The sequence below is a fragment of the Salvia miltiorrhiza genome, chromosome 3 (genome assembly GCF_028751815.1).
Source record: "Salvia miltiorrhiza cultivar Shanhuang (shh) chromosome 3, IMPLAD_Smil_shh, whole genome shotgun sequence".
NCBI classification, from domain to species: domain Eukaryota; kingdom Viridiplantae; phylum Streptophyta; class Magnoliopsida; order Lamiales; family Lamiaceae; genus Salvia; species Salvia miltiorrhiza.
In genome coordinates, this window is record NC_080389.1 from 44727157 (window position 1) to 44798132 (window position 70976).

The 70976-nt window shown below is 35.1% G+C and overlaps 7 protein-coding genes across 15 annotated transcripts; 2 read left to right on the plus strand and 5 right to left on the minus strand.

Moving 5' to 3' along the window:
• The first annotated feature begins 1788 nt into the window (after nt 1-1788).
• LOC131015971 (phytyl ester synthase 2, chloroplastic-like) lies at nt 1789-6855 on the plus strand. Its single transcript, XM_057944489.1, has 14 exons — nt 1789-2309; nt 2490-2541; nt 2658-2713; nt 2826-2984; nt 3067-3177; nt 3309-3415; nt 3731-3852; nt 4078-4186; nt 4477-4616; nt 4764-5136; nt 5239-5352; nt 5457-5542; nt 5656-5765; nt 5840-6855. Exons 1-14 carry the CDS (start codon nt 1913-1915, stop codon nt 6046-6048), a joined length of 2145 nt encoding a protein of 714 aa, XP_057800472.1. The 5' UTR covers nt 1789-1912; the 3' UTR covers nt 6049-6855.
• A 4653-nt stretch (nt 6856-11508) lies between these two features.
• LOC131015972 (phytyl ester synthase 2, chloroplastic-like) lies at nt 11509-16482 on the plus strand. Its single transcript, XM_057944490.1, has 14 exons — nt 11509-12125; nt 12875-12926; nt 13037-13092; nt 13251-13409; nt 13498-13602; nt 13730-13836; nt 14175-14296; nt 14477-14585; nt 14829-14959; nt 15047-15416; nt 15481-15594; nt 15688-15773; nt 15932-16041; nt 16125-16482. The coding sequence occupies exons 1-14, from the start codon at nt 11756-11758 to the stop codon at nt 16331-16333; spliced, it is 2100 nt and encodes a 699-aa protein (XP_057800473.1). The 5' UTR covers nt 11509-11755; the 3' UTR covers nt 16334-16482.
• A 4799-nt stretch (nt 16483-21281) lies between these two features.
• LOC131016020 (zinc finger protein 2-like) lies at nt 21282-21955 on the minus strand. The gene has a single exon (XM_057944573.1). It carries the CDS (start codon nt 21910-21912, stop codon nt 21481-21483), a length of 432 nt encoding a protein of 143 aa, XP_057800556.1. The 5' UTR covers nt 21913-21955; the 3' UTR covers nt 21282-21480.
• A 2129-nt stretch (nt 21956-24084) lies between these two features.
• Nucleotides 24085-31780, minus strand: LOC131015976 (uncharacterized). Of its 6 annotated transcripts, none has more exons than XR_009098807.1 (7): nt 30680-31780; nt 28552-29818; nt 28164-28409; nt 27511-27591; nt 26320-26769; nt 26009-26160; nt 24085-24468 (listed from the first exon to the last, which is right to left on the minus strand). XR_009098807.1 is itself a non-coding variant. In XM_057944497.1 (6 exons), exons 2-6 carry the CDS (start codon nt 29758-29760, stop codon nt 26104-26106), a joined length of 2043 nt encoding a protein of 680 aa, XP_057800480.1. In that variant the 5' UTR covers nt 29761-29818; nt 30680-31780; the 3' UTR covers nt 25598-26103. The 6 variants fall into 6 exon arrangements, 4 of the variants coding, with proteins under 4 accessions (XP_057800480.1, XP_057800482.1, XP_057800481.1 ...); XR_009098808.1 differs by lacking the exon at nt 30680-31780 and adding an exon at nt 30406-30472; XM_057944497.1 differs by lacking the exon at nt 24085-24468 and having other exon boundaries at nt 25598-26160.
• Nucleotides 31781-31851: 71 nt separating this feature from the next.
• LOC131016003 (probable inactive shikimate kinase like 1, chloroplastic) lies at nt 31852-34365 on the minus strand. The gene is made up of 10 exons (XM_057944548.1): nt 34060-34365; nt 33495-33544; nt 33340-33394; nt 33186-33258; nt 33012-33099; nt 32830-32912; nt 32619-32745; nt 32438-32516; nt 32280-32350; nt 31852-32192 (listed from the first exon to the last, which is right to left on the minus strand). Exons 1-10 carry the CDS (start codon nt 34253-34255, stop codon nt 32124-32126), a joined length of 891 nt encoding a protein of 296 aa, XP_057800531.1. The 5' UTR covers nt 34256-34365; the 3' UTR covers nt 31852-32123.
• A 1909-nt stretch (nt 34366-36274) lies between these two features.
• LOC131018860 (14-3-3-like protein A) lies at nt 36275-36892 on the minus strand. The gene has a single exon (XM_057947558.1). It carries the CDS (start codon nt 36884-36886, stop codon nt 36275-36277), a length of 612 nt encoding a protein of 203 aa, XP_057803541.1. The 5' UTR covers nt 36887-36892.
• Nucleotides 36893-41412: 4520 nt separating this feature from the next.
• Nucleotides 41413-46230, minus strand: LOC131015974 (uncharacterized protein At2g33490-like). 4 transcript variants are annotated; one of them, XM_057944496.1, is made up of 11 exons: nt 46114-46193; nt 45797-45939; nt 45173-45245; nt 44623-44697; nt 44356-44417; nt 44209-44277; nt 43950-43978; nt 43658-43865; nt 43345-43572; nt 41907-42918; nt 41413-41654 (listed from the first exon to the last, which is right to left on the minus strand). In XM_057944496.1, exons 2-11 carry the CDS (start codon nt 45908-45910, stop codon nt 41635-41637), a joined length of 1890 nt encoding a protein of 629 aa, XP_057800479.1. In that variant the 5' UTR covers nt 45911-45939; nt 46114-46193; the 3' UTR covers nt 41413-41634. The 4 variants fall into 4 exon arrangements, with proteins under 4 accessions (XP_057800479.1, XP_057800478.1, XP_057800475.1 ...); XM_057944495.1 differs by having other exon boundaries at nt 45797-46141; XM_057944493.1 differs by lacking the exon at nt 41413-41654 and having other exon boundaries at nt 41710-42918; nt 46174-46230.
• Between the last annotated feature and the right edge of the window lie 24746 nt (nt 46231-70976).

The following is a 70976-nucleotide window of genomic DNA, read 5'->3' on the forward strand; positions in this document are numbered from 1 at the left end:
TGCAACATACTATCACCTTTTTCGTGTGTTCTACAATATCTTTTTGTCATCTTCCATACTTGTGCAGGTAATCCATCGATTTATAATAGGATCTCACATTATAACTCAACAGAAGTTGTTCATGGAAAAACTGCCACTGGAGCAGAATGGCGTATGACCTTCATCTATTTGTCATAACATCATATTTTTATTTGTCATAGCTTCTTGCTTGTGCTTTTGTCTTCTCATGAATGGTCTTGATTGGCCTAACGGTGAGTAAATGAGCGGATCGCCTTGTCGAAAAGCAGGAGATCTTGCTTGGCATAGTAATTTAGGGGAGAATATAAATGTAATTTTACAATTTAATCAAACAGATTACAACTGTTACCAAACAGTTGATAATTTTTATCTTGCCTATAAACTGATCTATCAAACACACAATTAGATTTCCCACCAACCCTTATCTGCAATGGGCCCTTTTGTTTAAAACTAACAAGCCTTATCTTGCCAAGCCTACCATATCATCCGACAACCGCATAATGATATATATAGTAATAGAGATGGGCATTTACTATCTATGATTAAATAAAAAATTTAAATTCAAATAACATTGTTCACTCTCAGAAAATGAATCTGTTAGGAATACTAAAAGCTACTGGTCTAATTTAAATATAAATTCTTTTGAATCCCTTCTAAAATGTCTATTTTAAACTCCAAATATACAAATACTGGGGAGAGAAAGCAGAATGCAATCATAAATGCTAAGGTCTTTTGATTGCAATTCTAGTTACTCAGCCTGAGGTTTAACTTAACTAAAAGGAATTTTAGTAAAACTTAAATACATAAACCCCAACGAAAATTCAAACAATCAAAAACACTGACGATACAGACAAAAGAACTCAATCGCACCCCAGAAACAATCTCGCAAACCCTGAATCTCGTAGTCTTATTTGTTGTGGTTGCAGCCACCAAAAGAAACCTGATGAAGTTCTCCAAAAATTCATCACCAGAGTTGTCTTTATCGCTGCCCGAGCAAGAGAAAGTGGAGACGAACTTGATGATACGCTCGGAGGAGGATGTTTTCCTCTGGAAATTGAAAATAGGTAGAAGGGCTTCACAAAATGTCGCGCAAAATTCGTTGTCAATTGTGTTTTTGAATTTGAAAAAAGAGTAAAGTTGAAAACGTGATTATTTTAAACAGTATTGTAGCACCTAGATTATTTTAAACTCACCAATTTGGAGTGTCTAATTACGAAGCTTAAACTGAGAATTTACAACGGGCCGAGGCTCAACCTCGGGCTTTCACACTAAATAATCTTGGCTACCAAACATGCGGTAGACACCAGATAAATAAACAAATCAACCTTAACTAGTCTACCAAACACACCTATTAGAATTTAATATATAAAAGAATAATCTAAGAGTATTTAAAACGTTACTAAAAATAAACAAAAATAAGTCATTCATCAATTTTTTTTTCTTTATAAAAATGATCAATAATAATTTCTCATTTGTTTTTTGTAATAATTCAAACCTCCAATCGATTAGTTATAATCAAAACATCTTACTAACTAAGTTTTACTTTGTGTCAATTGATCATCAACTTTTTCACCCAGAATTTTTCTATGGTAATAGTAAGTGTTTTATTTTAATATTTTTCTTTTTTCTTAGTGAGTGACTCATTTCAAAATTCAAGAATATTCTTTAAATTCTATCTTTATTTAATATTTTTTTTATTTGATAATTAATTGTATATAGTGTTAGTGTAATAATTATATATAGACATTTATGGAAATGATTGTCATTTTCCTACCAAAATAAGCAAATCATCTCTCAGTCTCTCACTACTATTCTCACCGCATTCAAACACTCGCACCCGCTCTCACAAGTCACAATGCAGAAAAATATCGCAACAATTTAACATATACTATTCATGGCCGCCACCGCAGCATTCGCCGCCGTTATCTGGCCGTTGACCCTCCGCCAAAGATATGCATCCCCGACCACCGGAAAATTTAGGTCAATTTCAAAGCCTGAGCTCTCTGTTTATGCATCAGCGGTTCGGAAAGAGAAACAGCCGCGAGAATTAGCTCCTTCCGTCTCCGATAGCAGCGCTGTGGGGAAGAAGCCGGCGGAGGAGATACCACCGAGTGGCGGCAGAGGTCGCGAGCCGGAGGCCGAGTCGGATGACGGACTGTCGAGTTTGAAAAATTATTTTGATCAGTGTCGAGAGTTCATTAGTAAATCGGACGGCGGCCCGCCGCGATGGTTTTCACCTCTGGAATGCCGATCGCAGTTGAAGGATTCTCCTCTTTTGCTCTATTTACCTGGTTAGCTTATTTAATTTGATTATTTTTTTCAGTTTATCATTTTCCGAAGCGTTGTGGGATAGTGAAACTAAACCGTGCTGCATATTGTGATTGGTTATAGTTTTAGGTTGGATTTCTCAGTGAAGTAAATTGCAGAAAAATAAAAGTAGTTGTGATCAAATTTTTGTTCCAATTTTGCAGGGGTAGATGGAGTAGGATTGGGACTTATGATGGAGCATGAAAGACTTGGAAAGTGAGTTCTGTTCTCCATTACATGAAGTATTATAGTATAGAATAATATTATAAATGTAGTATCATAAATGAACTCCACATTTATAATTTAATTGCTTCTCTTTTGTGTCGCACAAGGATTTTTGATATATGGTGCATGCACATCCCCCTCAAGGACAGAACACCATTGACAGGTTTTTGTCAAAAATTCATTATTAAAAACTAGCAATCTCAAAAAGAAATGTCCCCCTTGGAGGAAGCTAAGTGAATGGTGTACTTATCTACTGATTATTTTTCATCTCTCAGACTTGGTGAAGTTTGTCGAAAGTACTGTTAAGACAGAGCATTTGCGTGTTCCAAATAGACCTATATATCTTGTTGGAGAATCTTTCGGGGCATGCCTTGCGCTTGCTGTTGCTGCTTGTAATCCAGAGATTGATCTTCCCTTAATCTTGGCTAATCCAGGTAGTTCTTGCATTGTTACAAATCATTATGTGAATAGAACCTAGCAACTGAACCTTTTGTCTGCTCAATCTGTTATGCGCAGCCACATCTTTTGGAAAATCTCTGCTGCAACCACTAACTCTATTGCCGTTGTCAGCAATGATGCCTGAGAAGCTCAGTTCCAGCTTGCCTTATGTCCTAACTTTACTGTTAGGTTAATATTCTTTATTTTTCTTTGACTCCATATGTTTTGAGTTTTTGTCTATAAGAACATTACAATGGAAATGGCTAATGTTTTGCTGAGCTAACAACACTTGTATTCACACGAGGTTTTTTGTTAATTAGGCAATCCTGCAAAGATGGTGGCAGCAGCAATGAGCAAACATCTTCCCTTGGACCAAGTGATTGAGGTGTTATCTCAGGAAAGTGTAGCAATCTCCTCATATCTTTCTGTAAGATCCCTATTCGTAGCATAAACATGAAAGCAGTGATGAATGTATATGCCTCAGTTTTATTCTACAACTTCATTGCTATCTGGGCCAGTTGCTTCTGTACTTTCAGTCACACTGTTTGTGTTATTATATGCTGACTTGCCTGAGAAGTTACTCCAAAAAAACTATTTTCTCATATGGAATAATATTTTGCCTATCCAACTATTAATTCTATGTTTAAATTTCTGGAGCAACTGACCATTTGCAGAAAATTTCTGTAGAATTATATCTGGATCAACTTAGTTCCCACTGACTAAGCTGTGTATTTTCTCATAGACTATGTCAAAGCTATTCACTGTGGAAACACTTTGCTGGAAGCTGAATTTGCTCAAATCAGCTGCTGCATTTGCCAATTCACGACTTCATGCAGTGAAAGCTCAAACATTGATACTTGCAAGGTTGTCAACCTATTCCCATCTCTCTGGATTTGATGGTATCAACTATCAATAAAGCTAAATTTTCCTCGATTTCTTGAAATATTAATTTTAATACTGATCCATCATATTCTACTTCTCACCCTTTAGTTCATCTTGTTGTCAGTATCCAATTTCTTATTCTTCAACAATATCCATGTTGTATTTAGAAGTTTACTGTTCATCACGCAGCTGATTGTTACTCTGCAGCGGACAAGATAAGTTGCTTCCAAGTAGAGATGAAGCTAATAGACTTTGTCAGGTGTTGCAAAAGTGTCAAGTTCGTCTATTCGCAAACAGTGGCCATGCCCTCTTCTTGGTAGGTGAATTGCTCGCTTTATTGTAATAGAGAGCTCTATTAGAAATGAAGATGCCATCCAGTTCGGTAAAGCTGTAAACATAAGGTTATTAAGAATTAGGGACAGAAGAGTAGATATAGGAGTGAGGCAAACCACCTGTGAATCATTAATGCCAATTGGTCAGTTGTTCTGGGAAGCAACAATTGTATACCTACATAATATCTTTAAAAGATTATGTTAACATAGATCTATTACATTATGCTCTTGAGGTTTGCTACATCATGGTACATTTTGCATATGTTGATCTCAGGAGATGCAGGAGCACGGCTTCAGTTTGGCCTCGATTTTAACTGGTGCCAGTTTCTACAGACGTGGAGAACGCCACAATTATGTCTCAGATTACTTGCCGCCAACCCCTTCTGAATTTTGGAGAATCTATGAATTACAAAGGTAAAATTGAATCCAGTACAGGCACCTCATTTCTGGTGTGAGTTCATTATTTTTTGTTTAGTTTCAAAACCATCTCAGCTCTTTGATCCATCTCCAGCACGTAATAGTATTGCTGTATTGGTGTCATCACTGACTATATTTAAGCAGATGGATTGAAACTGCCGTCAATCCTGTGGTCCTGTCAACTTTGGAAAATGGAGACATTGTTAGAAGTCTGGCTGGAATTCCTTCTGAAGGACCAGTGCTATATGTTGGTTATCATATGATGCTTGGCTTTGAAGTTGTGCCTCTTCTGGCCCGTTTTTGGATTGAAAGGAACATTCTATTACGAGGAATGACACATCCGATGGTGTTCACCATGTTAAGAGAAGGAATAATACCACCACCTTTGTCAGCCTTCGATAATATGAAGATCATGGGAGCAGTTCCGGTATCAGCAACTAATTTCTACAGGCTTCTCTCTTCAAATTCTCATGTTCTACTCTATCCTGGAGGAATGCGCGAGTCTCTTCATCGCAAGGTGATACGAAGTGGCCTTGCATATTATCTGATGAAATTGATGAGTATGTTTCTTCTTTAATATATTTTCATGAAATTTGTCTCAGCTGTCTTTAAATTTCAGGGTGAGGAATACAAACTATTCTGGCCAGAACAACCTGAGTTTGTCAGGGTTGCGGCTAAATTTGGAGCCAAAATCGTGCCTTTTGGTGTTGTTGGAGAGGATGATATTGGTCATGTAAGTTTGAATTATGTCTCTTTGCTCCTCTTTGTTGCACTTATTTCCCATTCTTCAACCTGAAAACACGAACACTCTTAACCTTCTATCGATCTTTCCATCAGTTACTCTTGGATTACAATGATCTGACACGCATTCCATATATAAAAAATGCTATAGAAGAGCTAACGGAGGAGGTGGTGAAGTTGAGGTATCTCTCCCCTTTGTTATATCCCCATGTCTCCACATGCACCGGCCACTACTTAATCTTTTGAATCCTTAAAAACATCAAGTAGATTATACAATGAACATGTCTGATCACAGGAGCGATGCTATAGGAGAGGTAGCAAACGAAAACGTTCACCTTCCAGTCATCATACCCAAAGTTCCTGGCCGTTTTTATTTCTTATTCGGGAAGCCTATAGAAACGGAAGGTCTGTGTATTGCATGCTCAAATGCAGCAGCTTCTATGTTTCTATATGATTGTTTTGGTTGTTTGTTTGTGTAGGAAGGAAGCAGAAAGTGAGAAGCAGAGAAAAAGCTCAAGAATTGTATTTGGAAGTGAAGAGTGAGGTTGAGAAATGTCTTGCTTATTTGAAGGAGAAGAGAGAGAATGATCCATATAGGCACATAGTTGCTCGTCTAACTTACCAAGCAATCCATGGATTTGATTCCGAGGTACCTACATTCGACTTCACCACCAAAACTCATCCCTGATATATACGAGATTCTGTATTATATATTGTATTGAAATAATATACTTGCATGACCATTTTGAAGAACAAAAGACAATATTTGGCCACTAATTGAAGAAATACAAAATCTATCCATTTTTTACATTTTCGGACTATTTTGCCTTTAATTAGGGCAGACCAGATTCGGGTTTGCGTGCGGGTTAGGCACACATGACACTATTAGTGCCATTAGTGTCATATACTCAGTACTGCACGAAAAGTATTTATGGTCATAGTGCCATTAGTGTCATACGAATGGTACATATGGTCATATTAGTACTATTAGTGTCATATACCTTTGTGATGATATTATTCAGATGGGTACATTTATATGATATTTTTGAACACTTCCTCGTAGGGTTTACATTATCTATTTAGTGTTTATATTATCCATTTAGGGTTTGGATTCTCTATTTAGTGTGCTGCACGAATGGTACTTATGGCCATATTAGTGTTATATATTATCTTATGTAGTGTTGCATGAATGGTATTTATGGTCATATTAATGTCATTAATGTCATATACTTAAAAATTTTTTTGGTTGGCAAACCCGATTACGACCTGAATCCGGTCCGCCCTAATTAAGGGCAAAATAGTATTTACATGTAATAAATGGTTAGATTTTGTATTTTTTTAATTAGTGGCCAAATATTGTGTTTCCTTCTTCAAAATAGCTATTTCAAAAATGCTCTCTATTGTATTTGTTTTATTTTTCTTTCTAATATAATTCTTGATGTGGAAAATGTGTAAATTTTGATAGAAATAGAAGCTAAATATTTTGATTTTTCAAGGATCACGATCAAATGATAAGTGAAATGTAACTGAATAACTGATTGTTTAAAACACTTTTAAATTTGACTTATTAGCTAGTGGTCAATAGTCATGGCTTTGTTGAGAAACTAGTTGTGCTCCCGCAACTGTATATTACACATATAATTTATCATTTTTATAATTTAAATTCTATAAAAGTAATTACAAACCTTATACTGATAGATTTATTAAAAATTGTGAGATGATTAGAAAAAAATAAATATGACATTAGAAAAATAAATTCCGCTATATACAAATTTTATAATAGAACCACAATTGAGAATTTTTATTTTGCGCTTATGTCGTGTTATTTGAAACGGTGTACATATATTATTTATAAAAACATGTGATTTTTCTTTATATTTTTTAGATATGTATTATTATGGAAATTTTGAATTGTATAATTAATTTTACATATTTATTAAATTTTAAATTGTATCATTAATAAAAATATAATTTTCACCAATGCTTCATTTCAGTGAAGTTATTGAATTTTTAAATAGTTCACATTTGAAATTAATCGATTTTATACAGGAATGCGTTAAATTTAATTTGAACGTTATAATTATAACACTCATATATCTAAGTACAAAGTCAAAAACTTTTGAAACTATTTCATGCCTATTTACGCAATATTAGGGCATCCACAGTGGAGAGCTAGATTGCACGGGTGCGAGGGGGCGGGTGCGGGAGCGATACGATTCGGGTGCAGGGATACGGATTTTTAAAAATTATAGGGTGCGATTCGTGAAGGATACGTCTATTATATTATATATTTTTATTATATATAACCAATCAAATATATATATACATATATATATATATATATATAAATTTGTAATAAGAAGGTGCTTAAATCCTCATTTTCATTTAATCTCATTTATACGATTCTATTTTAAATTTTTTAAAAAAAAGAAACAAAAATTTAAATAAAAATACTTTAAAAATCAAAACCAAAAAAAAAATTAAAACCCTACCTACCCCACCCCCACTCAGCCGACAAACTCTCTCTCTCCCTCCCCCCTTCTTTCTTTTTCTTCTTTCTTCCTTACCCAACCCCACCGACTCCCCCACCCCCCTCTTTTCTTTCTTTTTCTTCCTTCTTTCTCTTCCAGGCGCTCCACCGCCTCCCTCCCCCCCCCCTTTTCTTTCCCCAATCACGGTGGATGAGCTGGGGCAGGCGCTCCACCGCTCCCTTGACGACTTCCAGGCGCTCCAACTCCGGGCTGAGCTTCGACGACTTACAGACGCTCCCTCGACGAAGTCCATCTTCAGACGCCGCCGCGCTCCAGACGCCGCCGCGCTCAACCTCCATCTTCAGACGCAGTCGCGCTCCCTCGCCACCGCCGGATTCGTGAGATTGGCGCACCGGATTCGCGCACCCATTTTTTTTTTTTTTTTTTTTGAGGGATTCGCCATGTGGCGAATCCCGTGCGTATCCCACGCGAATCGCACGCGAATCGCACCCTTGAGCGAATCGGATACTGCAATGTGGTGATTTCCGGCGAATCCGTGCATTATAGGTGGAGAGCCAACCTTGGCTCTTAAAAGTGGTTCCCACCAATTATGAGCCAACACCCCATATTGGTGAGCCAACCCCTTGGCTCTTAAATTTATGTTTTAATTTGGATTTAATTTTAATGTTTGTTTTCTATTAATTCTAAAACACTATATTTAAAAGCATAAATTTCATTTAAATTAAAAAATAATTCTACATTGATTGAAATTGAAAATTGCATTACAATAAAATAAAATCATAGATTACTTCAATTTAAGAAAGCATAAAAAAAATCAACAATTTATGGTAAATTGTTGCGTTTCTTGATATCTTCCACCAACTTCATGCGGAAGGCCAACTCATCGGGGTTCATGTCGGAGGTATCTTTACCCATGATGATCAAGTCGACGAGGTCGCATTGGGCTTGGGAGAAGATGTTCATAACCTTGACCATGTTCTCCATGGCCTCACATGCCCGAGTTTGGTTGTTGGACAACTCCGCCTTCTTCTTGCCTTCGTCTTTCTTCTCCGCCTTTTGGCCTTGAGGCCGTGTCGAGTTACTTGGCTCGCTATAGGTGGTAGTATGGCGACCATCCGATTCCTTGGACCGCTTGGAGGAATGAATATCCTCGCCAATCGATGCGTATTTTTGACATTCGCGAAGCACTTGCCACGCGCATATGGATACTTGAAAACACTCCCGTGCTCGACAGCATACATTTATGTTGCTTTGCCGGTGATTTGCTCGTCGCTCATGCCGGATGCCCAATTTGCTCGGCACTTCTCGTAGATGGCTTCCCACAACTTCACGTCCTTTTGGACGCGTTAAAAGTGACTTTATTTACATCACATCGCGTTGGATCGTGCTTGGGGACCATTGAGCATTGTATTTCTTCAGGATATCGCCCCAATAGCTTGCTCCTTTTTGATCGGCACCTTTGATCGAGTCGCATGTGGCCTCCGCATACAAACGACACACTAATATCGTCTCCGCCGGGGTGTAGCCACCTCTTTGTTTGGTAGAGGGCGGCATGTAGCCGACACTTCGGGTTCGGCCGTCGCCGCAAATTGGACGTTCAAATTTATTCCTTCGAGACCCGCCGTTTGAAAAGCGTTTGAAGATTGAGATAATGGCGAGAACGCATCATCAGGTGAATTTGGATTGTCGAAATTGGAATTTTGGGAGTGATTGCTCCAATATTTTGCCCAACTCTCATCTATGATTTCTTGCACAAAAAATAAGAAATAAACAAGAAGAAGAAGATGAATGAGAAAGGGATGTGAAAGTGAATGAAAAGAGAGGCAATTTATAGAAATAGGTAGAAGAAAAAAAAATTGCAAGTGAGCCAATCTGTCCGTTTCCAATCCCAATTCAAATTTATTATTATTTAAAAAAAATTGTCGAAATTTCAAAAGACGTTTGGCGAGATTGGCTATATATTTTTTATTATATATTTGAAATGCTTTTCTTGGGGAAATCAAAAGACGTTTGGCGAGTAGGTTTAAGGACATGCATATTTATAAAATGAATGTATAGAAATTGTGAAAGAATTTTTTAAAAATGTGAAACATTCATTGATTAGGTATATATAATTAATAAAAATATATTTGTTGCATATTTTTGCATGGGATGCTTGTATGTTTGGCGAGAATATTTTAGAAGACAATTTTCCTTTAATATTGTATATAGAAGTGTTCATGGTTTAAGTTCTTTGGTATAAATTAAATTTATGAAATCAAAGAATACGAAGTTATAAGAGAATCAACGAACAAGAAGAACGACAATAAAAAGTACTACTATTAAAGAGTTTATGAAAATAGATCTATATTAGAGTTAAATAATTGAATCTTCTGAGATGATAACATAAATAATATTTTTTAGATGTTGATTTTGTAGTAGTTAAATAAAATAATGAATATCAATAGTTGCCTCTAAACATAGTTTTTAAATATATATAACTAAAATTTAGTGTTTTGGATTAAATTACCTCCACGTCCTCTCTCTTTTTTCTTGTACGTACAAAACATGTTCTCTCTCTTTTTCTTTCTTTTGAACTCATCTCTCTCAAACCCTAGTTGCTCCGCAGCTCATCTGCCGCTTTGAATTCCTAATCCTCCCACTGTGCCGCTAAATCATTTACTCTGACGCGCCACCATTACTCTATCATCATCTACTCTTATAAAATTCTTCTTTTCCGAACTCTCTCTCTCTCTCTCTCCCCCCGACGAGCCTTTTTATAACAAAAAAATTGTATATTGAATACGCTCGTTATCACCTGTAAAAATTCTGCATCTCTATTGTTGAACTTTCTGAAAAATTCACATGCGAAAATATATGTGTGCATATGTTGAATCTCTATTGTTAAACTTCTTGAAAATTACACTTCTGTGAAAATATATTCGTGAGAAATTCCCTTCTTCGATTTTTTGGATACATATCTGTTGTTGGAATGCAAGAAGAGATTATGTTCTGTAGTTGCAATGCTGTCTTCTTCCATCCGTAGCTGCAATTCAAGAACAATTTATGAGAGTAATTTTGTAAGTCGTGCAAAGATGATGTAGAGGAAGTAAATATTGAGATTTACGTGATATTTATAAATGTTATTAAATCGTGCTATGTAACTGATACAATCGTGTATGACAGTTAATATTTTACTTTACTGATTATTTTATTAAAGATTTAAATCATTTAATTTGATTGAAGTGGTTGATTACAGTTATTTTTCTATTGGTATAATTTTTTTTTATCATTTCTATTGGTATAAATTAAATAAGTATAGTGGATGCTAAAATAACTGACAATATACAATGAATTTAAACAAATAAAAAATTTCGGTGATTCAGTTTCAACAATTCAAAAAAAAGATTTGAATTTGAACTCCACAAAAATCGGTTTTAATTAAAACTTTTCAAAATTGCGGTCAATTACAATTTTTAAAAATTAACGGGAAAATATAGCCGTTGAACTGCTCTTTTATATAATACTATATAGATATATAGATTGCCTTTGTTACCTCAAAAAAAAAAAAAAAATACACGCACTATTTTTTATCCAACATCTCTAAAGTGTATGGCCGCCCTATCTAGAAATATACAGTTCATTATTAAGTCAATACTATGTCTGGTGGTTATAGTATCTACAAGTCGCAATTTAAGTATAAAATCCGTGTTGGTATTTCTAATATATAGCAGTAGACTAGTAGCTCAATAACTCCAATTCAACTAATGTATGATTTGTCATTTTCATATATTTCATTAAATAACAGAAACAAATTCTTCTGTGTGTGTGTGTCTGGTTAATAAGCACACGCAGTGACGCGCACACACTCTCATAAATCATAATGCAGAAAAACATTTGAGCAATTTAAAAAATACTACATCCATGGCCACCACCGGTACTGGGGCATTCGCCGCCGGTATCTGGCCGTTGACCCGCTGCCGCGATGCATCCACCACCACCGCGAGAATTAGGCCAATCTCCAAGTCTAAGCTATCGGCCATTCGGACGGAGAAGCAGGTAGCTCCCTCCGTTTCCGACAACGGCGCCTTGGGGTTGGGGAAGAAGCAGCCGAGTAGTGGAGGCCGTGGCGAGCGGGAGGCGGAGACGGAGAACCGGAGCTCCACTTTGAGAGATTACTTCGAGCAGAGTAGAGAGTTGATTAGTAGATCGGACGGCGGACCGCCGCGGTGGTTTTCGCCCTTGGAATGCCGATCGCCGTTGAAGGATTCGCCTCTTTTGCTATACTTACCTGGTTAGCTTATCTTTTTATTTTTATTCAGTTTTTTTGTTCTTTTCCTAAAAATACGGTGTGATTCCTTTGTTGTTACATCAAGTTATAAATATATATTCACTTCATATGTTCTAGTAAAATGAGCGGCGAATCTTTATATAGTAAAGAAAAATTGTCTTCATTTTATGAAATGAATAATTGAGATTGAATTATTAATTTTCTTTTTTTTTGTAAATAAAGAATATTTATAAGGTGCATTTACTTTAGTTGTAAAATTTTCAATAGAAAATGATGAATAAGAAAAGATTAGAAAATATTATCTTTTTCTTATTTTCTTTATCGTATGTTTACTCGAGATGAAAATATGAGAAAATATTGGAAAATATTTGCACACCCCTACCTTAAGATAATATTATCCAACATTGGAGAGAAAATGAGCTGTTCAAGAAAATTTTCCACCCTACCGGAAGAAAATTTTTCATCATAATAAAGATTTGAAAATGATAAAAAATAAGTGAGAATGGTGAAAAATAAGTGAGAAAATATTTTTTCTCTCATTTTTCATCAAAGTAAACGCACCCCAAGAATAAGAGATAAAAAAGATGTGGTGTCATGTTTTAAAAAGTAAAGTGTCATGTTTTTTATGGACATCAAAAATGACAAAAGTGTTATACTTTTCGTGAACGGAAGGAGTATTAGATAGAATAAAAATATAGGATATTCATATTCACCAAGTTTGTTTGCAATCAATATTTGTTCCATTTTTGCAGGGGTGGTTGGAGTAGGAATGGGACTTTCATTGCAACATGAAAGACTTGGAAAGTAAGTTCTCTTCTCTATTATATGAAACAGTATAGTATCATAGGTTTTTTTTTGTTTGAGATTATGTTTAGATCAAATGTAGTTGATAACTCAATTATGTGTCACACTAGGATATTTGATATATGGTGCATGCACATCCCTCTCACAGACAGAACATCATTCACAGGTTTTTGTTCTCTCTCTCTCTCTGGTTCCTCTTATCCCTTAAATGACTCAAGATCACAACAGCAAACTAGCAATGGCACATGAACTATCTCACATGTGGAAATTTAAAAGAAACTAACAAAATAATTTAGTATTTACTGATAATTTTTAATCTCACAGACCTGGTAAAGTTTGTTGAAAATGCTGTTAAGACGGAGCATTCGCGTTCTCCAAACAGACCGATATATCTTCTTGGGGAATCTTTTGGGGCATGCCTCGCACTTGCTGTTGCTGCTCGTAATCCAAATATTGATCTTGTCTTAATCTTGGCTAATCCAGGTACTTTTTGCCTTCGATTTCTTACATTTGCTACCACTCATTGTGAACTAGCATCTTAATCATTTTCTGTTCAATCTCTTATTGACAGCCACCTCTTTTGGAAAATCTGTGTCGCAAAGTCTGTTGCCGTTGTCAACTGTGATGCCTGAGCAGCTCGGATCCGGTTTACCTTATTTGCTAACTTTACTGTTAGGTGAATGTTGTTTAAGGTTTTGTTTAGGATGATAAAATGCTAGAAAGGTTAAATGGCTTATCTTCTCATGAAATTACTGTGTATTGTGCTATAGACTAGTATTCATATGAAGTTTTTGGTTAATTAGGTAACCCTGCAAAGGCGGTGACAGCAGCGATGAGGAAAAATCTTCCTTCAGAACAAGTGATTGAGAATCTATCTCAGGAAACTATTGCAATGTCCTCATATCTTTCTGTAAGACTCGTATTTGTAACATAAATACGTAAATAGGGGATGATCATATCTGCCTCAAATTTTTTTCTGCAAATTAATTTCTATCTTGGCTACTTGTCTCTGACTCTCTGCAATTTTAGTCCCAAAGTTGTATGATATTATAAGCAAAGGTATTAACAAAAGTTTTTGAGACATAACTATTACTTCTCTGTTTCTAATTTGTCATTTTTCTTTCTGAAACAAGTTGCTAGATTTTGCAGAATGTTTCTCTTTAGAACTATATTTGGATCGACTTATTTCTTACTGACTAGCTGTAAAGTTTCACATTATATCCAAGAAAGTAACGATTAAGGTCACAGGTGCTCTCTAAGCTTTTCAACGTGGAAACGCTTCGCTGGAAGCTCAATCTGCTCAAATCAGCTGCTGGATTTGCCAATTCACGACTTCATGCAGTGAAAGCTCAAACTTTGATACTTGCGAGGTTGTCAATCATTCCCATCTCTCTGAATATGATGATTTCCCAGAGTTGCTTTTTTACTATAATTCATAATTTGAACACAGATCCATCATATTTTACTACTTCTCACCCTCTAGCTGACCTCATCATCAGTATCCACTTGATTGTTCTTCATCTTCAATCCTATCCATGTTACTATTGCAGTGGACAAGACCAGTTGCTTCCAAGTAGAGAGGAAGCTGAGAGACTTCATCAGGTGCTGCCAAAGTCTCAAGTCCGTCTATTCGAAGACAGTGGTCATGCCCTCTTCTTGGTAGGTTGATACCCCTCTTTACTGTAACAGAACGCTATGTTAGATGAAGACATACGTAGCCAGTATATCCAGTTAGAGTAGTGGAAAAGCTGTAAACACATAGCAACCAACAATCATACACCTAGGTTATGTCTTTGCGAGATTGTTTTAACATGAAATGATCTATTATATTACGCCTTTGAGTTTTGCTACACCGTGGTACTTTTTGCACATGTTAATCTCAGGACATCCATTTTCACGCAGGAAGATGGCATCAGCTTGATCTCGATCTTAACCGGTTCCAGTTTCTACAGGCGTGGAGCACGCCATGATTATGTCTCTGATTACTTGCCACCATCCCCTTCTGAATTCAGGAGAGTCTATGAACCACAAAGGTAAAATTGAATTCACTATCTACCATTTACTTTTCCTTTCTGGTGTGAGTTTGTCTTTTTCCTAAATATATTTATCTTTTGAATCAGTTGGATTGACGCTGCTACTAATCCTGTGGTTCTGTCGACTACGGAAAATGGAGACATTGTTAGAGGTCTTGCTGGAATTCCTTCTGAAGGACCAGTACTATATGTTGGTTACCATATGATGCTCGGCTTTGAGATAGTGCCTCTCGTGTCCCGTTTCTGGACTGAAAGGAATATTCTCTTGCGAGGAGTGGCACATCCAATGATGTTTACCAAGTTGAAAGAAGGGAGGATGCCAGATACATCAGCCTTTGACACATTCAGGATCATGGGGGCAGTTCCCGTATCAGCACCCAATTTCTTTAGGCTTTTCTCTTCAAAATCGCACGTGCTACTCTATCCTGGAGGAGTGCGTGAGGCTCTTCATAGAAAGGTGATGCAAATTTGGCATCCCCTGATGAATCGCGAACAATTTCTCAGCTGTCGTTACATTTCAGGGCGAGGAGTACAAACTATTCTGGCCAGAACAGTCAGAGTTTGTTCGGATGGCAGCTAAATTTGGAGCAAAAATCGTGCCTTTTGGCGTTGTTGGAGAAGATGATGTTGGTCATGTAGGCTTGAATACTATCTCTTCAATCTAGCCTTGTTCTTCAACGTCAAAACGCAAACACTCTAATACACAAGTGTATCTTTTTTTTAATCAGTTGCTCATGGATTACGATGATCTGAGGCGCATTCCATATTTCAGAAATTCTATAGAAGAGCTAACCGCGGAGGTGGTGAAGTTGAGGTATCATTACATGCGTCCCTTTTATCCACTAAATCCTTAAAAATGTCAAGTAGATTATGTAATGAAACGAGACACAAATCTTTTATCTACACAAACTGCAAACTTTGCAAGATGCAGCTAATTATGGACATGACATGCATGCGCGTGTCTCATCACAGGAGCAACACAGTAGGAGAGGTAGCAAACCAAGACGTTCACCTTCCAATCATCGTACCCAAAATTCCAGGCCGGTTTTATTTCCTATTCGGGAAGCCTATAGAAACTAAAGGTCTGTTTGTTGAAGCTCAAATGAATCAGCTTCTGTGTTTCTATGTATCGTTGAATGTTTGTTTGGGTGATGTGTTTGTTCAGGAAGACAGCAGGAATTGAAAAGCAGAGAGAAAGCTCAAGAATTGTATTTGGAAGTGAAAAGTGAGGTGGAGAAAAATCTTGCTTATTTGAAGGAGAAAAGAGAGAGTGATCCTTATAGAAACATATTTGCTCGTTTGAGTTACCAGGCAAGCCATGGGTTTGAATCTGAGGTACCCACTTTCGACTTCAGCGACAAAATGCACACATAATATTAAGGTCAGACGAGTTCCTCTATTGTTATACCTTCACTACTTATCGAGAATGTAATTTATATTATTCATATTAGTACTAGTTATTTTGAATATTTGTACATGTACATTAATTTGACTTTGAGTAATAATAGTCGAAGGTCGAAATAGATTCGATTCTTTGTTAATGCTAAAGTTAGAAGTGGTCATTTGTTAGAGAATATGAAAGACTTTTAAAACAAGTCTTACTTATCATACCCCCTTAATTTTGTTACTATGGCTTGTGCAAAATGTTTTTATGCATTTAATCAGGGCATTTTTTTTTTTTTTTTGGCCTTTTGTGTTCCCTTATAAAGGTACCAATTATACACATTAATAGTAGGAGGCTAAAGCAGTCTAAGGCACAATTTGTGTATTTTCTATTTTACCCCCATTATATATTTATTATTATATTTATAAAATATAAATCTATTTTAATATACATTTGTTTGTCACCCAAATTTATAAAGAATACTTTATATCTATAGCTATTGATAAGGATTATAAATAAATATATCCATTCAATAATTTATCTAATAAAAGTAATAAATTAATAGATTTTTTTAAAATAATAGATTATCAATTAAAATAATATTAATTACACGTACAACGTATGTTCTTTCTGCTAGTTCTAGCTAAAAATATACTTTGTTCGTCCCAATTGTAGTGTCACATAGCTTTTGGATACGGAGATTAAAAAATGTGTAAAAAAATAGATAAAGTGGGTTGATGAAAATTATTTAAATATTAGGTATAGAGAGATAATATATTGCCAAAAAGAGAATGAGACATTTGTGATGAGGAGCAGAATAAGGGAATAAACGAGACGTCACACGTGTACGCGAGTAAAGAGAACATCGAGTTGAACTCATGGGAGAACACTTCCAGAGGAGTCGATTAGCAGCTCTGAAGGAGGAGGCACTCAGAGGACACCCGTAGCTCTGATTGAGGACCGAGAAGATAACTTAGAAGGAACAAAGGACAGAGACCGAAATAGAATTCTGCTCGGAGAAGAAACAACCATGCTCATATATGATGATGTCGCCAAAGTATACGGATAACGGATTCTGACATATCAATTTCAGCTCTACCTCTATGTTACACATATATCGCGTGACCCGAATACGAAATTACTATTTTGCCCCTGAGCACGTGTATCCTAGAAAAATTACTATTACTATTGAGACAGATGGAGTATAATAATAGAAATATAGATTAGAATATGAAAATAATAGATATTCTCTTCGTCCCCCATATGACTTCCTAGAAGGAAGAGACACAAATTTTAAGAGAAAAGTAAAGATAAATAGAGTATTGAGAGTAGTGAAAAATAATGGTAAATGAGATATTATTAGTGGTGGGATATAGTCAAACAATACAAAATGAAGGCTTTTTTGGGATGAACCGAAAAAGAAAGTTAGAAAGTTATTTAGGGACAGAAAGAGTATTTTTATTATTACCTCCGTCCCGTTATTAATGGCACGTTTCTTTTCGGCACGGAGATTAAGGAGAAGAAAATTAGGGAATAAAGGTGTATGGTCCACATGATTAGAATTGTGTTTAGGGATTGTTCATTATTTCTAATTTATCAATATATAAAAATATTTATTTCTTGATTCATTAAATAGATTTAAAATTTGTAATTAATTAATCATTTCTTACCTTTAACACTAATTTCACAAAAAAAAGGTTTTTAAAGTAAAATAGGCAGGAAGATTGCATTTTTTTTTCTTCTTAGTTTTGTTAACTTCATCAGCAGAAACAGCTGCTGACAAAATTCACGAAATCAACAAAAATCGAGATGAACTGGAGTAGTTTTGGGTATTAGGAAGAACATGAACTGGGATGAAAAATCAAAAATTCATGAACTGGGTGAAATCAACACAAAACAGAATCAAAATACCAGAACAAAATTCACCAAGCAACAATAAAGATCCTAAAAATCAACAAATATTCACAATTCATGAAATTCACGAAATCAACAAAAATCAAGAATAAGATTCCAGAAATTGTATGAAATCAAGAATAAGATTCCACAAAAATCATGAAATCAACGAAATCAAGAATAAGAATGAGATTCAAAACAAGAACAAAATCAACAAAAATCAATGATTGAGCCGCTCAGATCTGGCGCCGCACTGGTGCTAGGGTTTCACTCGGAGGCGGCGGCGGATGGAGCAGGCGCAGAGGTGTGGAGGCGCAACGATGGAGCCGCTCAGATCTGGCGCCGCACTGGTGCTAGGGTTTCACTCGGTGGCGAAGGAGGCAGCGGCGGCGTCACACTCAGTCCACCGCCGAGCCGCTGATATGATTTCCTCAGAGGGGGTGGAGGCGCGACAATGGAGCCGCTCAGATCTAGCGCCAACCGGTGCTAGGGTTTCACTCGGATGCGGCGGCGGATGGAGCAGACGCAGAGGTGTGGAGGCGGTGGAGGGTGGCGGCGGCGCTAGGCAGTGGAGGCGACGCTAGGGTTTAGGAGATGGTGGTGGAGGGATGAAGAAGAAGGTAGAGAGGGCAGGAGAAGGCGGCGGGTGGACGCGGAGTCGCCATGGAGGAGGAGGAGAGACGAAGTCGCCGAGGAGAGGAGGAGAGGCGACGAGTGAGAGTAATCGGGAGAGAGAGAGCGAGAGAGAGAGAGAGTTAAGAGTGAGAGTGTTTTTTTATTTTTTTAAAAGTTGTTTAATTAGGCTTTTAATTAGGGTTTTAATTAACATTAATCACTCCCTTATTTTTTCCAAAATAGGAAACGTGTCATCAATAGCGGGACAACCCAAAAAGAAAAACGTGTCATTATTAACGGGACAGAGGGAGTACGTCCTTACATACTTATACCATTTATATGAATTTTGTGTGTACACAATTTTTGTAAATTATATAAGTATATATGGACATAATAAAAAAATATTGTTATTATTTTCATATTTTTATTTGCATGATTATAATTTCCTTTTGTTATAGTATGAGAAAGACTAGAATTAAATATTATGTCTAGTTAGTTTTTTTTTGCAACGTATTATGTCTAATTAGATAATATGCCATATTGCATTTCTTACTTTCTTAATTTGAATTACATTGTATTTTTTTATTTTTATTTTGAACAAAAGGGTTCCTTAGACCCAGAAATATAATAGTAGCGCGCGCAGCTTTCCTTTCTTAGTGTGTTTCCCCTCCTTTTTGCCTTTTTAAACCGGAAAAACCAAATTATTATATATATACATATATCTTGAATGATCTAAGCATACAAAAATAAATATGAACTCCGAAAATTAGATGGACCTTACGGATTACAATAATTTAGAAACCCAATGAAAATTGTACAATTATATAGGAATCTGCACAAATATAGCATCGATTCTCTAGCCACTTATACTATTTTTATCAATGCATAATTAATATGATTTCACTTCATTTTACGATAAGGCAATATTGAAATATACATGGTAGGCTGGTAGTAATCTCCAAAATAAACCTAAACAATAGATGAAAGCCAATTTCTAGAACACAGAATCTGGTTCGATGAATTTTAGTGTGAATAAACTAGACAAAAGTTAATTACTACTAAATGAGTCGCTGCCTATTTTACAATTCCCTATTATAAGAGCATAATTCTTACTCCATATCATATTAACAATAAAAATAAAGATTTCAATATTACTCCCTCCGTCCCGCTCTAAATGTCTCACTTTCCATAATGAGACGTCCCACTCCAAATGTCTCATACCTTTTTTGGCAATCCACTCAGTCTATTAGGGGTGAGCATCGGTTCGGTTCGGTGCAAACCGAACCAAAAACTCATGAAAACCGAAAATCGAACCGATGGTTAAAATTGAAACCGAACCGCACCAATTGGGGGTCCGGAACCGAACCGATAAAACCATCGGTTTCGGTTCGGTTCACCGAACCGAACAATGCAATTTTTTTTATCTTATTTTTTTCGAAAATACCAATTAAAAATTGTAAAATAATGTAAAATACACAAATTTCAAATGTCAAATCCCCACAACATGAACATGATAAATAATTATATATTATAATTGTGAATTAGGGTTTTAGTTTTAGGTTAAAAAATTAGAAAAATAATTATATATTATAAAATAATTATATATAATAAAATATTAATATGTATCGGTTCGGTTCGGTTTAAAACCAAACCAAAAAATGGAAACCGACACCAAACCGAAAATTTTCGATTTTTACTTTTCGAAACCAAACCGAAAACTGAACCAATAGAATTGGAATCGAACCGCACCAATCTAGTGTCGGTTCGGTTTTCAGTGTTGGTTCGGTTTCTGCTTACCCCTACTGTCTATATTTAATATTTAAACAATTCCCACCAATCAATTTTATCTATTTTATACCCACTTCATCTATTTTATGCATATTTCTTAATTTTCGTGCCAAAGAAAAAAAATGAGATATTTGGAAGAGCACGGAGGGAGTAGTATTATATAGAAGATACAATATGTTGTTAGGTTGTACGGCCCCCAAAAATGTATGTAATCAACAGAAGAAAAGGAACAGATTTCACTGTAGGCGCCAACTGACAAGTGACCGCCTCTAAACTTTGTCTCCACTAACACCACACTTCTATATCTATATCATCATATCTCAATTTTGCATATCTTATTCATTTTTTAACCGAATAAACACAAGTGTGTCCGTGTGTAGTATATGAATTAATTGAAATATTAATTAATTATTCTAATATTTCAAGACGATAGCTGCAGTAAAAGTGTGCATGCAAAGGCGATGAGCTCATCATATGATCGTCACGATTTGTTAAAACCGCCGGCCGCCGGCCGCCGTCGTCCTCCCTTTCCTTCTTTACAGATCATAGCAACGCTAAAATGATGAACAATTCAAATATGAAATCATATATAATCACGAAAGCCATTAATTTAATTTCACAGTTAATAACAAATGTCTTAGCACCATGCACATATATGATATATATCAATCTCAACTCTGAAATTAAACAAACTTATATTATCGCAATATTCCCATCAATCACCCCTAAAAATCAGTTAATCTCCAGTTTTCTCTCACATAACCTTTGGATTAAACCCTAATTGATCAGTCATCGCAACCTAACGCAATCCAGTTAAAAAAAAAATGAACAACAGAATTCATCACAAACGAAGCGTGAGATCGAGGTTTACGTTGTCGCCAGAATCGTCTACCGAGAACCGCTCGGAAATCGATCGTCCACCGCCGAAAACCGCCAGAGGCGCGGAGCTCGAGCCGTCGTCCAGAGACTGCTGCAGCCAGTGACCGTACGACGGCGGCGGCGGCGAGTTGAGTTCAAACGATGCGGCGGCGGCGGGCGGGTGGCTGTGGGGGCGGGAGACCGCATCTCCGGCGGCGAGATTTCTTCGAGTAGCAGCTCTCTCGCGCTTGTGCGCGTTCTGATGGCCGCCTAAGGCCTGAGAAGTGCAGAACTTGCGGTTGCAGTAGAGGCAGGAGAACAATCGCGAATTGGAGCACGAATTTGACGGAGGATTTAGTTTGTTCGACGGATGAGTGTTTAGCTTGAAGAAATCGTACGTGCTAGGGTCCGCCATTGATGTGGTTCGAAGGTGAGAGAGAGAGAGAGAAATGTAGTTATGGTAATTAGTGTTTTGCGCAGAATAGTGTGTAGAAATAGTGGGAATGAAACTAAAGCTGCTGTAGGCTTTTTATCTGCATTTGAGTTTAGTTTGTTACTTTGTTTTGTCTCTTTCCACAACATTTTATTTTACCTTTGTTTTTCTTACTCATAGTAATAATTATTTCATAATTGTGTAACTTAATTCATTTTATCTTAATTTGTACTTAATAATCGAAAATTGTCTTGAGGTAATTATTAAGAAAACGTCCCAAGTTTGAGATTCGATCCATCACTTTTTTTAAAATTAAATTTATGGACAATTAGATAAGCTAAGAAACTCATAAATATTATTAAGGGTTCGTTTACTTTGATGAAAAATGATAGAAAATAGTAGTATATATTTTCACTATTTTTTTTACTATTTCACATGTTTATTAGTATAATAATAGAATTTTTTTTGTGCAGCTCATTTTCACTCATTTTATCTACAATGTTGGATAATATTATCTTTGTGTAGTGGTGTGAAAATATTTTTGAACATTTTCTCATTTTTTTTATTTCTAATAAACATATAATAAAAAAAGAAAATATTTTCTCATTATTTTTGAATGAAAATTTTACAACCATGTAAGAGTTGAAATATATCTGAATGAAATATTTTCCATTAGGGGTGCAGTTAGGAAACAATAAGCTGAGTAAGTTTTTGCTTGCATTAGAAAAAGGAGACATAAAAACAAGAATTGTACCAAAATATTTCATTATCCTCAACTGACAACCAATTCTTTTTTGTATCTCCAATTGAGTAAGTCTCTATACAACAAGTAGCAAGAGAATTGTCGTGATAACTTGTATAAGAATAATTCCACTATTCCCCTTGCATATTTTTGTTTCTCCAAACTTGGAAATCAGAGCTTGTACTTTTTTTGTGATTGGTTCACTTTGAACTCACTTGTCACACATTAACACTTCAATATGAATTTATACACACACATATTGCGTCAAAATTAATTATTGATTTAGAATTAATGGGACCTAGTGGAGTCCTCCAATTTTGAATAATATTTAGTCTTTAGTTCAATCATAAAATTATTGTAACATATTTTTTATTTTTTACCATGTGCATCCTCGATCTCATAGTTAGAGTAAAAAAGATAAATTACCACGTAAAGAAGATCTCGCATAGTTAAATCAAGAAACCGTGGATATTTATCTCTTGGGGGTATTAGACGTAATTATACACATTTTGGAGGTTTTTCTTAAATTGCACATGAAATACTCGGTCTTTCAATCTTTTCAATTTTATACGAAATTTTAAATTTCCCAAAATCAAAGCTGAAATTGGCTATTAAAAATTTAAAAGTTGCCAAATCTGCTGTTGACAAGCAGCTTCAAATGTCAAAACGTCGTCGTTTATCACTAAATATATGAATTTCAAATCCAAAAAGCGGCTTCAGGTATCATCGATAAGTTCCACGATGGTCTTGAAAACATTAACAACTCTCCTATAAATTTATTGTCATGATATGAATCATTTCTTCACAAGCATGACCATATATACTCTTTGAATCTGCTTCTCAATTTGGTTGTGAATCTTTTCTTGAACTCGTCTTGGATTCCCCTCAATTTTCAAAATTCCCCTAAATCAAATTATTTATGGAATTGAAACTTATAGTTGTTATAAACAATGACATTTTGATGTGTTTCAATATTATATCGTTTTTGCTCACCGCCAATTTGATCACGTTGAAATGTCAAACTCTCTCAACTCAGCTTTGATTTGAGAATTAAAGTAATGTGCAAAATCAAATGTGTCTGTTACAATTTCAAAAGAAGCTGTATCCTCTAAAGTTTGCATATTTACAAACAAATAACCATATTTCTAGTGACAGAAACAATATGGTAATTTAATGGTACGTGCATGGGTGGTACGATTTTGCAAGTTTTAATCGAAACTAAAGGGGCCTATATACATATAGTGAAATTACACAGAAGCTTACTGAAATTGACAAGACATTGACAGTATGGGCTTCACATCCAAACTATACATTTGTACATATATATATGAATGAATATATATTGTGATGTGAGGAGACGTGTACGATGAGAATTTTGATACACAAAGGAAAGAGGTGATTGTCCAATCGGATGGAAATAAAATTTTCATCATTTTTTGCATCTCAACCAAAACTAACCCTACAATTGAGGGAGAGGTAAGGTCACGTAGTAGTAGCTTTGTAATCTTGTGCTAACACAAGCCACAGACCCAATATGGTAATTTAATAAAGGCCAACACGTTTGGGTGAAATTATTGGCATTGTGTTTGGAATATCATTTATTTATATTGGAAGCTATATTTTGTAGCAGGGGCAAAATGGTCAAAGATGTGTAGTGCGGTGCGCTGAATATTGCCATGTCGGCTCCTCGTTTGGCCGCAGTGGTTGTTATGTCAGACTACGCCAGACCTATCTCTCTCTCACACACACTCACAACAGAGTGAGAGAGAGATGGGGGAAGGAAGGAAGCTGCAGCTCTGCAAGCATAAACCAATTATCAAAAGACTTGCTTAAATTGATATATGTTCCAACTGAGGTGTCAAGGAATGAAGGTCCAATTATTAAGGCACAAACAAGGAAATTTTATGAAAATACCACACCAGAGGACAAAGAATGTGCTTATATGTCACACCAAAACTTCTACCTCATATCATACCCGTTATCAACACAGACCAGACCCATGGAGTAACAAAATATGCATGTGTTTATTACTCCCTCCGTTCATTAAAAGTTCCCCAAAAAGAATGCTCGAGTTTTAATAAAAAATGATGAAAAATCATTTGATACAGGATCATGTATAAAAATAGTATTTAAGGAGTTATAACTGTAAAGTTGATAGCGTGGTTATGTACAAAAATAAAAAATAAGGAGATTGGTACAAACTTTTTAAAGGCATCCCAAAAAAAAGATCGGGGCAAACTTTTTAGGGACAGAGGGAGTATTTCTTTGAATTATCATTACAAATTTTTTTATTCTTATAAATTTAGTTCATATGTGTTTATACTTTTAAATTTGGTTCCTCTATTTCTATGGGTGTATGACAATTGAGTCCTATATATACATACTTTTCCTTTGAAATTTGGTGGGGTTCAAAATAATTAAGAGTTTAGAGACTCAAAATTTAAAATGTAAACTGCAAGACTCAATTTCTATACTACTCCGCAGTATAAATACCCAGTCAAACAAATTGGAAATTTCAATTATTTCTATTATTTAAAGTTAATGGATGTGTAAACACATGATAAAAATACTTCTCTTAGTCGGGGTGAGATCTTAATCCCTCCAGTGGACCTCCAACTCCGTTAAATTCGGGACAATGTCATTTAATTAAGTTGGGGATGGAGATCTCTCAACTTCTCAATATTGAATACAAAAATGCATATATGAATTTAAAATGGCAAATAATAATAATAATAATAATAATAATAATAATAATAATAATAATAATAATAATAATGTATACAAAATATACATGGAATCTACGATACTACGAAAGGAATCCACTATATCCTAACCCATTGAGTTGGATTTGATGTGAATCATACTCTCTTCGAATGACGTTCGAGTTTGCTCTACGAATATTTCAAAAGGAAATGCACTATATAATAACCATCTAAACTTTTCAATTTTTATTTATTTTTACATTGAAGGGGAGATGTTTGTTCAACATAACACGCATATTACCAAGTCTTACTAGTTACAATAGAAGACTATCTTCGAATTTGGATTCCCCAGTGCCCCTGCAGTGTCCGAAATGGCAATATCTCGATCCAAAACGACATCGTTCTAGACCAAAGCATAGCGTTTTAGGGGTTGCAGCACACAGCAAGGGCTACATGGGAATCCAAACTCTGCTATGTTCAAACCCGTCAAATTTACAGCGACACGCCACACGTTGCAAGAATTTATGAAACCCAATATCCTAAGCCTAAGGCTGAAGAGAAGCAAACAGCAACATTACACATGCGTAGTAGAAAAGACACCACATATTTTTGATTAATTTAAATTTTTGTGTACCTTATTCCCCTGCATTCTTTACATGTTAGCGCCATAGAGAGCAGTGGCTTAGATTAAAAGACCTACAAACATAGTCATAACCGGAAACAGATACTTCAGCTGCTGATATCGAAGTACTTGGGATCTTCGGGGAAGTGGTATTCGACGGTCAACTGCAGTAGACCATAAAATCCAACTCAATAACACTGGCTGATGGTTACTTGGCTTTAAATATATCTAAATGCAAAAGACACACAACAAACAGCAATCGACAAGGCAATAAAATGTTCTGTAGTATACTATAAGTTTCTTAAGTTTATAAAACTACAAACCTTTCCCTCATCAGCATCTGAATGGCGTTGTGGAAACACAACCTTCAAGTCATCGTACAGATAAAATCTTCTATGTTCCTGCGTGTCTGTTTTATTTCTTTCTGAAGCCAAAGAAGGATCTGATTGCCTCACTGATATTGAACTTCTTTTGGAGAGAGTACAAACAAATCGTAGGTGAAGAGCATAACGAAGAGCACCAACAGACGTTGCATTTGCAGTCACCCTTGAACAGAAATGTTCACACTTTACCTCAGTTCTGCAGGAAGCATCGACCTCATCATTCTGGCATGAATAGCATCCTAAGACCTGATTGTCCATGCCACTGCAATTTTCGTCTGAGACCAGAGAGGCCTTCTTTTCATCTTTTCTGCTAAACATTTTTTGTTCTTCCCTTCCATGAAGGGGATCTGAGACTGAGGAAGCAAGAAACACCTTCTGACGCAAGAATGTCTGTTTGAAAGAACAAAACGTAGTTAATTTATGGACTCGGGAACATATCCAAAAATTGGTTTTATCTTTTGATAGGAGACCTATATCGGGAAAAGTACATAAAACGTTAAAGAAATAATCCTTCTATTTATTTTCTCTAGTGGTTGACCATATGATGCTTCAGTCCAAGGATCACAAGGAGACAATTGCACTAGGTCCATTGGAAAACATCCTTCATGTTCAAGTAAGTTCTAAACGAATTATTTTCATCTTCCTCATTTCATTTAGGCAACCAATGGTTCTGCTAGAATGTCAGTCCCCCACCCCACCCCAACCAGAAAACACACACGCACACACACACAACTCAAGCCTGTTGCATCATTGGGTAAAGTAAAACATCTAAAAGCTCAAAACTCATTGCCTCACTAGATGCGGCCAAACTGAAGAAGACACAGATGAGGAACTGTGAGCAAGAGAAAAGAAAACAGAGAATAGAGAGAGCTACTAAAGAAAGAAGAGAGGAGAAGCTTCTGGGGTAAAGGATGTAGTTACACGGACTAGGTTGGAACTGATTTAAGAGAGCACAGCACTTCCCCAAAGTACAGGAAACTATATAATATAAGGTAGATATAGCATAACCTGCCTCATCCACCGAGAGACGTGTGATCTATTCCCTCTCATAAATTTGCAACCAAGATGAAAGAAAATAGGGTATTATACATCCCATGCAACATGAACAGACATTAATGTACTAGAACTGACCTTGGTACCAGCTGGCATGTCAGTTAAGTCGTAATTACATAAGTAGGTGTGAACTGGTGTCTTCTCGGGATTGCTCAGGACCTGTGGACCATTCTTTACGTTAATATAAATTTCTACAACCATGATGAAATATTGTCCACAATACCCTCAAATCACTGAAGATACATAGATTGGCACATGAAAGAACCTACAACAGGGGACAGAATGTGTGGGTAGGAAATTATCTGTAAGCTAAGGAAAAGAAATGAAAGCTTTTAGATGCACATGGTCAGATTTTGATTTTTAACAGCATTCCAGTTCACAATTTACTGAGCATATTTAGTACTATACCTTGGCTTTTGAAAAGGAAAAACAATAGCCTATAGATTGAAACAATATGCCAGTATAGTGTTCACAGAAAACAAGAAAATGGTAATCCAGGAGTTCCTTCACAACTAAGGTTCAGCAAGAATTCAAAAATCATTACTGGTTATCCAGATAAACCAGCTGGGTTCCTCAACAGTCAACACAAATGTAGCTAAACAATATGATGCAAAGCCAAATGTATGGTGCAAAAAGGTATGCTGCTATCATTTCCAAACATACCCACCAGGGAGAACAGTCAATACGAATGATATGAAGCATGTTCCATAATGAAAAGAAATAGAAGATACCAGCTGAATGCACCCTTTCACAGGAATACGCAGACGACTCTTTCCATTATGTGGATCACAATTGTCAAGAGTCCCTTTTTTACCCCTGCACTTATTTGAACGTGAATTACCAGCAAGACCGATAGATGCATAGTATAATAAATAGCGGTCTCCATCCACACTGGTCACTGCAAATGGAAGTTTCTGTGACTTTGGCGAGAAATTTCCACCTGTTATGCTAAGTATAGCAAGGAAACCATCTATGTTCTGTACAATTTAAAGAAAAGAAATGAAATAGTTTAGATTCAAAGCCTTTTGCCGAACCTCAGGTCTGTCAATCTACAAAACTATTATTGGGTAATCAAAACACACAGAAAGCAAACCTAGAAAATTAAGCAAAAGAAATAACCTGACTAAATCTTCCCGATGCAAGTCGACCAGACAGCAGAGACTCCTCAAAGGACCCAACCAAAGACCTCCGGACAGGAAATCCCCGCAAATTTTTCCCCAGTCTTTTACAATTTACACTTTCAAGATCTCGAAAGAAAGGCCAGTGTTTTCCAGTTCTAGTTTCTGAGGAAGAAGATTGGGCTTCTCTATGAATAATGTCAGTATCCTCACATGTTATTCTATTGCTCTCCTCTTCTTCAGAGGAAAATATCACCCCCGACATGCTCTCATCAAGAGAACATGCAACCTTTTCCAATATCTCCAATTTCTTACTGCTCTTTACCCTGACTGAAGATTCTAATTGTCCAGAAAATCTTGGCCTAAGCGGTGACGAAGACAGAGGGTAAGACCCTGGTTTAATAGGTACTGACTTAGGCCCTGACCCTACCTCACCTAGTTTGGATAACGAATCAGTTATGGATGAAGGTACATATGGAAATGGAACTACTTCCTTGTCCTCCAACACAGGGCCATCTGTGAAAAATATTGAGGTGGTTTTGCTGTATTTATACAGCCTGTCATTTAGTTCTGAACAATTAGAAATGGACCAGATTGGCATAGTTGAGTGATTTTTGCTGCCAACATTTGCTTTTTTACTATCTTGTGCTAAAGAAATGCTATCTTTACTGGAATGGCAACTATTCTGAAAATTCCTGCTGCCAATATTCAAAGAATCACCATCAAATTGTTGATAGAGAAGCATTTTATTCAGTGGAGAAAGCATTCGTTTCTTGACAAGTCCACTGGACTCAGTTTCTTTAAGGCTGAATTTTGTCGAAGCAGATTGACAATAGCTACGTACACCATCTAATCTGTCAAACGACGCATCTTTCTCAGAACAGTTGAAACCAACAATCCTTGAAATTGGGGGTTGAACACTCCTCCTGGTTTCAGGAGTTGATGAGTCCTCAAATGGTAACCTTTCGAGAACACTATCAGGTGCTGCATCCAAAAACCTTTTCTCAAATCCATCAGGAGATTTTGAGGTGTTCCACCGAAAATCTGGCAAAGAATAATATCTAGAATCCCCAAATGTTTGGTTTGCAGCTCCCACACACACCCCACTCACATTAACACCACCATATTGTGGTATGGTATAAACAAATGTCCCTAAAGGACTAGGTTCACTTTCAGATGCCTCACAAGATGAGACTTGAGGTAATCCCATCTCTCTCCAACAAAGTAATCAACTGTCCTGATAAAATGGGCAACTTCTTCTAGCTTACCTGCAGGAATCAATTAATTGAGATTGTCAGTATAACCAATCCAACAATGAGAAAATTTTCAAGTATGCAATCACAAAGAACGTAACAAAAACTCCAAGTACAATGCATCAAACTTCCAATCTAAATACATTCCTCGCCTCAATTAGCATCCCAGCCCAAAGGCAATATCCTGGAATAAAATGTGGATCGTTTGAAAATGCAACATCGAGCTTGCAATAAAATCATATCTAGTTCCTAAAACAATGAAAGCTAATTCTGCGAACACCACATATAACTCTTATCAACAACAAAGAAATGGGATTTTCGCAATAAATTGCAGCAAACAAGGCACGGTATACTACTTATTCTGCACGAAGAGGCTAAAATGGCACAAACAACAAAATCAATAAGGAATAAAATACATCTAAAGTAAGAGCAACTCGCAATCAATTCTAAGATACAACAGACAAATGAAATAAAAATTAGAAATATCGGGCGGAAAAAATAATAAAAGAAATAACAGCTCCTTCCCGTTCCTAATCCAACACCTCTGAATGAAAAAACAAAAACATAAATGAAATAACTACACAACAATTTCAGAAAAATACAGTGTATATGAGCTCCGATTTCTGAACAGAATATCTAGAAAATCCAATGCCGAATTAAGTTTTCCAAAATCCACGTTCCGATGTAGGAATGATCACTCAACAAGCAATGAAGATAAACTCACCGAACAACAAAACAGTTACTTCTACGGCACACATTCCAGTCGCAGGTGGAACCAAAAAAAATCAAAATAGTAAATAAGCAGCTAACAAAACATTTGAAAAGTTCTTCATCAGCTATTCCAGAAAAGGCGGAGATTCAACGGCAGCGACTCACCGAGATGGAGGTCTCCAGCCGCCGATCAAAGCTTCTGATCGCCGATCAAGCAATTGTTCATCATCTGGAATAATATTATAAAGAAAATGATAATGTGTATGAATTTGTCCGTAGAGAGAAAAGAAAAAAAGGTGGAAAAATAGAGATGGAGGAGGAGTTTGGGTTTATGCTAAAGCATTATGTACTGGTGACTGGTGGTGTGAGCAGACTAGCATTTTTCACTTTCTTCTCTTTTTTAATTCTAGTAGCATTAATTTTCACTTCTCCATATTTCTCAATATTCAATGCCTTCGTAAACGAGGTAAATCACTCATATTCAACGTTTCGTAAATGAGGCAAGTACGTGTAAATTTTTCCAAGCGTTTCGTAAATGAGAAAAATCGTAGTACTATAATTTTTTTTTTTAATCGTGTTTTTTTGTAAAATTTCGTTCATTTTTTTCGTAAATGAGGTAAATCGTATAAATATTTCGACTTTGTTTCGTAAAAGAGGTCAATCCTGTAAATTTTACGGCGAGGTAGATTATAGATAGTGCAAGTGCAATGCACCTGAACGAAAGGAGTTTTTTCTATTTTCTTCTGTTTAGGCCCGTAGAAATGCATAGTTTCTTTTTCTTTTTCCCCTTTCACCACATTAAATAAAGGAAAAGGGATGTCTTGTTTTTACGAGAAATGAACGACTTCTGATTTAACAGATTAATTAGTACTCAACTTGGTGATTAAAAGGAAAAATATTAGTATGAAATTGAAAACGTTGGTATATATACAAAATACAAATCTTAAAAATTCGGAGTTATGCATGTGAATTCAAGTAGACACGTTGAAATAATATTACCAGGTCATGCAGCAACGTGGCATTCACTTATTAGTCATTTTACAATTTTTTGTCGCGGGCCACATATCGCCAACACACATTATTATCTTCTAGTGATTGCCACTCCCCTAATCTCGATTTTACCCACTCCAAACAATAATACTTGGAGTACAATATTACAATCTTCTCTTTTGACTATAGGGTTACTAACTAGATTCCCGTGGAAATAAATTTCCAAAAACTATTATCCCAACATATGTAGCACAGATCATCTCAAAAAAAAAAAAAAAAAACATGGTAGCGCAGATTTTCAATTTTTCAAATCAAGCTGGTAAAGGGAGGCAAACGGGGACAAAACATGTGAATATGGGCCACAATTCCATTCATGTTGAATCGTTGATTTGACCACATGGCTACTTTAATGGGCTCAAATAATGGGTTTAAAACCGAAGGAGGGCCCAACAACAGACACACACACACACAAACATACGACATATATCAATAACAGAGAGAGAGAGAGAGAGAGATGGAAGGGATTAGAGACGTATAGTGAGTATCTTGATGGAATAAATTCCTCACAATGAGCATGTGCCAGATTAATTTATGACATCTTAGATCATAAACTTGGCGACTAAAATGGTCTGGCAGCCTCTTCCATCATCTTCTTTACTCTCATGAGTTTTTCTATTTCCTTAAGAACCTGTTCAAGAATATTTGTTGGTCAAATTTGGATTGCCATTGACAAGTTTCAAATAAGCATTCTTTTCAGGTTTCAACGGGTACTTACCTCCATGCACATATCCTCAGCCGTCACAGCATCAAGTTCGTCATAGCCATAACCTAATTGAGAAGCCACTTCTGCCAGAGAGAGAGAGGAGGGGGTCAGAATAAACATACAAGACACAATGTGAGGATAAAGAAGAGAAACATGACATAGCCTCTCACTCTGAAGAGAAATGGTGGCATCAGCTGTAGAATATCCATTTAGCCCACTATTGTATAATGCAGCCAGTTGATCCAGAATCTGTGTGAAATTAAGAAGTGAAGCGCAACTGGTGATGCGTTGGAAGTCCAAAGGGAGACATAGCACGAAACGAATAGCAACTCAAGGCACAAAAGAATGAACCTCTGAAGATGATTTGCATATTGGCGTATCAGAAGCCGAAAGTTGAATCTTGTCATCCTCCAACTCTTTTGCCACCATGTCTAATGGCACGTCTATCCAAATAGAAACTCCATGCCTTAGTAGCGCCCTATATGACAGTACGCATTTGGTCACCACAGACATCATGCAATGCATAATTTAACAGTGGACATCCTCAGATGAAACAACTTACAGATTTGTTGCACTTTTAACAGCTCCATTTCCAGCACAAACAACCAATCGGCCCATTGATGACAATTGTTTCAGTACTTCCGTCTACAATAAATTATAGGCTCATATTCATCAAAACATAAGTTATATTGCATATAAACAAAACATAGTTTAGCTTAAAGAAACAAAACCCGCCAAAGCCACCTCTGATGCAAGGTATCCATCTTCATCACTCTCTATGATTGATATGGCATTAAGTTTTCCTCCAGCAGCTTCCTCCACCAGACCATCGCTGCAGAATGAGATCAGGCTTATTGAAGCTAAACTATAATAGCACGGTCCTACCATCCAAGTCAGAAAAAAAACAGTTGAACTTACCTGTCAAAATAATAGTATCGCAATGCATCAGCAAGAATCTGCCCCAAACCCGATTTATATGAGCTATTTATCCCTGTAACAGCAGAAATGTAAAACCTAACAAACAAAGTCCAAAATATGTATAGATGCACAAGTTCGTTATAAATATTCTCACCAACAAGAAATATGGACGTTCCCTTTAAATCAGATGATATCTCCAATGCCCTATTCTGAAATGAACTGAACAGTTTAATCAGTTCCTTAAATTAGCATCAAACCAAATGGAGCAGTTAAAAAAAATTCAAATTGCGCCAGAAAACTAAGCCTCACTTTGATTGCTAAAGACAGATCACGTTCAACAACCTTTGTAGCCACAGAATCTAACAAGAAAGAAAAGCAAACAATTAGCATAATTTTAGTCGTAGGTATCAATCAAATCTCATTTCAGCAAATACACTAGCTATATATTCAAGTCGAACAACGCAGCAAGAAAAAAAGCTAATTGAAATTCACTTAAGACCATAGCTTATGTCACAAGCTTTCGACCTATTATCTAATCCTAAACAGGAATGCCGTTTTTGTTTGAAGCCGGACTCTGAGGCCAGATTGAAACAAGCAGAGCTACCAGGTCATCAAAGTTGGATTAAATTAATTTTGACTCAACTAGTCATTTATCCCCAAAATTCACCATAACCAACATTCATAATGCATAACAAATCACCAATTCAGTTTGAAGCTAACAGCGTAGATTCTACCATATCGATTGATTTCCGCCTCCATCACATACTTATCCAGTGAAAAAATTTCCTCGAATTAAAACCTTAATCGCTCCAAAATCAGAAATAACACGACATAATCGGTCTTCAGCACTGCAAGCTCATTTCAAAGTCTTTACCTGAAGTGCTATTCTCAAGGACGGCGCGGGTAGGAACAGCAGCAACAGCGCGCTGTGAAAGTTTAGGTTTTAGAAACAAAATTGACGAATATGGGGGAAATCGAGAATTAAGGTGAATTCCGGTGGAAATGCTGCGGCGGAGCGGCGGGTGAATCAGTGATGGGGAGCTGGTGCTACTGGCTTGGATTATCTCCATATCCACCACTAGTCCCTGCCAAAAGTATAACAAAATAGCAATGGCACGTTGTGTTTATCTCTCACTTATTGGGCTATAGAAAAATGATTCGGTTATTGGGCCTTGAAAATGATTCAGAGATTGGGCTTAAGACGAACTAAGAAATGTTTAACAAACTAACGTAATCCTTTTTTTGTTCACTATAGCCACTTCTTTAAAAAAAGTAATAAATTTTAATAAATGTGCTTCTCGATGTGGATAGTTTTATGTGACCTTCTCATGATTAAAAACGATACCTAATGGGCCTCGACTCGAAGCCAGGGCACTAAGATTTTATTATTATGTTAGCTTAAAGAGCTTGGGAGATCTCATGTGAATCAAACGGTGATCTTGTAATAATGTGTTAAAGTAAGCTACGCTGTAGATTGTAGGATGAATTTCATTTGTAAAGTGAAAAATGTACTATTGATTATCAGAGTACAAATGAAACGATAGCAATCTATTTATACAACTATAGAAGCTTCAAGAAGAAAACAATCATAACTAATCTCTTCCATCTAGCAAATTTCGAAACAATGCGATCATGGATAGGCATCAAATAAGAAGCGCGAACTCTACCAATAAAAATAGGGACTCTCAAGTAAATAAAAGGCATGCGGCCCACTGCAAAACCAAGTTGACGATTGATACGTCGACGCAAACCGTTGGCCACCTTTGCCGTGTAGAAGATGTGAGACTTAGATGGCGACACCTGTTGCCCCGATATAGACCCATAGAAATCCAGAATATTTTTCAAGATTTTGGCATTCTTCTCCGTGGCTCTATAAAAACCAAGTTATAACTAATCTCTAATATATTAACTTGAAGCTAACTAACTAACTAACTAATGAACAAGAGCTAGCTTGCTATCAAGCTCTAACTATTGAGCTTGTGTTCTTCACTTGCGCTGTGAGCTATATTCCAATACTCCCCCATCAGTCCGAGGTAGGTTGAACTTCCACAAGATTTAGTTGATCTCTTAATAAGCAAAAACGTGAGTCTGCGAGAGGTTTTGTGAATATGTCTGCCACTTGATCCAAAGAAGGAACATACCCCACATTTATGGGGCCATCTTAAATCTTTTCTCGAATATAGTGAACATCGACTTCAATATATATATTATATCTACTCCACTTTATAAATGAATATAATTAAATGTTATCTATATAAGAAGTACAGTTTTTAGAGGTCGAAAATGTGGATTGTAATTCAAATCTATACAATACATAAAAAGGGAGTCTTTTTCCTACATTATTTTCCTCATTTTCTTCTCTCTTTTCTCGCATTTTTTTTTACTATTTTGCTCTTATTCTTTTAATTATATCTAAACAATGTTAAATTTGATACATGAAAAAAAAATATTCAGTATGCATCTTAAATTTAAGTTCATGACAAGATCGTTAAAAAAAATAAATTATGAAAAAATTAAAAATTAAAATATTTTATTGGGCAAATGTGCACATTGCCCCCTAAACTACACCCTCCTATAGCTTTTAGCCCCCCATACTCGGTCAAAGCGCGTTGACCTCCCTGAACTCCCGAAAGAAGGGTGCAAACAACACCCCGCGTTAAACGGCCGGTTAACGCAGTTAAACTTAATTTTTTTTTCTTTTAATTTGCGGTTCTCTCTTTCTCTCTTCCACCGGCTCAGATCGTCGTCGCATCTTAGGGTGGAGGAGGCGGAGAAGGCTGGTGAAGCAACTCAGTCGTGTGATACTGCCGGAGATGATGATTCGATTCAAGATCCCCGTTGTTCATTTGAATGGCGACGCAGAGGGCCAAGAATCGAATAAGGTATAATTTCGAACTGATTAATTTTTGGAGTTTTAATAAAGAATCTTTACTTCTTGGCATAAACATTAATGGGCCGGATTTGATTTTTATTGTCTTTCGTGATTTTGGGTACTTTTGTGATATCCTCTTGCTCAATGTCTCGATTTAGGGTTTCAGTCTTTCTAGCTTCGAAAGCTCTGTTTCTTGAATTTATTTTAGTATTTTTGACTAATTAACTATAGAGGTTTTTGTAGGAGAAGTTGCTTTGCTGTTTTGTTGTTCCATCTGTGAGTAAATTGGTTTTTGGCGGACGCCGCCATGCCTAACGGAAGCGATCTGATTAGGAGGATGGTGATCACCCACCTGAGCAGACTTGTAGGCGAAGAGAGTGTTCTTGGCGGCTTCTTTGCGCTCCGTTCCGATCTTAAACTCCGTCAAGTAGCGGTGGCAATCACCCTTCATCTTCAGGTAGAAGACTTTGGAATCTTCGTTAGAGGCGGATCCGATGAGTTTGGTGTCCAGGAGTTTGAGAATGTCGTCGTAAATGGAGGAGAGCTCTGACTCGATCTTATATCTGTAGCTCTTGATGGAGGAGACATGTCTCTCGTTGCCATAGCTCTCCTCCTTCTGCTCGATAGAGGAGATGATACGCCAGGAGGCTTGGCGGGCGGCGCTGATGACGTTCTTGTAGACGACGAAGAGAAGGTTGCGCTCCTCCATGAAGAGTTCGTCGCTGTTGACGCTGACGACCTTCTCCATGAACTCGACTATCTCGTCATAGCGCTCGGCCTGCTCCGCCAGCTTGGCCATGTACACGCTCTCCTCACGCGGGGACGCCATTTTTAGAGAGAGAATATTAGAGAGAAAGAGAGAGTGTGTGTATTTTGGGGGGCCCACCGCGAATTAAACAAAAAATTAAAGTTTAACGGCGTTAACCGGTCGTTTAACGCGGGGTGTTATTTGCACCCTTCTTTCGGGAGTTCAGGGAGGTCAACGCGCTTTGACCGAGTATGGGGGACTAAAAGCTATAGGGGGGTGTAGTTCAGGGGGCAATGTGCACCTTTGCCGTATTTTATTTTCTCTCTCTTTATTATTGTTTAAAACTTTTATTTATGTTTGTGTATGAAATATTTGTTTATTTATTAAAAATATATTTATTATTTGTTTATATTTTGATTCTATTTAATATTTTCATTTATTTATTTAAACATATGTTGTTTAATTTCAACTAGTACGCCCTTTCGTGTGATGCACGAGCCATAATATATTTATTTATTTATAAAATTTTAACTTATGTAAAAATATCAAAATATCATTATTTATGAGTTAGATTTATTAGTAATTAAAATATTTTGTTAATTTAAATATTAGTATTTGATTTAAAACAATGTGTAATAATAATGTTATCAACTTAATGAGTATAATATTAAATTCAATGAGTATTGTGTACTACTACTACTACTACTACTACTACTACTACTACTACTACTACTACTACTACTACTAATAATAATAATAATAATAATAATAATAATAATAATAATAATAATAATAATAATAATTGTTAGGTCTGGAGGGTCTCGAATAGGTGTATGGGGGGGGAATACACTATGGGCTATTTTTCGAAAAGAAACTTTAAATACAAACTGACTCAACCTTTTTACTAAAAAGAGTTTTGTCAAAACAAGGTTGACGACTGATACTGAATACTCTTCAGTAAAGAGCTATCAGTTAAGTCAAAGACTTTAACTGATACACGTAAGGCTTCAGTCGAGTTTGATAAACAGAGAGATGCTATGAATCTTACTGACTATCAGAAGATAGATCAGTTAGACTGATAACACACGCAGCGGAAAACTTTTGTTTCGAAATAGCCTGTGAATTTAATCACGTTGTTAGAAGTTAAGTTTCTCTTTGCAATTAATCAGTTTTCAGTTTAGGAAGGTAAGAGCACAAGTAAGAAGGTAAGTACTGAAAGCTGTAAATAATACAGAGATTTTTACGTGATTTGAAAAACACTTCCTACATCCACGGTCGGTTGATCAGACCAACAACTTCACTGGACATGTGCTTACGAGTGCACAACAAACCGATGTGTGTGCTTACGGGTGCACAACAAAGTTGAACGTGTGCTTGCGGGTGCACAACAAAGCTGAACGTGTGCTTGCGGGTGCACAACAAACCGAGATGACTGAAGATCCTATCTTCAGTACCAACACACTGGGTTGGATTTCTCACTCCTAGCGCACGCTGGGCACTAAGATCTCACAGAGACAGAACACTGGTCTAAACTCCTTTTTGGCACAAACTCTCAATTCGGTTCGTAGAAAAAGAGGTTTGAAAACTTGCCAACTAAACCACAAAGAACAAGTTCTTTGCAGTCAGTTTTACCTAGGCTTTGGATATACAATATTTGCCTAAGTTCTAAGAGAATGTATGTAATCAGCAGTGACTGATTTTTAGCTTTGTGATTCTCTTCTTCGATTCAAACTTTGGGGAGGCTTGGTTTGGCTGAGTAACGAATTCGGCAGCGTTTCAGCTTATGTTGTTGAATCGGTGTAGATTAAAGTGATCCTCGAGCACGATTTATAGGAGACGTCTTGAATAGATCCGTTGGCGGAGATGGTCTTCAAGATTTCTTCCGTTAGAGAGTAATTTGAACTTGGGCTGAGGCTTCAATCTTCGAGGTTCCTTGTTTGGTGAGAACGACTACTTTGAAGAGCAGAAGATGCGACATCTCTGAAAGGGAATCACCAAAAAGGAATGGCCTCTACAGAGAAAGGACGATCCTGAGATCTCTGCATTTAATGCGGCTGTACTTTTGGAGTGCGTGGCTTCCTTTGAACGTTGGAGGTTCAGTCCGAGGAAGAATAACTGATACTTGACTTTAGTATCAGTCCGCTGAATCCACGTGGCGCGCATTAAGTAATCAGTCGAAACTAATCCTTCGACTAATAAGTCAAATATCAGTATTTGACTTTGCCTTAATCGTTACATCAGTCGGCATCTTCAGTCTTTCGTTCTTCAGTCTTCAGTCTTCAGAACATCAACTAAACTAGAAAAAGAACTCTAACACTTGAGTTCGAACAGTTCTAGTCTATTACACGTGAAACTTATTGATTTTGGTATCATCAAAACTAGGATTAGGATATTTCATTAAGTTCCCAACAATAATAATAACTAAATTTATAGATTGTAAAGAAAATAACTTAAGTCAATATCATTGATTAAGCAAATAACACTAAATCATCAATATAACAAAATTAATAGCCGTCATATAATATAACAATTTTGGGCTCTTAAAAGTCCAAACCGAATTATTATTAAAAGTTCATATTTGAATAGCCCAAATTTAACTAAGAAATCGGAAAAAATACGAATAATAAAAAAAATTATAACAACAAATATGTTTATATAAATAAATAAATAAATAAATAGTTGTACACATAATTAAATAAATTTATATAATATTTTTAAATTTAAATTTTAAGATATATAACTAATTTTTTTTTTACAAATTTATATTAAAATTAATACAAATTTTCTTCTTCTTAATTGCATAAAAAAATTACTATAATTAAAAAATATTTCAATTTAAAATAATTATTAAATAAAACATTATATAAACTTTTTTGAAAGAAAAAAAATGACATCTGCTTCTTTTTTCACCAATAAATGAAAACAAAAGTAAAAAAGAATACGATCAATATAAGAGATAAATGAGAGCGAACAAATATTAACTTTGACACTTCAAAAGATCATAACTTATTCATTTAAATTTATTTTTTTATAATTTTTTCTTCAAAATTAAGATCTTTTCATAATCTTTAAAATAACATTCATAATGAGTATTTTTTTTTATGAATCGAAATTAATGATTTTTTGAACATAACTAAAATAGAAAAAAGTAAATAGAAAATTTGGAAGGAAAAATTATGAGGAGAGAGAAAAAATTGAAGGTTAAAAAAACTCATTTTTTTTTATAAATTGATAATATTAAATAAAGAAATTTAAAGGTCACGTCATAGGAGACTCTAACCCAAGACATTTGGTCTTAGGCATTAACCTCTACCGCTTGGCCTTTGGCCCTAAGCATTAACCCATCTTCTTCTTTTTTCTTCTTGTTTTGATAAATTAACAATATTAAATAAAGAAATTTAAAGGCCTCGCCGCAAGGGACTCGAACCCAAGACCTTTGACCTTAGACATTAAGCCCTTACCGCTTGGCCAACACATGTAGGGATGTCAATCCAGCCCGAAACCCATGGGCTGGCCCGATTAACTTGTCAATTCGAAAGGGTTAGGGTTGAAAATTTTCAACTCGATAAAAATTACAACCAGACTAGCCCGTAACCGAATAGCCCGGCACCTGATAGGGTCAGCCCGACTAACCCGATGAGCTAGCCTGAAACCCGAATACATAACATAAAATATTTAGATATAAAAATTAAAAAATGACAATAATATAAAGTCTCATCATTTCACTTTTCTGTATTTTTTAGATGCTTTGATTCTATAAGTTCAAATTATTGTTAGATATTTTATTATTTTTTCTTTAACAAAGTTGAACATTTTATTGTTACCAACTTATTTTATATGTTATGTAATCTTAATTTTTTTTTTCAGCACTTAATTTTTTTTTCGAGCACTTAATTTTTTTTTCTTCAATATCTTATATTTTTGCATTTCATGCTTGCTATATAATTTATATCTTTGATTTAAATATATATTTTATACATTATACATTAGATCATTAAGAATAACAAAATAAAAATGATTATTTTATTTTTACACCTTTAACCCGATGGGCTAGCCCGAAACCCGAACATTTAGGGTTATGGTTTAAAATTTATAACCGAAAAAAACCTTCAACTCGATAATTAGCCCACACCCCGATTAGCCCTTAACCCGGTAGGTTGGCCTAATTAACATCCTTAAACACATGCACTGATGCACACGCATTAACTCCTCTTTTATTGTTATATATAGATGTTCATCTTGTGTCGCATATATGGAAGTACTAATTAATAGTATGCACTAAGTAAGTGTTAGCATTGCATATAATGGGTCATCAAAATTAATTAATCTATAGCTTCTAGATCATAACAGTGTATAAGTATATTATGTAGATTTTATTTATATATTGATTTTGTTTACATATTGTAAAATATGAAACTCGAAAAAGAGAACATGGAAACCACGATTCCGAGAATACTCTGGAAATTTAAACTTTTACTTTTATTTTTGATTTTTTTGTAGTCAAGGATATTTACAAGCATGGGAAGTTGGCAGGTCTAGTATTTTGCTTGCTCGCCGTTTAAAATTGATAGTGTTCGGGTGTGTGAGGTAAATTTGGAATATTGCAGTGAGACATCTAACTCCAAGATAAAGAATAACAAGGCCAAAATTGTGAGACATCCAACTCCAAGATATAGGGAGACGAATTGACTGAGATTAACTAAGTAAATACAAAGTGGTGCGAAAATTGACATATTCACAAACATTTACCCAGCGAGAAACTGGCAGAATTATATTGTAGGCAGCTTCCAAAACTGAAGAATGCAGATATTACGTCAAAGCAAAAGCAGTCAACTGCCACCTGCATTCACTGAAGTTGGGATATATAATCAGAACATTACATGATTGTCTCCAAAATATAGAGCAATTTGATTCTAGCATCATGTGCCATAATGAAAGACATAAATTTGATATGTAAAAGCAAGGAACAGTAGCAAGTACCATAATCTCTCCAAGAATGTGAAATATATTACTCGATATGAGTTCACTGATACCATCATTATCACATCAAATTTAGTCTTAATTTGTAAAAGGAAATGAGCTACCAACAGTTTTGACTTACCTCTTATCTGTCCAGAATTTGGTGACTTCATATGTAATAGGGAGATCGGTGTGAGCGGAGGAGAAGCAACTCCTGAGCTTCGAGGAGATCCCAATAGCTTGCCTGAGTGAAAAGCTGCTTCTCTTTGACCACTAGAAGGTATGGAGAAACTTCGAGACACTGTTAGCTGTGGGAGAGGAAGTGCAGAACCTTCTCTCAATTGTCTAAATGGATTCTTATTCGTTGGAGATACTAGGGGAGCAGAGTGTCCAAGAGTCCCTATTGATCGCATTGGTTTGGAACCGAAAGTATCAGGAGGCCTAGGGAGTTCATGAAGCTCACTCGGAGTAGGTGAAGTTGCAAGGGCAGGTGAGGCATTGTGAGACACATTTACAAGTAAGGAAGATTGGGGACCAGATGCACGCGAAATCAATCCAGAAACTGATTGAGGTGTGTCATTGGAGCTAATGGGTATGTGGGTCATGTTTAAAGAAGGTTTGCTTGCTATTGGACCAGAGAAAGCTTGCCTTAGATTTTTCTGAGCGTCGAATCCACTCTGAGTATCAACCTGCGGGATAGCAGCTTCCTCAGTCAGTGGCGGCAGCGGAAGAGAGTGCTTATAGGTGCTGCTTTCTTCAACAACTATTTGAGGCTTCAAGATATAGTGTGCAGATAACTGGTCATCTGTGAATTTTTTTGGCTTCTCCATGTCCAATGGCGATGAGTGCCACAAATTTTTGGAGGTCCCAGCAGGTAGTTTGGGACTAGATAGAGGCCCAGAAGTAGTCGTGTTTGAACCTTTTGCATCAGCTGGAGTAGGCAGCACATAGGTAGTAAGCTTCGGGAGAGCATGCCTTATCTCTCTAACTCTCTCAGCAGCATCAAACTTCTCTGGATAGATTGGAGCAGAATGGCTGCCTGCTCGAGGCCGTTGGCTAGGTATTTGATCCCATTGGTTTCTACTGCCGCTTCTCTGCAACTCAACATCTTTTACCCAAGATGTATGTGCACTTGGAGCACCTAACTGATCTAACTGCATAGTCCATGAGTAGAACAAGTTAACTTCTTTGGAATTGAGAAAGAGCCTGATGCACTTTTGCTCAAATTGCAAGCTTGGGGAAACATATAAACAATATAATGCAAAATACAAGGTAACTCTTTGTGCATGCAAGTCATGCATAGAAGGGCAGATAAGTCTGAAAGATTTCCCTAGAAAATGATCCAACTGCAAGAAACAACGGAATAAAAAAAAAAACCCCACCCACAAAGTTGAAAAACACATCATTTAGAAGTTCACAGAATCCTAATGGGAGGTCTCAGATGCAATTATGGAGAAAAGAGAGATACTATACAAAGATAAAGCCAAAAATAATTAGAATCCCTGTTTAAAGTAGAGAAATGTTTGCTGAACATATAATATAAATGCCGTAGTTTGAGTCAAACAACAAGCAGAACTCACCTCCATTGAGTTCCTCAATGTGTAAGCACTACCTAGCCCCTGTTCTTTTTGTCTGTAGTCAAAACTTAATTCTCCATAATCATTACTCTCGGAAATGATCTCTCTATCATCTTTTTCCCCTTCATTTAACTCAGATAGCTCATAATCAATATGTTGCTTTTCTGCAACATTTTTAATATATGGTTCAACTGCTTCGAGAGATTGAAGTCCTTTCCGAAAAAAATTCAACTGCTTTCAGAAAACAAGCAGAAAATCATGAAAACTTGAATAACATCATAACTTATTAACTTGAATATTGGAAACATAAGAAAACCTGTGCAGCATGGTGACGAGCTGCTTGGGTAAATAGGCTCCGGCTTTGCCCTTGCTTCAATGATTCCACTCGGAAAGCGCAGAGCCTTGCAGCCTCCTCGTATTCGTCACGAACAACTTTCAATTGCTGCAAGCTAAAAGTCTCCCCTTTTCCATGTCTCGACTTGCCCTTTTCCTTAATTTGTGCCACTATGTATTCAAACATCTCCCTGAAAATCAGGAATGCAATCAACAATAGATAACAACAAAAGAATACTCAGTCAAAATATGGAAAAAAAAAAAATAAGGAACACCTTTTCTCATCACATTGCAACTTCATCTCCTGCACCAGTGAAAAATAGATAATCATATCAATCTACTTGATATAATTTACAAAGTAATCCACCCCAGCAATTCATAAAAATACACCAACCAGGATAAAATTGACGGAAGTATCCAAATGAATAACAACCCCAGACTGGAGTCTTAGCAATCCACTAAGACCAATCAATTTGAGGTTCGGATATAGATTTCATTCAAAATAACCAATAGGCAATCAGATAATAGTCAAACCTCCACTTTCCGTAGCTCGCTAAGGAGACACTCTGATGGGTTTGTAATTGTCATGACAATATGGAACCGCTGGAAAGTAAAAAGGAATTATAAAACAATTTCTAATATATGTTAAAACTGAATATTAGCATGATGATAAATACTCACATAGCTATCAACCAGTTTCTGAAGTTCAAGCTGTACTTTTCCAAGCATTGATAATGCTCCTCCTGTACAGCCACAGAGATGTGTGGGGTTAAGTTTACTTTCCAAATATTTAGCACTAAAAACAACCCATGCCAATTATCATAAGTGTTAAATTTTGCAGAAAATGATCTTTAAAAAATTAAGTAAAAGTCAAAAACAAGATGTGTTGACAACGATGCTGCCAATAACCAAACACATATATAAAGCAGGAGAAACTGACTGACTTACTGCTTTCTCTGTCATCATGCATAGTGGTTTTTTCCAGTAGAGAATTTCCCATTTCCAGTAATGACTCTGAAAACTCTGAAAGAATAACAAGAAGTTGTAATAACTAAACTGTATAATTTTTTCTAAGGAGAGTATAGCAATCAGAATACAGTCCATCCTTAAATAAAAAGTAGACCAAGGGGCATATAGTAAATATCTATGAGGTCGATTGTAAACTTTGAGATTAACGTAAGGTACAATCAAGCTAAAATCTTCGAGAATTATCTCAAACTTCGTTGATCATCTAAAGTGAATTCTTCTTTGAACTAAATATTGTTAGCATAAGAAACCAATAGATCAAAAGCTACATGGTGTCGATCTTTGGAAGAAATAAAAACTTCTAGAATAGTGCAGTTTTGTTTTCACAAAACTCAAATCAATTAAGAGAAAGCTTTCTAGCAAAGGAGACAAGTATTTAGCTTGGCAAAACAGCATCAAAATCCTATCCTCCTAAATCATATGTCACTTCTAGAAATGTAACTTCAGCCATTTTATCAAACTAAACAAGTACCATAAGCACTATTTGCTGTAGCTGCAGCGGCGGAAAGTAGACTATCATAGCACGTTCTCATGTCTTTCATATCCTGCAAAAAAACACATCCGGTAACACATGTCATAATGCAAGTAATGAATAAAGTTAGGCTATATATACAGGCAAATTATTGGAAAATTATACTTAAATCAACCAAAACCAGCAGCAGAGATAACAACTAACACTAGGCACGCCATCTTAACACAAAGGAATATAGGATGAGAAAACGAAAAACATAAGCAAGAAATCACTAGTAGATAGCAATCAGTAACAAACCAGACACAAAATCAGCTCAAACAATCGCCTCAAATATATATTAAGCTGGGTGCCAAAATTAGAACTGTGGAAACCCCATGGAATTCAAGTTTTTTAACACTAAAGTTTCCCAAATAATGTCAAAATTCATCTTATAATAACTATTTCCGAACAATTCACACTAAAATACTCTGCTCTCTGAGCTGAGCTTTCGGCATTGGCATCAAAACGCACGAACCTCGACTCCATCATATTTACAAATTCAATTGTTATGGAGTAGTGCTAAAACGAGAAACCAAAACAATAGATTAAAATGAAGAGCAATTTAATTAGCTAAATAAGATCCACCTTTGTTGCTTGCGTTAATCCATCGATAGGCAGCGAAAAATTATGATCCCATTTTCCCTTTGGGTCGCCCTTATTCGGCCCGATAATCCGCATCCTCAGCAACGACGATTTCATCTCTGAGCTATCAACTCAGCCCAAAATTCCTGCCCTCCCAGAAATTGGGGAAAAATATTTAGGAATACAATTGACTCGGAAAATCAACAGGCAGAAGTCTATTTATTCCCTGAATTGGAGCAAATATTAAAGAGCAGTTGGAAAAAAGTGTGGGAAAGAAGAATTGAGTGAGAGAAAGAAACAGTAGAAGAGAAAATTCTAACGTTGTGCGCCGAAATTGAAAAGGCAACTCTGCTGTTATGGCCATCAATATTACATCTTACCTTTACTAGACACACAAATCTACTGCGAGGTAATTTCGTTTCGGTCGGAACTGAAATACCCCCTGCTGTTCTATCTCATTCGGTTTTATGCAGTTTGAGCTAGAGTCGTTAGTATATTTTCTCAAACTATCCACAAATGTGCCGGTCATTTATAATTATCTCTTTTGATAATAACTCAACTTAAAAGACAGGTACATTTGTATTTTTGATATTTCTGTTTCGATATCAATTCACCTCCAACTCATGCGATCTCATAATAAATCTTAACTATAATTTAATCAAATTCTAATTTTGAACTGTTGAACCGTAATCAAATTAATAAATTTTAATTAAATAGACTTGCTCTCCGTGTGATACACGATAATAATTATAGTTAAAATAATATATATATATATATATATAATTCAATTAGAAAAAAGTCCAAATACGACATCAAAATTGTATAAATTTTAAAATATTCAATTTTATACAACATTCATAGTTATACTATATAAAAATTAGAGTAGTACATTAATAAAATAAAAAACTTTAATATTTCATAAAATTAATTTTCAAATATGAAAATTTGTAAATGGGCTGAATAATCACAATATTATGTTCCAAAAGTCGTAGTTGTATATAGTTATAGATATTGATATACGCAATATTATTACATATTTACATATACTTTTTACTATATATTATATCTATTTCATCATTTTTATATATATTTAATATAATTTCAATAACATGTTTAATTTAATTTCATAAAAAAATTACTGCATATATTTTCATAAATATAAATAATTAAATTATAGGGGAGAGAGAGAGAGAGAGAGAGAGAGAGGAGCATACAAATAATCCTACATTTTTATGTTAATTGTAAAATTACCACCACATAAATAATCCTGTAATTTTATTTTATTTTATTTATACAATAGTCACCAATTTAATTCGAAGCCAATTTCAAATTGAATGTTGGTTTTTTTAATATAATATAGATAATTAATTAAGATTTGCATACATTGATTGTAACATCCCAATTTTCATAAACTTTTCAATTTAAAAAAAAACTATAAGAACTATTAGATAAAATAAAATTTCTTGACTGTCAAAATTTAAACTAATTTAAAAATCAATTTGCCAAAACTAAAGTAGTAACATAAAATAGGAACGATCAACTAAAATTTAACAAGTCCAACTTAAATTCTATGAAAATACTAAATCTCTAGTCATTCTCGACTTCCATGGCCACCTCGACTCCAAAACTGCAAAACTGAAAAGATAAGGAGGTGAGCATATTGAAAAATATACTCAGCGAAGAATCATGCACATATTCACATACGCTTAAACATGCAAATAATTCACATGTCATACACATACACTGATAATCTGATGGGCGAACTGAGAGCCCCTGAACATGTATTTCAACATGGCTAAATTTCTGAACATGTATTTCTACATGGCTGAATATGTGTTTCAACATGGCTGATATTCTGAACATGTATTTCTACATGGCTGAATATGTATTTCAACATGGCTGATATTCTGAACATGTATAATCAAACATGAAATAAGAGCATATAAAAACATACATGAATATAACCACAAGCATATAATCCCTCACCTTAAACCTTGCTTTGAAAATATCTTGATGAAACCCATACACGAACAAGTAAAGAAAGAAATATAAACTGAAATTTGGTGTCTCCCAAAGTATGCGCTCTTCACCCTTACATATACAAGTTTTAGAAAACTATAGATAAAGCATGAGTTTTATTCTAAGTATATCTCTTAGTCCAATGAACAACAAAAGAAATTAGGAACATAAAGCTTTAAGAGTTTTAGTTTGATTAGGAAATCTAAAATAAGTGGATGATGGTGTCATCCTTTTATTTAAAAAAAAAAAACAAATGTGCATGTTCTACAATATCAACTTAAACCAAAAGATAGTAATTTGATTTTAAAAACTTAAAAAAAATTAATCGAATTGTATTGTAACTAAGCTACTATTTCCAAAGCAATTATCTATGTATATTAAATAAATATATATACAACCTAATAATTACAAAAGCACTAACTAAATTGTGTTCACTACAAATAAAAGAAAAATAAATTAATCTAATAAAAAAAATGAACTTTGTAACTAATATAATTAATTAACACAGTGTTAAAAAAATACACACACACATGTATATATATAGATATAGATATATAATGGTTGCTTGCATATATATATATATATATATATATATATATATATATATATAGGGTGTGGTTTTAGAGAGAACTACATTATTTGTGAGAACCGGAGAACCATCAAATCTAATGCATTCACTGTAAAAATTGATGTATTATTCGATGTTAAAATTAATGCACTAAAAAAATAAAAATAAAATGCTCCCTTCAGGATTCGAACCCAGGTTCTATATTCATCCAACAAGATGATGCATCCACCGTAGATCTTGATGATCGAATGGCTGAAAATGGTTCTCCGTTCTTTTTTTATTTATGGTTCTTTCTTGAACCTCTCCCTATATATATATATATATATATATATATATATATCTCCTAATAAGATAAAGAATAAAGATGATAAAAGAGTTTTAGTTCTAATAATAATAATAATAATAATAATAATAATAATAGTCTAGATAAAATTAATGGTGCATATCTATATATACCATGTAATTATTTAAAAATAATAAGTTATACAAGAAATTACTAATAATTAAATTTATATAATAAATCTAAATATTTGGGGTGTTACATTGATGCACGCAAGTTTTCTTTCCGCTGTAGTTTAAACCTCAATGCATCCCTAAAAGATTATTCAAGCGTTGCAAACTCTTTTTTTTTTTTTTTTTTTTGATAAATTACATAAAGAAATAAAGAAATTCAAAGACCGAGTCATGAAGGACTCAAACCCAAGACCTCAAGTTTTGAGCATTAACCTCCTACGGCCGCTAGGCTAATACACACACAAGCGATGCGAATTCTGTTCGTAAACAATGAGGTTTTTCCACCACTCTCCTTCCTAAATCTTAAATAATAATAATAATAATAATAATAGTTTGAACCTTAATGCAAATTTAATTGGTATTTTAAACTTTATAGTCATTGTCCAGCTCACATTGTGTCTCCTCTCGTCTTCAATTCTTTCCTATTTTATGTACAATCTATTTGTTGCTGTAAAGAGTTTATTAATAAAGATGGTATCTAAAAGGCTAAAACGACACATAATGAAAATGGGGAGAACTGGAGAAGTAGTATTTGTTTTCGTTCAATAACTATAATTTATTGTGAGTGTATAAGTACAAATCTATATATCTATATATTATATAAAAGAGCAGTATAACAACTATTTTTTCCTATCAAAATTTCTCTATCATCACTTTTCTTTTTTTGTTTTGATTCTTTTATAAAAATCGTTAATTTTAATTAATAAAAAAATATTCAACATGGATGTTAAATTAAAGATAACGAAAAGATCTTTAATTTGATATAAAAATTATAAAAAATAAATTTGAAACGAATAAGTTATTATCAATTAAAGTTATAAAATTATTATTTTTTCTCTCACATCTTTTGTCTCTCCTTTCTCTTTTCTAATTTCTTTTAATTATATGGTTCTTTCTCTTCATTCATTTTTCATATTTTCTATTTTTTTTATTATAACAATTTAATGCAACTGAAAAGATGAAACTTATTTTAATTCATTTTAGAACTCTTTAGGTTAAACATATTTTTTTTAGGTGAATTTTATATTAATATAAATTTATATATATATATATATATATATATATATATATATATATATATATATATATTAAAATAGATTTTCAAATATGATTTAGATTTATCAAAATTTTCAGTATGTTTTTATATGGATTTTAAATATGTATATTTATTTATTTAAAATATCGTTCAATTTCGATACTGATCGTGCATCGCACGAGTGGGCGTGTGCTAGTGTAACTATGAAAAACCACATGACTAGAACGAACTTTTGCATATATGTGTTAAATTAATGTGTATGTACTAAAATATTAACAATAAAAATATTATAATTAAATTATGTAATTGTAGCATAAAAAAATTAAGTACATATTTATAAAGATTGATATGATGAAAACATAATAAATAATTTAACATATACACTCAATAAATATTCAGAAAAATTAACAAAAGGATGATGATTAGCTAAAACTAGACAGATTAACAACAAATAAAATTAAATAATAAAATTAAAGATAAAATAATGATTCTAGAGAATGTAATTAGGTTGATTAAATTTATATATTCAACTTATTAATCCAATCACCAACTAATTCAGCAATGATGAAAGATCAACCAGGGGGCTTAGCCCACTGGCCACCGGGTCCTCACTTAAGTGAAGTGACCCGGGTTCGATCCCTCTTGGGAGCGAATTGGAGATGAGAGATATAAGGTGGATCTTGGTGAATGGAGAGATAAGGTGGTTCTTGGAGTGGATGGGGGAAACTAATTACTAACATCTAACATGACTTTGCCCGATCAAAAAAAAAAAAGCAATGATGAAAGATCACACAAATATTTATACTTTTCTCTGACAAACAACTATATATGAAAATAAATTGGTAAATTCTTGTGTGTGTGCGTTGGTCAAGCGGTAATGGGTTAATACTTAAGGCTAAAAGTCTTGGGTTCGAGTCCCTCATATTGACAAGATTAAAAGAAAAACAATTGAATTAGGAGCCTCTGTAGTTGCTTAGGAGCCTCTGTAATGGTTCACTTTTATATTGGAGTGAATTTCATTCAATTTTAAAATGAAATGTAGAGTTGAACGTTGTACTCTATATTTTATGTTATAATATAATATTTTATTTTTATATTTATATTATTATCATTAAATTAATATTTTTATCAATTATGATAATGTTATTTAATTATAATATAATATTATATAATATAAATATTCTTAAAATAATTTATTTTATTAAGAACTAAACATATATAATCTGTTTAAAAATATTAATTCCATCAAAATATATAGAAATGTAAAAAAAATAGATAATAATTAATCATATATATAAATAAAACAACAACAAAAACGATCGTGGTGAACCAACTACATCTAGTTGGATATTGTTCATCTCTGTTAGAGTATATGTTATACTCTTTATATTGTCATTATGTAGACAATCCGCATGTATCATTCGATATACTTTCATTCTTAGTACAATATCATCTGATGTACTAATTAGTGTTAAAACAGCGTGATCCTAATGAACAAGCGATTTTTTTTTTCAGCAGATATTTTTATGCCTCTTAGATTTGTCGTATCTCCTGATTATTGAAGTATTATTTGATCAAGATTATAAATAAACCTGAGTTTAGATATCATCAAATAGAGTTCTGGTCGAGCTGGGGTTCCTAGCAGAAGTTATCTATATAAAGCGAAAAGATCAACTAGTTGTAGTTGTTGCTTTTATATTCTCTTGAGTTCATAGAGTATATTTCGTTGAGTGGTCAGATCACACATTGCGTTTGAGTGTGTTCTTGTTTAATCGTTTTTCATTGTGTTAGATAGCAATTGTTTGATTCGTGCGATTCTGTTTTCGTTTGTTTCACTAAAAAATTGGTGATATTATTATGAGGGATAAGGAGGTGAATGTGCTGAGTTCACACCTAGGGGTTGAGTCGTTGTCTTTCTTCCAATTATCTACCATAAGTGAAGTTTTGGGAAGGTATAGGGGCATAGTAAGAGGGAGTCTTATTGTATAATTAAGTTAATCTATATCTTAACTTCAGTTAGTAGATTGTTTTTCCAGTGCGAGGCCACCTAGACGTATGTGTTTTATCACCAAACTGAGTAATCAATCTTGACGTACTGTTCTTTATTAATTTAAGGGTAAATTTGGTATAAAACCATAATAAACTTTCACATTTTTGTTTTTCCCACAATCTTTCATTTTTGTTTCAAAATTCATAATAAATTATTTTTTTTGGAATTTCCCACGATGACAGATTCCAATAAAAAAATTAAATAACGTGCCAATACAATGTAATTACATGGAAATTATGTGACATGACAATCTAATTGTCCTTTGCGTTTTAACGGTGCTTGATCCCGTTAGAGCTGAGCTTGGGGCAGACGTTAAAACGTGGGGGCGTTTTTCTTCAGTTTTGAAACGTTGAGGTAGTAAACAGCGCCAACCCTGACGTTAGGATGTTAAAGGCGATAGGGGTGTCAACATTGAGGGGGGAAAGTGGTACTTAACCCTTAAATATGTCACATCATTCAAGTTCGGCGCCACGTCATTTAAAAAATTAGCTGGAAAGTCACACTATGGGAAATTTAAAAAAAAAATGATTTATTATGTATTTTGAAACAAGAATGAAATTTTGTGGGAAAAACCAAAATTTGAAAATTTATTATGGTTTTAAACCAAATTTACCCTTAATTTAATTAGTACATTTTGTGGTACAATTTCTTCACATGTACTTACATTTCATGTGTGCGAGATTTTATATGTTTAGTTTGAATAGTTGACAATTTCAATCTCCTTCAAAATAGAGTGAAATTAATGGTCCAGTCGAAAGCATATTTTCACGGCAAACTAGCGTCTCACGCTAATATGCAGTGAATGACATTATTGCTATTGTGCATAATCAGAATACAATTTTTTACCATCCCTCATCACAAATTTGAAATTTATACCATATGATAGAGAGAAATTTTGAAAACTATTCATATTTATACGAGAATTCTCAGTCGATCGTATATTATATTTTTGTTTTATTATAAAAATTATACTAAATATTTGCAAAAGATTATATAATATTATTATCTGACATGAAAGGTGTTGATTTTGTGAGACAAAGACAAGAAAAACACAACACACAATGAATAACGGGGTTCAGCCTCCAATGGCCTACATCCACGGAGGAAGAGATGGGATTATATTACTATCAAGATCGAATGAATTTACATAGACAAGTTTCGAGCTCCAACTCACGATAGCTACGCTTAACTCTCTCCAGATCTTACCACTCAACTCGACAGCTAAAAACTTAATGTGAAGATGAAAGATTACCCTTCAAAACTGAAGATAGAAAAGAAAATGACTTATATAGCTGTGACTGTGAGGGTGCGTTCTCTTTGATTGTAAATTTATCATGAGAAAATAAAGGATAAACAAAATTTCATCCTTTAAATTATTCCTTTCTTTTTCCACATTTTCTAACTTGATCCTTACTCATTCCTCATTTACACTACAAAGGAGGGATAATATTTTTTTTTTTTTTTTATCGTTCAAAGTCATGTTAGATGTTAGTAGTTAGTTCCCCATCCACTCCAAGAACCACCTTATCTCTCCATTCACCAAACTCCACCTTATATCTCCAATCACCAATTCGTTCCCAAGAGGGATCGAACCCGGGTCACTTCACTTAAGTGAGAACCCGGTGGCCAGTGGGCTAAGCCCCCTGGTTAAAAGGAGGGATAATATTATCCCTCAAAAAATGGTGTGATAATATTATCACTCCTTTGTAGTGAAAATGAGGAATGAGTAAGGGTCAAGTAAGAAATGTGAAAAAAGAAATGAAGAATTTAAAGGGTGAAATTTCGTTTATCCTTCATTTTCCCATGATAAATTTACAACCAAAGAGAACGCACCCCGAGTAGACTACTACAAAACTCCACGCAAAACTGCTGCACAAAACCGAGTCTGTTAGCTTAACTAACTTTCTCCAACTGTCTTTAGCAGATAAGTCCCTTGAATGCATGAATATTGCATTGTAGTCCTTCAGCTTATAAAAGCATTAACTACAAAACGGAATTTTGAGCATATGTATCTCGTCTATAATTTGGAAAACAAAATCCGATAAATATGCATATATCGAGTAATAATTCATTCAACAATTAATGTGATAAGTAACTTAACGTTTGATCTATTCACCACCCGACGTTGAGTAATTTGGTGATTTTTTTTTTCTATATATATGTTGAATATAAATAATTACTTCTTGAACTTAAAAGTCAATCTATTCATTTTATTAAGCGAATAGTATATGATTCGTTGTATCTATCTAACTACAATAATTCATGTTTTCAACAATTGATTATTGATCCCATATCAAGAATTGTAATTTTATTTTCAACCATAAACTTTTGTACACTAATAAATGTAAAAAATATTTCATATTATAAGAGTCATCAAAATACTCATTTAGAGGCAACTTAGTTCATAAACTGAGAGATCCATAGCACTCGATCGTGTAATTAAATTAAGTCTCACAAGAAAAGAACAACAATGTTGCTACTTTCATAATCCTTCCGTTACGTAGATTAAGTTTGATTTCAATAAACAATAACGTACTGTGGTGTACTGGTGTGCTAATTTTAAGACATCAATAGATGTAAAAATTAATTATATTAAATATAGCATATTGAACCAAATATTTGACACGAAATGAATATTGTATATATATTATTATATCTGAGTGAAAATGACTATTTTTCGTGAGAAATGATAACAATAAATAAATCAATATAAATCTACAAATAAGTTGTTTGCAATGGACGAACAACGTATTTAGTTAATATGGTGAAATTTCACACTCTTTGGAATTCGAACTCCAAGTTTAAACAATTAATCATGTATTAAAAACGGCTTAATCGTACATTTATATTAACTTATTCGTAAATTTATATGTTGGCTTAATCCAAGAGGATACCAAGCAGTGCGAACTCTTGTCTAACCCCACTGCTCCCCTCCATGTTCATAAAACCCCATAGATTTATTGTTATTATTATTTTTTTACAAAATTTTGATTCTTATTTTACTCATGCGTGTATTTTTTTTTCTTGAAAGGTCTTGGAAGACATTTGTCACGTATTGTGTGCTTAATGCGCCATATAAATAAAATGTGTGATTTACATTTAAATTTTTATACTATGTGAAGAATAGATACTATCAGATCACACCCTTATATATATATATATATATATATATATATATATTATATATATGTATATATATATATATAGGGAGAGGTTCAAATAAGAACCACTAATAAAATAAGAACGGAGAACCATTTTAAGTCATTCGATCATCAAGATCTACTGTGGATGCATCATCTTGGTGGATGGATGCAGGTGCTGGGTTCGAATCCTGAAGGGAGCAAAAAAATTATTTTTTTCGGATGCATTAAATTTAATAGCGGATGCATTAATTTGTATAGCAGATGCAATAATTTTATTGGTTCTTATGTTCTCACGATAATTGTGGTTCTCACTATAACCGCACCATATATATATATATATATATATATATATATATATGGTTAGATTTTATAGAGAAATTAATTTTTTTTCTGAAAGTTAGGAACGTTGAACATGTCAATAGTTTTTTATGAACATAGCAATAATTTTATTGAACGTTTGGGGACGTTTGAGGATCGATTCCTAGAGTGCGAAATTTTAAACAAATACATTTTTTCAACAAATACGTTCGTTCATAAAAAATTACTGACATGTTCATCACAATTATTGATATGTTTATCAAAATTTGAACACGAGATTTATTCTTAATTTTGGACCGTTTGATGGATCATGATCAATGGATGAGATTGTTTTTCACTTCTTTAAATATTTGTCTTTCTCAATATAACTTTTCCCTATATATATATATATATATGGTAGGGCTACCATGAAAACACTCTTACGTGTATAAATTATGGATAAAATCCGATCGTCCATCAAGCTTAAATTGACGGCCCAGATCTTAACTTTATTAGATTGATGATTCTTTGACTGGTAACTTGTAATTCGTAATCATACACGAACGAAGGGTATAATTGTCATAGAAAAATCTTGACCTTCCGTGTTTCTCTTTCTGCTCTGAATCTGTCGCCAATAGATATGGAAAGATTTTGATTCCATATCAGAAATGATTTCTCTGTGAAATATTTACTCTTCCATATTCTGAATTTTGAAGCAGCTGTAATTGATATTCTCAAAAAAATCTCTCTCTTTACAAAATATATTTCATCCACAATCTTCCAGTCCCGGCGCATAGAGAAGGAGACAAATCTAGCTAGGGTTTTGGAGAGGCGTAATGGCGAAGACGAAGGGTGATTTTGGAGGTTCGTAACAGTAGATTTCTTATTTTATATTGGGTTATGATTCGTAATGAGGGTTTTTTTTTGTGGAACCCATATGCAATCTCTCTATCTCTCTCTTAAATTTATTGGATTGTTGTGAACAATATGTTACTTATGTGAGGAATCGGTCAGATTTAAGAAAGTTCACCTTGTCTTTCGACGATTGTGGTCCAAAATTGGGTTTTATCATGCTTAATTTGCTTTTTATCATCAGATTTGAGTGTGGTTTTTAAAGAATCACTTCATCCGATTTTTATCATGCTTTGCTTTTTATGTGTGTGGTCCAAAATTAGGTTTTTTGAGTTTTGGGGGCATATTTTTCGATTGATTCCAGTTATCGATTTTTTTCATTTTGGGTGCGAATGTGGGTTTATGTGCGTGAGTTTTGGAGAGACGAATTGGTGAAGATGAAGGGTGTTGGTTTACAGTGGAACACATTTGCAGTCTTTCTCTCACTCTGAAATTTCTTGGATTGTTGTATTACGAATCTGTACACATCTGCTATGTATCCTAGTTGGTTTGACCGTAGGACATTTTGTACTACGAATTTTGTTGTATTTGTTACGCATCTGTTGTATTATGAATTTTGTACACATCTTCTATACACATTTTGTAGAACACATATATTTGTATTACGAATTTTGTTGTATTCATTACGAATCTGTACACACCTGCTTGTTATGATCCTTGAGGAAGAAGAGTTGAGTGAGGCGAAAGTTGTTGGGGAAGAAGGAGCAACAAAATCAGAGCTCAAGTTTGTGGAGAAAGGGAAGAAGGTCAATGTGGGTGAAAAGGATCCTGTTCTTACACGTGGCTGATGATAGCTGTTTTAAATTGTGGAAGTCGCGTATCCCTTATAAAAACGCTGTATCTGTTTTGATTTAATTAAGTTCAGTTTATAGCAATTAATTGATGTTGTAGTGGCTGAGTTAGTTTGGGGACCACTTTCTTATAAGGGTCACTTGTTACGCAAGAATGGATATTCAGAATGAAATTTCAGTTTTCTCTCCCAAATTCTCTCTCTCTCTACAACCTTCCTTCTTCTTCATAATATCTCTGCAATTTCCAGTTTATTTACAAAAGAAAATCACAAAAAATAGTTGGGTTCACTACAATTGGTATCTAGAGCCAAGTTTTGCTCTCCTTGAGCGAAATTCTGGGCTGAATTATGGCAGAAGCTACACGAATGAAGGATTTACAAGAAGCACAAAAGAAACTAGATCAAATTCTACAGGCAGAAACTATGAAACGAGCAGCGGCAGAGGAGAAGATCCATGAGCAGATCATGGTTGTGGATCACAGAGTGGAGCAGAAGATGATGGGTATTGATCACAAGTGTGATCACCTTTCCAAGTTGTTGGCTGATATACAACTTCAACTTTTGAACCTGAACAAAGACAAAGGTAAACAGGATGAGCCTATATTGGGCAAAACACCATTTCAACTGCATTCTAGTACCGGTTCAAAATCAGTATTTACAGCTTATACTTCTAAGTTCAAATCAGATCAGTCACAGAGCAGTAATGGAAATTCATTTCATAGGGTGGATTTTCCAAAATTTGATGGAACTAATCCTAGATCTTGGATAATTAAGTGTAATACTTATTTTAAGCTGACATCTGCTCTTAGTGATGAACACATGATCCAGTTAGCTGTTCATAACTTTGAGGGTAAGGCCTTGCAGTGGTTTCAGAATTTTGGCTATGAGAATATACTGGATATCACTTGGGTACAATTTCTGGAGGTTGTTGCTTCTAGATTTGATGATATAAGTGATGTAAAAATCATAATGGAATTTAAAAATTTGAAGCAGACTGGTTCTTATTCCCAATATGTGGAGAAGTTTGAGGAGTTAAGGTCATGTTTGATGTTGAGCAATCACATGGCTTATTCTGAGGAGTACTTTGTGGCTTGTTTTATTAGTGGTTTAACTGAGGAGATGCAGAGTTTTTTGATGTTGTTCAAGCCACAGTCCCTACAGGATGCTATAGAAGTGGGCCAGAAACAGGTCCTCACCTTGGATGCTCTGGCCAAGAGAGTAAAACCTGCCCCTAAGGTTTTTACTAATCAGACTACCAGTTATAAGCGGCCTGAAGGGTTTGCTACTCAAAAACCACAGACCACCAGCACTACTAAGATCCCTATTAAGTTGTTGACTAGTGCAGAGATGGCTGCCAGGAGGGAGAAGGGATTATGCTACAATTGTGATGATCCCTATGTATTTGGGCATAAATGCAAACCCAAAGTATTCTATATGGCCATGTCTGAAGAGCAGGAGTTGGCACACATTCAACATGAGTCTGAACATGTAGAATTGTTGCTTCCTGACAGTGAACCTATACCTGAATCTGAGGTCTCTGTTAATGCTATCACTGGCACTAATAGTACTAAAACCATGAGGATTATTGGTGAAGTGGGAAAACAAAAGTTACAAATATTGATTGACACTGGTAGCTCACTCAGTTTCATCAAGAGAAGTACAGCTGAGGCTTTGAAATGTGAAATTACTAAGGATTCACCACTTTTAGTTAAGGTGGCCAGTGGACAACAACTCTTGAGCACACAAGTGGTTAATGGTTTTAAGTGGAAAGTGCAGGAGCATGAGTTTGTGTATTCTCTCAGGCTACTGGAACATGAGGGCTATGATGTTATTCTGGGAAGTGATTGGCTTGAGCATTGCACCCCTATCCTACTTGATTATAAGAAAGTTACTTGCACAGTTCATGTTGGGGGAAAAAGTGTTAAGATGCAAGCTGTGAACAAGGTCACTGAATGTCAAGTGATTTCAGGACCTAGGCTATACTCCCTACTACACAAGAACATGGCAATAGTTGAAGAAGTATACCTTATTACTCCTTCCAGCGGAGCTGCAGCAGAGTCTGATCCTAAGTCACCTGTTACTGAGTTGGACTCTATTCTGGAAGAATATGAGGATGTTTTTTCTGAACCCCAGGGTTTACCACCTGCAAGAGGAGTGGAGCATCATATCACTCTGAAGCCTAATAGTATTCCTAAACAACAACATCCATACAGGTCATCGCATCATCATAAAGGAGAAATTGAGAAAATAGTTGGAGAGTTACTTAGAGATGGGGTCATTCAACATAGTAAGAGCCCGTTTGCAGCTCCTGTTATCTTGGTTAGGAAGAAGGATAACACATGGAGGATGTGTGTGGATTATCGGTACTTGAACTCCCTCACCATAAAGAATGATTATCCTATACCTCTCATTGATGAGTTATTAGATGAGTTGAATGGAGCTCAGTTTTTCTCTAAGTTGGATTTAAGGTCAGGGTATTTCCAGATCCTAGTAAACCCAGCTGATAGGTTCTTGACTGCCTTCAACACACACCAAGGACACTACGAGTTCCTAGTGATGCCTTTTGGCTTGTGTAATGCACCTGCAACTTTTCAGTCCCTGATGAATATAGTTTTCAGTGATCATCTCAGAAGGACTGTTTTGGTATTCTTTGATGATATTTTGGTTTACAGTAAAACTTGGGAAGAGCACCTAGTGCATCTCAAGGAGGTTCTAGAGCTACTAAGGAAACATACTCTTTATGCTAAGAGGAGTAAGTGTCATTTTGGGCAGCGGAGTATAGAATATTTGGGGCATATTATCACTGGAGAAGGAGTCTCTACTGATCCTAATAAGATCTCTAGTATGGTAAATTGGCCTATTCCTAAAAATGTGAAGCAGCTGAGAGGTTTTCTAGGCCTCACATGTTATTACAGGAAGTTTATCAAAGATTATGGGCAGATTAGTAGACCTCTTACATTATTATTGCAGAAAGATGGTTTTAAGTGGAATTCTGATGCAGAGTTGGCTTTTACCAGATTAAAGGAGGCCATGTCAACTGCTCCAGTACTAGCTCTACCAGATTTCACTCAACTTTTTGTTATTGAGACTGATGCTAGTGGTTTTGGGGTAGGAGCAGTCTTAATGCAAAACAGGAGACCAATTGCTTTTATGAGTAAAGTTCTATGCCCTAAGAACCAAGCTCTATCTATTTATGAAAGGGAATTTTTAGCAGTGGTGATGGCTGTCCAAAAGTGGAAGTCTTATTTACAGGGGCAGAAATTTATTATCAAGACAGACCAACAAGCATTAAAACACTTGCTGGACCAGAAGTCTATCAACCCGGTCCAGCAGAGGTGGCTTACCAAGTTGCTTGGTTTCTCCTATGAGATACAGTACACTAAGGGAGTGGATAATAAAGTGGCAGATGCTCTATCTCGATGTGTTCCTGATGTGGAAACCTGTGATGCTATCTCTACTATCACACCCTTATGGATTCAACAGATTATGCAGAGCTATCAAGAAGATGAGAGGCTCACTCATATCTTATCTACCAAAGCTATTGACCCTACTGCCTTTGGGGAATATAAGTTAAACTCTGGCCTTCTCCGATATAAGGGAAGGATAGTGGTTGGTTCTGATCCTGTTCTCAGAGACACCTTAATGGCAGAAATGCACAATACTGCCTATGGGGGCCATTCTGGTATATTTGGTACTTATATGAGGTTGAAAAGTTATTTCTACTGGCCTAAGATGAAGAGTGATGTCTTAGCCATGGTTAAGGGTTGTGATACATGTCAACGGAACAAGTCTGATGTTGGGGCATACCCGGGCTTGCTACAGCCTCTTCATGTTCCTACTAGGGCCTGGACAGAGATTTCTATGGATTTCATAGAAGGTTTGCCTAAATCTTTTGGAAAAAATGCAATATTGGTGGTGATTGACAGGTTTACCAAGTATGGACACTTCATCGGATTGGCTCACACTTTTACAGCCCAATCTGTTGCTCACATGTTTTTGGACTGCGTTTATAAGTTGCATGGACCACCGGAGGTTATTATCTCTGATCGAGACAAGGTTTTCACTAGTTCTTTTTGGAAGGAGCTTTTCAAATTAATGGGCACCAAGCTAGCTCTTTCTACTGCCTACCACCCCCAGACTGATGGGCAAACAGAGCGCTTGAATCAGTGTGTGGAAAATTACCTTCGTTGTATGGTGAGTTCGCGCCCTAAGCATTGGTTTAAATGGCTCTCTCTCGCTGAGTATTGGTATAATACTAATTACCACTCAGGGCTGAAGTGTACACCTTTTCAAGCCCTCTATGGTTTTCCACCTAATCAATTAGGAATGGGTTCCTATACCGACATCACTAACGATGAAGCTAGGGCTACAATCGAAGAACGCAGGCAATTTACTCAGCAGCTTAAAGAGAATTTGATGCAAGCCCAGAACCGAATGAAGTTGTATGCAGATAAAAAACGACAAGATCGAAACTTTGAGGTGGGAGAAAGGGTTTACCTCAAACTTCAACCGTACCGCCAGACTTCGGTGTCGCTACGCCGGAATCTCAAGCTTTCCTCTCGCTACTATGGTCCATATACGATTCTGCAGAAAGTGGGTTCGGTGGCTTATAAGCTGGCTTTACCAGAATCTTCTAAAATCCATCCCGTGTTCCATGTTTCCTTACTTAAGAAATGCATTGGTACAGGGAGTGTACCTGTCTCTGAACTCCCAGCTGTAGATGAGGATGGGCAATTTGAGGTGAATCCCATCGCGATTCTGGAACACCGCACACAAATGAGGAAAGGTGTTGACTTTCCCCAAATTTTGGTTCAGTGGCAGAACCAAGATCCAGATCTGGCTACCTGGGAAGATATTGCTTTTATTCGCCGCAAGTTTCCGACTTTTAATCCTTGCGGACAAGGATTGTCTCAGGCGGGGGGTATTGTTATGATCCTTGAGGAAGAAGAGTTGAGTGAGGCGAAAGTTGTTGGGGAAGAAGGAGCAACAAAATCAGAGCTCAAGTTTGTGGAGAAAGGGAAGAAGGTCAATGTGGGTGAAAAGGATCCTGTTCTTATACGTGGCTGATGATAGCTGTTTTAAATTGTGGAAGTCGCGTATCCCTTATAAAAACGCTGTATCTGTTTTGATTTAATTAAGTTCAGTTTATAGCAATTAATTGATGTTGTAGTGGCTGAGTTAGTTTGGGGACCACTTTCTTATAAGGGTCACTTGTTACGCAAGAATGGATATTCAGAATGAAATTTCAGTTTTCTCTCCCAAATTCTTTCTCTCTCTACAACCTTCCTTCTTCTTCATAATATCTCTGCAATTTCCAGTTTATTTACAAAAGAAAATCACAAAAAATAGTTGGGTTCACTACACTGCTATGTACCTTAGTTGGTTTGGCCGTAGAACATTTTGTAAGTATACCATATTTTGGATATGTTGTGTATTAGAACTCATTTGTTACGAATTGTTTTGGGGTTATGTTGAATGGTAGTTAGAACGAATTTTGTTGGGAACATTGTGGAATATCCTAACCCTTGTTTTGATGATACCAAAATTCATAGGACTTAATTGTAATAGACTAGATTTGCTTTGAACTCAAGTGTTAGAGTTCGGTTCTAGTTTAGCTTGCGGTGTCAAAGACTGAAGACTGAAGACTGAAGACTGCAGATACCAACTGAAGTATCAGTTAAAGATTGATTACTTAATGCGCGCAAAGGACTGATACTAAAGTCAAGTATCAGTTGAATATTCCTCCTAGGACTGATCTTCCAACGTTCAGAGGAAGCCACGTACTCACAAAGTACAACCGCATTAAATGCAGAGATCTCAGGATATCTTTATCTCTGCAGAGGTCATTCCTATCTGGTGGTTACTTTTCAGAGACGTCACATCTCCTGTCCATCAAGAGAGCCGTTTCCACCCAGACAAGGAACCTCGAAGATTGAAGCCTCAGCCCAAATTCGAATTGCTCTCCAACGGAAGAAATCTTGATGACGTTCTACGCCAACGGATCTATTCAAGAGTTCTCATACAAATAGCGCTCGAGGATCACTTCAACCTTCACCGATTCAACGACATAAGCTGAAGCTCTGTCGAAATTGCTACTCAGCCTAAAGCTTAATCTCCCCAAAGCTTGAATCGAAGAAGAGAATTCCAAAGCCAAAATCAGTCACTGCTGATTACACATATTCTCTTAGACCTTAGGCAAACCTCTGTTTACCCAGAAGCCAAAGGTCAAACTTGCTTCAAAGAACTTGTTCTTTGTAGTGAAGTTGGCACTCGTTCAAACCTCCCTCCCAAAAGAGTGTTTAAGTGATTCGGAGTTCAGGAATGTACTCTGACTCTGAGTGAGAAGTCTTAGCACGGGTTGTGCTGAGCAGAGAAATCCGACGCGAGTGAAGCGTGGGTCCTGAAGAAGGATTTTCTTCAGTGGTACGGTTGTGTGCACCCGACAAGCACACGGTTTGGTTTGCAGTGCACCTGTTAAGCACTTGCGGAGTGGATTGTTGGTCTGATCAACCAACCATGGATGTAGGAAAGGGTTTTTCCGAACCACGTAAAAGTCTCTGTGTTGTTTACAGCTTTCAGTTTTACATTCTTACTTGTGTTATTTTATTTGATAAACTGAACACTGATTAACTGCAAAGAGTAACCTAACAACCAACAACGTGCTCCACCAAGGCTATTGCGAAACTAAGTTTAATTTCCGCTGCGTATGATATCAGTATGACTGATCTATCTTTTGATAGTCAGGAAGAGTGTTATCATCTCTGTCTTTGCAAACACGACTGAAGCCCTTACGTGCATCAGTTAAGTTCCAACAACTTAACTGATAACTCTTTACTGAAGAGTTTTCAGTATCAGTCGTCAACCCTGTTTGGTCAAAGCTGTTTTCAGTAAAACATGAGTCTTTGTTTGCATGCAAAGTTTCGTTTTGATCTCTGACTGAGATCCCTCTGATTGAGGATTTGAAAAATAGCCCATAGGTGTATTCCCCCCCCCCCCATACACCTATTCGAGACCCTCTGGACCTAACAAATTTTTATGTATTTGTTACGAAACTTTAACAGGCCTTAGTATATTGTGTGTGAAACATGAGCATCTATCGAATTTGTTGCAACTGAGTTTTTTGGTTATGTCTTTAGGTCCCGAGGCCGTCGCCATCGACAAAGTTGACAAAGATGGTGGAGGTTTATGTGAAGAATTGATTGTTTTATATTAATTCATACTGAAACAATGGAGGTTATTTTATTATTTCAAACGGTGAAAATTATTTCATAATATTTTGGCTTTGAGTAGTTAATGAGATTATTCATTATTACTAGACTGTGAGTTGTAATATAAATTATACATCATGTTACGAACTACGCTATATTATGTAAATAATTTTACGAATGGTTTGTTAGACTAAATTATTTGGTACTTGTGTTTCTTGTAAACAGCCCAAGTAATCTGTGATAATTATTTTAATGAGTGTTACAAATTTCAAATGTTTTTGTACGAATTGGTAGGATAATGTTACATAATTAAAATTACCGTTGTATTTTGTCAAACGAATTCCATGACTATAGAACTATAAATCGACATAGTATAAATCAGAACAATAGAACTACTAAAAATCGATATTCATAGTAGTAAATAATTATAAGCAATTAGTATATAACTCCATGACTTAAAAATATTAAAAGAACTCCATGACTTAGTCAATTTCCATGAATTAAAAATGTCAAAAGAACTCCAAATAAAATTCAAATCGCATGAAAAACTTAAAAATTCGAGAATTAAATTGACAAGATTTGTTTCTCGTCATGGAGGTGCGAAGTTGTTAATTTTATTATAATTAATGAAAATTTTTCATTCTGTGCACGAATTGGAAGTATTTGTTATGAATTTAATTATATTTAATACTTTGCGAATTTAACCTGTGCTGTAATCATGAATTCTAAGAACTTCTGTTACGAATTGAATGAAAAATTTTGTTACGAATTCGTGCATAGAATGAAAATTTTTGTTACGAATTGAAAGTACTTTTGTTACGAATTATATTTTCATTTAATAAGAATTTTTTTTGTTCTATGCACGAATTATTTTTCATGTTTGATATGTGAAAAAAACTTTGATTAATGGTGTTTCACCTTTTCTGTACTTTGACAATATGAAAGATCGTGCTTCAGTTTTATTATAGTTTTACGTTTTAGGTTTATTGTTAAAGATTAAAGATTTGATTACATATCTAGGTTTATTGTTAAAGATTAAAGATTTGATTAGATATGGAAAGAACTTTTATGTTAATTAAATAGATACTAAAATTTGTGAATTACTATGCTATCCTTCAATATTGCAGACGTGATTTTGGAGTCTTTAATTTAGGATGATTACAGACCATTAGATCTTGTATATCCAATGGATGAGATTTGTTCATATTTTATACACTTAAAAGTGTTTTTATTATAGCCCTCCTCTATATATATATAGGGCAATGAGACCCTTATTTTTCAATGAAAAAGACATATATACTGATGAACAAGTCAATATATACTGATGAACAATATAATATATACTAATAAATAATGAAATTTAAAATATTTTGCTCCCTCCAGGATTCGAACCCTGAGAAAAAAATTCGCCCTTTAGGTGCAATATCAGTCATAGGATTGATAAAATAAACGTACGAAATCGAGTCTAAGATCTCACTAAAAATAAGGAGTCTCATTGGAGCGCTCTCATATATATATATATATATATATATATATAGGAATTGGTTCAATTGAGAAGCTCAAATGTGTTGAGAAGTTGAGAAGCAATGTAATAGATGAACATGTTAGTACATTTTGATGAACATGGTAATTAGACACTATATAAATAAATTCTTTGAACATACCAAATACAACTGACGAACATACGAATCTATTTAATTTGTTAAAAAATACGTCACCGCCAATGATCGAACCCCAGATCAAACTCGTGTTCATAAAAACTAATTGGCATGTTCATCTATTAAATTGCTTCTCAACTTCTCAACACATTTGAGCTTCTCAATATAACCTAACCCTATATATATATATATATATATATATATATATATATATATATAGGGGAGGGCTACCGTGAAAACACTTCTTAAAATAAAAATGAAAACGTTTTTCAATGTACGAATTTTATGTAGAACACATATGAATTCATCCAACAGGATTACGAATTGTGAAAAATAATTTTTTGCTACCTTTGGGATTCGAACTTAGGACCACGAATTCATCTAACAGGGTTACAAATCAACTGTAGATCTTGATGATCTAAAGGCTGAAAATTGTTTATATTTTTTTTATTTTAGCGCTCCCACACACACACACACACACATATATATATATATATATATATATATAGGGGAGGGCTAGAATAAAAACACTCTTAAGTGTATAAAATATAAATTATTTTCAGCCCTTAGATCATCAAGATCTACGGTTGATTCGTAACTCTTTTGGATGAATTCGTGGTCCTGGGTTCGAATCCCAAAGGTAGCAAAAATTTATTTTTCACAATTCGTAACCATGTTGGATGAATTCGTAACCCTGTTGGATAAAATTCGTACATTAAAAAACGTTTATATTTATATTTTAAGAAGTGTTTTTACTGTAGCCCTCCCCTATATATATATATATATATAGGGGTGGGCTAGAATAAAAACACTCTTAAGTGTATAAAATATAAACGTTTCTTAATGTACGAATTTTATGTAGAACACGTATGAATTTATCCAACAGAGTTATGAATTGCGAAAAATAAATTTTTGTTACCTTTGGGATTCGAACTCATGACCACGAATTCATCCAACAGGGTTACGAATCAACCATAGATCTTGATGATCTGTAAAATTCGAAGGTTTGATTAATATTACCTGATGAATCCGTTGCAGACATTCTAGGGTTCTATATCTTGATGAATGACTTTGAGATGGTTAATGGAAGTAGAATATGAATGAACTATAGGAATGGATAGCCGCTGAAATATAACGTATCCACACATTAAGATTTGTCATATTCATCCAAATCTAATTAAGGAAATTACGTGATATGCTTACTATTAATTTACATAAATATCCTTTCCATACTCTAGGACGTGTAAAAATGATATCCAATATAATCTGTCGGATTAATTCAAATCAACGAATGGTGTTGCTTCTCCATTCTTTACATTTATTTGCTTCCCCACGGAACTTTACTATATATATATAGAGAGAGAGAGAGTTAGCTTCCATGGCAACCACCTACTTAGATGGAGCATAAAGACCACATCATGTCCGTTGGATGAATCTGAATCAAGGGACCATAAAATTCCATGATATTAAATTAATTTGGTATGTTTATGAAATCCCGTGAAATACTCCATTCATTTTCTGATGTGATACCATTCGTCAATGAACGTAATAGCTGAACATTAGTATGTTCATTTATTTTCCTACGAACATACCGCTGTTCATTTGTTTTTTACGCATATATCATCGAACATTAGTATGTTCATTCATTTTTCTACGAACATAGCAACGAACATTAGTACGTTCATTAGTATTTTCTATGTGAACATTAGTATGTTCGTTTGTTTTTCTACAAACATATCAACGAACATTAGTATGTTCATTAGTATTTTCTACGAACGTGTGGGAGAGAGAGAGCGTGAGTTTGGAGAGAGGGACGGATCAGTGAGGGAGAGATTTGAGCATAAATAAAAGATTTGATTAGTTGTAATTAAGGAAATAAATAAATATGGAAAAATTACAATAATTAATGGGCGAATGATCACCGTTAGATTAAGCAAGATCGACGCACAAGATTTGGTCTTCATTCTCTATATAAGAAGTGGTCTCCATAGAACTCCACCCTATATATATATATATTATAATTAAGTTTATCGCAACGTCGTTAGGGTGAATCTGGGTTGCAAGGGTGTGCGGGTACGACGAAGATGGGAAAGATTTTACAATGGATAACCATCTTTTAACCGAAGAAGATATCTCCTCAAGATGAGATAAAAGACTTACACCTTCAAAAAGATAATAAAGTACTTAAAAGTCAAAAATATCGTGAAACACCTTGCAACAAATCTGATCGAATGGGAATGAACGAGAATATGATACCATCAAAATATTGGGGACACAAGAAAGAGGAAGAAAAAAACAACTTATTTTCAACTCAGCCCGGGGAAGGGGGTTGCTATGAGAGTGCAACGCCACTGCGGGGGGTGGTGGTAGGAGTGCAACTCCGCTTGGAGGGATCTGGGTTTTTTGCATTTGGATTTTTCTTTATCCATTTTTTCAATTTAATTTTAGCGATTAATTTAATTTAAGATTAAAATGATAATTGATTATATAATTTAAATTTTAATTTAAGCTACCAAATAACTTATTCACATTATTTAAATTTGTATCTTATCTATCAAACACTATATTATAATATTAATTTCAAAAGAGATATGCGGGAAATCGAATTTCTGAATCAAGTTGCATGCACATGCCACACAAGAAGGCCAAAGGTGGGTCTTGCAAACAAAACAACCTTTCACTAGCACTGGCTGCTATTCACTCAGCAGACGCTCAGGTGAGATGGATCTGACCCCCTCTAATGGTCTCCTATCGTGAGGCACTTTTTGGGATACACCGGCGGTTGGCCGTCAGTCTTAAAGTAAAGGTAGAACGAGCCTAATCGAAGACGGAGGGTAGCGAAGGATTCATTTCCACTAGCTAAAAGACAAGAAATGAGAAAGATTGAAGCCACTACAAAGAAGAGCACTAAAAGACATCGCTATAGGGAGTCATTGGTGTAGCTTTTCTCGCACGCAAAACCTTTTATACAATATATATCTTAAATTTGATTTATCTTGATTTATCTTAAATGGACTATCAAACATGCCCTATAGGCTACATGTTATTATCAAGAGTTAAAAGAGGAAAGACAATAAAATTAGATGTGTAAATCCAAAAGTCAAAAGTCAAAGATTGCTGAGAGGAACCAAAACAAAAAAAATCTAGGTTTGAAGTTTGACCAGAAGTCGGTGGGAGACGGGGATCACTTTCGCATGACATTTTGACATTATCCACACCTTAATTAATTATTATTCATCGTCTTTAATTTCATTTAACTAAACAAGTTCCATTTCTTAGGATCTAAATTACTCCAATAGTAGTCGAACTAATTGAGATAGTTTGGTAACTTTGCTTGGATGTGTTTGATAAAAAATTACTCTCTCCCCTCCCATAACCTCCTTCAATGAGCACCTTTTATTATTTTGGTACGTTAATATGTATTTTCTTTTTTAATTTATTCTTTTATTAATAACATATTAACTTAATATTTATAAATCGTGCCATTAATAATCATGCACACTCTTATGAGACGGATGGAGTATAATTTAAAAATTCAAATTCAAAATTTACCAATATCTTTTAAATCAAGCTTCTTCTTCTTTTTTTGGAGAAGATCAAGTTATATATATATATATATATATATATATATATATATATATATATATAGGGAGAGGTTAAAAAAAGAACCATAAATAAAAGAAGACCGGAGAACCATTTTCAGCCATTCGATCATCAAGATCTACGGTGGATGCATCATCTTGTTGGATGAATGCAGATCCTGGGTTCGAATCCTGAAGGGAGCATTTTTTTAAAAAAAAATTAGTGCATTAATTTTAACAGCGAATGCATTAATTTTTACAGTGGATGCATTGATTTGATGGTTCTCCCGTTCTCACAAATAATGTAGTTCTCTTTAGAACCACAACATATATATATATATATATATATATATATATATATATATATCCTATATAGGGAGAAGTTCAATTGTGAAGCATAAATGTTGTGAGAATTGAGAATTGATCTTAAGCGTTAATTTGTATAGATCGGACGGTCCATGCTTCATATAATATTAGACGTTCATTAACTAATTGAGGTTAGTTTAGTCTTTCAACTATTTCCAGTACATGGTAACTCCCCCTAATAATCGCAACAATATAACTCTCGTTTGGAAAGATATGATTAATTAATCAGCTGGTTTCATTCTTTACGTTACTAATAGTAGAAAACTGAAACATAATTATTCACACAAATTCATTACAATAGAGTCGCCATCAGCAAGTGATATAATTCCAATCATGAAGTTTCAATAGAGTTGTACTACACAATAATTTTGGAACTTTATTCGTGTAAGTTCATTACAATTTTGAAGATGTTCATTATAATATCGTGTAAGTTCATTTAGCACTTCACATTCACCTGCAAAATATTAAGTTTTTACGTCACCAATATAAAACTTGGATATTCAAAATAACTATTTATATTCCAGTCTCGTCGAACCTGATTTTTTTTTTTTGAACTTATCCATTACTGTAATGAACTTTAATGGATTTTTATAACTTATTTTATAGTGTAATGACTAATCGAATAAGAGCTTAAGTGGGCTCACTTCGCCGGCTCATTTCTGCGCCCACCGGCCACTTGGCCGTGAGCCGTCAACACGAAGTCGTTCCTTTATCTTTAGGCTACCACTATCACGAATCGAAAAACCGAAATACTATCTCCATCTCCCCAACCAACGACCGCAACATCCTTCGGCAACCAACGGCGTATTCCCAATGTAGCAACCAGCCGATTTGCGGCCTCTGTTTCTCTCTCTCCCTACTGTAACGGAGAGCCGAGAAACCACCATCGTGTAGTCCATTCTTCCACGCACATAGACAGCTAAGCCAAGAGCCTCCATGGCCGAACACCATCGCGAAACAACGACCGAAAAACCACTCGGCAAGCAACATAACAATCTGCAACGAACTTATTGATTCAGTTTATTGAACGTTGTATCATAAA

Excerpts from the sequence above, each read along its gene's own strand:
- LOC131015971 (XM_057944489.1), top strand. The coding sequence starts at position 1,913 with ATGGCCGCCACCGCAGCATTCGCCGCCGTTATCTGGCCGTTGACCCTC. Across the intron at positions 3,853-4,077 it reads CAAACATTGATACTTGCAAG|CGGACAAGATAAGTTGCTTC; the intron begins GTTGTCAACCTA and ends GTTACTCTGCAG. Across the intron at positions 4,617-4,763 it reads AGAATCTATGAATTACAAAG|ATGGATTGAAACTGCCGTCA; the intron begins GTAAAATTGAAT and ends ATATTTAAGCAG.
- LOC131015972 (XM_057944490.1), top strand. The coding sequence starts at position 11,756 with ATGGCCACCACCGGTACTGGGGCATTCGCCGCCGGTATCTGGCCGTTG. Across the intron at positions 14,960-15,046 it reads AGAGTCTATGAACCACAAAG|TTGGATTGACGCTGCTACTA; the intron begins GTAAAATTGAAT and ends CTTTTGAATCAG. Across the intron at positions 15,417-15,480 it reads GTGAGGCTCTTCATAGAAAG|GGCGAGGAGTACAAACTATT; the intron begins GTGATGCAAATT and ends GTTACATTTCAG.
- LOC131016020 (XM_057944573.1), bottom strand. The coding sequence starts at position 21,912 with ATGGCGGACCCTAGCACGTACGATTTCTTCAAGCTAAACACTCATCCG.
- LOC131015976 (XM_057944497.1), bottom strand. The coding sequence starts at position 29,760 with ATGGGATTACCTCAAGTCTCATCTTGTGAGGCATCTGAAAGTGAACCT. Across the intron at positions 27,592-28,163 it reads TGAAAGGGTGCATTCAGCTG|GTCCTGAGCAATCCCGAGAA; the intron begins GTATCTTCTATT and ends AATGGTCCACAG. Across the intron at positions 26,770-27,510 it reads ACATGCCAGCTGGTACCAAG|ACATTCTTGCGTCAGAAGGT; the intron begins GTCAGTTCTAGT and ends TCTTTCAAACAG.
- LOC131016003 (XM_057944548.1), bottom strand. The coding sequence starts at position 34,255 with ATGGAGATAATCCAAGCCAGTAGCACCAGCTCCCCATCACTGATTCAC. Across the intron at positions 33,545-34,059 it reads CCTTGAGAATAGCACTTCAG|ATTCTGTGGCTACAAAGGTT; the intron begins GTAAAGACTTTG and ends CTTTCTTGTTAG. Across the intron at positions 32,517-32,618 it reads TATGCAAATCATCTTCAGAG|ATTCTGGATCAACTGGCTGC; the intron begins GTTCATTCTTTT and ends AATTTCACACAG.
- LOC131018860 (XM_057947558.1), bottom strand. The coding sequence starts at position 36,886 with ATGGCGTCCCCGCGTGAGGAGAGCGTGTACATGGCCAAGCTGGCGGAG.
- LOC131015974 (XM_057944492.1), bottom strand. The coding sequence starts at position 45,910 with ATGAAATCGTCGTTGCTGAGGATGCGGATTATCGGGCCGAATAAGGGC. Across the intron at positions 45,246-45,796 it reads GATTAACGCAAGCAACAAAG|GATATGAAAGACATGAGAAC; the intron begins GTGGATCTTATT and ends GTTTTTTTGCAG. Across the intron at positions 42,919-43,344 it reads CATTGAGGAACTCAATGGAG|TTAGATCAGTTAGGTGCTCC; the intron begins GTGAGTTCTGCT and ends TGGACTATGCAG.